Source organism: Zootoca vivipara, chromosome 6 (assembly GCF_965207765.1).
Source record: "Zootoca vivipara chromosome 6, rZooViv2.hap1.1, whole genome shotgun sequence".
Classification (NCBI taxonomy): domain Eukaryota; kingdom Metazoa; phylum Chordata; class Lepidosauria; order Squamata; family Lacertidae; genus Zootoca; species Zootoca vivipara.
In genome coordinates, this window is record NC_142589.1 from 85,075,751 (window position 1) to 85,136,698 (window position 60,948).

The following is a 60,948-nucleotide window of genomic DNA, read 5'->3' on the forward strand; positions in this document are numbered from 1 at the left end:
TTCCCCGACAGCGTTCCCTGGACCCTGGTGCGAATCTCAGTTGAGAGGGCTCTGAAGCCGCTCCACAAAGAGAAGGGAAGTGCGGCAAAGCTTTGCATAGTAGGGTCTGGAGGGAAGGGGAGGGGGGGGATATATCCGGTATCCTGCCAAGATTTAAATTGCATTTTATGTGAACCTAATCACCAATCACCAGATTGGCATATTCATGAGCGCTGTGAATTATTCAAGTTGTAGCAGATGTGAGGGTGGTGTGTGTGTGTGTGTGTGTGTGTGTGTGTGTGTGTGTAATCTCCCCTCTTGTCAATTTTGCTAAAGCATGGGCATGCGCCAATATCGTATTTTATCTATTGGATATGCTCTCTCTGACCTAGCCCAAAGGCTAATCTGGCTTTTCAATGGGATTTTGTGCCAAAAACACGCCAAAATGTCAAATCCTTTCCTCGGGTTGGGTGGGGGGGCATGGAGAAAGGAGGGTGGCGGAACAAGAACACAAATAGATGGAAAGTCTTCATGCGTCTGGTGCCAAACAGCATCCCACAAGCGCCTCTCTAATTGCGAAAAAATTCACGCGGCGAGTCAGGATCTGGCCCGCTCTGCAAGGCAGGCAGAGCATCGCGCATTCTGGCCTCTTCTCCTTCCTCCCCTCCGCCCCCTCGGCAAAAGTGACAATTTTTGACAAGCTGCTGAGATCGTGTGTGTCGAGGGAAAACAGGCAAGAGAGGAGGTTTTATTTTAATCGCACTTTCAGTTTTTCCTCCCTAAATGGAGAGCTAATGGATGCCGCAGAAATGGACACACCACTCTCAGTGGTGGGTCTGGGGTGTGTGTGCGTCCCACCCCTGAAGAACTGCCTCCCCCCGCTTGCCTGTCTCAGAGAGACATTTGACAAGATCTCCCTATGGCACACCATAGCTGTCTTAGCTTGGCTTCCTGTGCAAAGAAAATACACACTCCTGAAATTCTCCCCCAATTTCCCCCTGGAGTACAGAATTACCCAACATTAGGAGTCTCTCTCGATTCTGCAGAAGTCCTAGGTGTTACCTGAAAAGCTCCCAGCAGAGATCAATTCCCTAAGAGGAAAGGATGTGGAAGCTTATCGTGGAATCATAGAACTGCAGGGCCCCCAGGAAGGGACCCCCAGGGGGTCATCAAGACCAACCCCGTGAAGTGCAGGAGGCTGGAGGGAGCCTCAATATTTGTGGAAGCACAAAAACATTTAGGATAAAGCCAGGGGCGGAGCGTCATGATCCACCACCGGGGGCGGACAGCAGGCGCGCTGCCCCCAGGGACGTGGTGTGCATTTTGGGGGCAGGACACGTGTTTTGGGGGTGGGGTGGGGCGCCCCTGGAATCGTGCTGCCTGGGGCACCCCGCCCCCACCGCCCCATCTTCCTACGTCCCTGAATAAAGCTCTAGAGAAGAAGCAGGGGGGAGGACCCCAAAATAGCTCTATGAAGTCTGATCATGTTCAGTATCCATTGTGTGCACTGGTCCCCTCCATCTTCAATCTAAATTATTATTATTATTATTATTATTATTATTATTATTATTATTATTATTATTATTTTATTCTGCCCTATACCCACAGGTCTCAGGGTGGTCCACAACATAAAATCACTATATAAAAACACAAAATACATACCCAGAATAAAAACAAGAACAGCCCAATAACCCCCCTTTCTACAGCTTCAACATCAAGCCAGTTTTGCCCTGCCCCATCCAGCCTGGTGACAAGTCCTTGAGAATCCCAAAAATTTCCTCACTTCCTCACTGGTTGGTCCCTTGTAAAATCAGATTTACCAGTGCCAAAGAACTACATCCGAACCAATCAGAGGTTCACAAAAAAACATAGTTCCACATTTAAACCATGGAACTCACTCCCACAGGGGGTTTGAGGGCCACCAACTGGGATTAGGCAAATTCATGCAGGACCTCAGGAATCGAACCCCCTGCAATGCAGAAACCACAGCTAAGGAATCCATGACAGATGACCATCCAACCTCTGCTTGAAAACCTCCAAAGAAGGACAGTCCACCAACTTCTGAGGGAGTCGGTCCGCTCCACTGTCAAATGACTCTTTCCATTAGAAAGTTCTCTCTAATGCAGAGGTTCCCAAAATTGTTTGACCTATTGCCCCCTTTTTAGGAAAAAAAATACTCAGTGCCCCCCTGGAACTCTACCTTCTTTAAGCAAACAAACAGAAAGATGCAGGGACAAATATGTGTTCTTTTATGTATTAATATTTCTACCTACAACATCGTAAATAAATATGTGGCTGTAAATAAGACACCTTATTCATTGCACAACAGATGAAACATGATTTTCAAAAATTTCTTCTTTCTTTATGTCTGCACCCCCTTATTTTATTCAACATTCCCCAGTTGCACCCGAGGCTACTACCACCCCCTGGATCATTCCAGCAGCCCCCCACTTTGGGAAACAGTGCCCTAATGATCAGTCGGAATCCCCTTTCTTGTCATTTGAATCCATTAGTTTGGCTCCCCCCTCCCTGAAGGAGCAGAAAAGAATATTGCTCCCTCTTCCATGTGACAGCCCCTCACGTATTTGAAGCTGGCTCTCATATCGCCTCTCTGTCTCCTCTTCTCCAAGCTAAACAACCCCAGCTCCTTCAACTATTCCTCATAAGACTCTGTTTCCAGATCCTTTTACCATCTTGGTTGCCTGCTTCTGCACACTTTCCAGGTTGTCAACATCCTTCTTAAATCCCTTACATCCCAGCTTATCAACTGAAGTTAACTTCTACAGCTGCATATCAGCTCTGTGTTAGCACATGCAACTACAAGAGAAGATAAATATTGCAAGCAGCTCTCCCAAGAGGACAGAGTCACTGGAAGGTCATGCCCTGCCAGCACTTTAAAGACCTCAGATGACTAAGCCTTTGCTGAGACAACATCTCCTCAAGCTCAGAGAGCCAAGCCCACTGGGAGCTCTCCAGGGTCCTGATCAGCCTCAGACCTGGGAGCTCTCCCAGGTCCTGATCAGGTATTTTTCTACTCCTTTCCCTACTGGCCCCAGCAAAACAGGATACATGTTTACAATTTTGTCACTATAATTCAGGCATCCCCAAACTGCAGCCCTCCAGATGTTTTGGCCTACAACTCCCATGAACCCTAGCTAGCAGGACTAGTGGTCAGGGATGATGGGAATTGTAGTCCAAAACATCTGGAGGGCCAAAGTTTGGGGATGCCTGCTATAATTCCTCCCCTCCCACTGTTTTTCTTTTTAATGGGCAAACTGTGAATGAAGGGGATGGGGAATCAAGGCACCCATGAGATCAAAAATCTGTGGCAGAACCTGTGCAATGCACCCACCAAAATCGTGAAGGATCCACAGAACCACAGAATTGTAAGTTGAAAGGGACCCCCAAGGGTCATCTAGTCCAACCCCCTGCATTTTATGAATCTTTTGCCCAATGCTAGGCTCAAACTTGTGACCTTGAGATTAAGAGTCTGATGCTCTACTGAGTTATCCCTAAGGTGTCAGCTTCTCTGTGGTGTTTGGAGCTGTAAAAAAAACAAACAACCCAGGAAGAAATAGAGAGGGAAAACATTTTGCTGGAGGAAAATATTGAGGCCTAAGAAAAGATTTCCCAAGTCGACACTTTGCAAGGATGGAGCAATAAAAAAAGCTATTGCATTTCTAGGCTGCATCCACAGAAGTCTAGTGTCCAGATTAAGGGAAGTAATCACGCCACCCTATTCTGCCTTGGTCAGACCACACCTGGAATACTGTGTCCAATTCTGGGCACCACGATTAAAGAAGGATGTTGACAAGCTGGAGAGGTTGGGCTAGATGACCCTTGAGGGTCCCTTTCCAACACCAAAATTCTATGATTCTTTGAAAGTGGGCACGTCTCCAAAAGAGAGCCACTGGGGTTGGCCAAGAGAGGGGCAGGGCAGGGCAGGGGGCTTCCTTTGAAAACACAACATTGTCTATATGCATTGCCCCCCTCCCAGCAAAAAGAAACTCTCCTGCAGCCAGCTGCAAATCCCTGATATTGCCACCTCTCTGGAGAGCAGCGGATGCCTCGCTGCATTTATCAAGACAAGAGACCCCTCCAACGTGTCTGTTTTAAAAGACTCCCTGGCTGTCTTTGTGATTAATAAGGCGCTGGGCATCCTCCCCTTCCCTTTGTGTTCAGGGACGCACAGCAAAAACTGCTCGGGGAAGGACGTAGCTTCTCTTTGCTAGGCTCGGAGTCTTCCAGGGATGAGCAGCGGAGGGAGGGCTGAGTGCCTTAATTTGCTCTGAGCCAAGCTGGGCAGATGCTCCTGGAGTGGCTAGCTCAAGCGTAGGAGGAAAAAAGGAGGAGAGGAACAAGCCATTTGAGGGATCTGAACGGCCACTCCTGCCTACGCAGGTCAGGTTGGCTGCGGAGCTCAGAAGGGGAGGAATCATGGAACTGTCGAGTTGGAAGGCACCCCCAGGGTCACCTAGTCCAACCCCCTGCAATGCAGGATTCATGGCTAATTCTTGTTTCCTCTCTCTGTTGCCTTCTTGTGCTGATGCAGAGTCAGTCCACTAGGACCATCTGGCTCAGTACTGCCTACACAGGCTGGCAGCAGCTCTCCAGAGTTTTGGGTAGGAGTCTCTCCCAGACTGACCTTGGGGGGGTGTTGGGGCCTGGGTTGAAAGCAGCTTTCTCCACCACTCAGCTGCAGCTGCTCCCCTAAAGACAAAATAAGGTGCTAGTCCTCATGGATTTGAATGAACAGCTGCTGTAAGCAGGAACATACGGTAGAAAACTGCCTCATGCCAAGTCAGAATATTAGCCCATGGGGGAGGGAGGTGCTGCCTCTTAGATCAGGGACAAGCCTCCAAATTTCACCACCCCTGACCATTGGCCACCCTGGCTGCTGTGGGTTCGAGTCCAACCAACATCCAGAAGGCTGCAGGTTCTCCAGCCCCTCCTCTCCAGCCTTGCCGCTTCCTAGCCTTTCCTAGCAAAGCTTGAAAGCACCACTACCACCACCCCTTCCTGAACTCGTCTTCAGGGGACGAGGCTGGAAATAATTCTGTGTGTCTCCCACCGTCCCCTTTCAGTGACTCATCTTATTTTGTGGCTGGCTTTGGCTGACTGGAATAAAAACCTCCCGACTCCCCCGAAACAATATTGGAGGAAGTCAACGCAGCGGCAAGCCCCTCTATTGGGACAGGCGATTGGAAATATTTTCACAGCAGTAATGATTAAAGGGAACCATGTCAATTTCTGCCTAGTGCAAAAGGAGTGGAAAGAACAACAGAAGAACATTGCAGCTGGATCAGGCCAATGGCCCAGTATCTAGCCCAGCATCCGGTTCTCACAGTGGTCAAGCAGATGAAACCTGCAGTGTATTGCTGCTGACCTTGAAAGCCCCAAATGGCCTCAGCCCCATAGACCTGAAGGAGCGTCTCCACCCCCATCATTCAGCCTGGACACGGAGGTCCAGCTCTGAGGGAACCAGGCAGAGAGCCTTCTTGGTAATAATTTATTTGTACCCCACCCATCCGGCTTGGTCTCCCCAGCCACTCTGGGCAGCTTCCAACAGATTAAAATACATTTAAAATATCACACATTAAAAACTTCCCTAAACAGAGCTGCCTTCAGATGTTTCCTAAATGCCAGGTAGTTACGGTATTTATCTCTTTGACATCTAATGGGAGGGCGTTCCACAGGGTGGGTGCCACTACCGAGAAGGCCCTCTGCCTGGTTCCCTGCAACTTGGCTTCTTGCAACGAGGGAACCGCCAGAAGGCCCTTAGAGCTGGACCTCAGTGTCCGGGCAGAACGATGGGGGTGGAGACGCTCCTTCAGGTATACTGGGCCGAGGCTGTTTATGGCTTTAAAGGTCAACACCAACACTTTGAATTGTGCTCGGAAACGTACTGAGAGCCAGTGTAGGTCTTTCAGGACTGGTGTTATATGGTCTCGGCGGCTGCTCCCAGTCACCAGGCACTGGCACCCTCCCTGTGGAACGCCCTCCAGTCAGATGTCAAGGAGATAAACAACTGTCTGACTTTCAGAACACATCTAAAAGGCAGCCCTGTATTGGGAAGTTTTTATTGTTTGATGGTTTATTAGCTGGGGCAACCCAGTCAGATGGGCAGGGAACAAATAATAAAATTACTAGTAGCATTGGCTTTAATTAGCATTAGTAGTATGATGCCTTCCCGTGGTTCAAGCCATGCTCAATGTGGCTTACTACATGAAAAAGCACATAATTACACATATAACCCAAAGTCGTCCTAAGCAATAAATAAATCTTAAAAAAATACACAGCCAAATTGAATAATCTGAACGCATATTAAAATAAAGATAATATCAATAACAGCAACAACCCCCCCAGCTACCCCTCACTAAAAAATACCCCAGCCTCATTAAAAAAAATTGTTGTTGATTTCTCTTATTGATGATTTTTCAGGTTACAGGTAGGTAGCCGTGTTGGTCTGGGTCGAAGTAAAATAAAAAAAATTCCTTCAGTAGCACCTTAAAGACCAACTAAGTTTTTATTTTGGTATAAGCTTTCGTGTATCTGAAGAAGTGTGCATGCACACGAAAGCTTATACCAAAATAAAAACTTAGTTGGTCTTTAAGGTGCTACTGAAGGAATTTTGATGATTTTTCAAGTTGTAAACTGCTTTGAGGTTTGTTTGTTTGTTTGTTTGTTTATACAGTTTATGAAATAAATAGGTGAGCCCTCCTCCCTCCCCCCAAAATAAGAATCCTGTGAACCTGTTAAGGGTGCTGGGAATTGTAGCTTGGCGAGAGGCTAGACTACAGTTCCCGGGATCGTTTGGAGGGGAGGGAAATGCCTCGCATCTTTTAAATGTTCCTTCAACGTGTATCTTCCAAGTGGCACACATAGAGGGGGGGGGCTATTTTTGGTCCTGCCACTGATCTATAGCCGAGCCTTTGTTTTTTTAATTGCTGTTGATTGCTATTATTGATTCCTTGTTGTATCTCCAGGCTCTGAGAGGGACGGGGCTTTGATTTGGTTCCAGGGAGGGCAGGAAGGAAATGGATTTCACCACCAACCATCCCACCCCTCCCCTCCCCAGGGGAAAACCACATGCGGAAGGGCTGCATTATCACTCACTAAGAGAGTGCCTGGATGCTCCCTCCCAATCCCCATTGAAATGCAAATTCTGACTTTCTTGGAGACAAGGGAGACAGGCTCCGCTTTTCCATCACAAATAATTAGCGTTGACGGAAGGCGCTGCTTAAAGATGTCTCTCCCCTGAGGAAAATAAAAAAAAAATCCTTCAGTAGCACCTTAAAGACCAACTAAGTTTTTATTTTGGTATAAGCTTTCGTGTGCATGCACACTTCTTCAGATACGCTGAAAGCGTGTTTTTTTCCCAGCGTATCTGAAGAAGTATGCATGCACACGAAAGCTTATACCAAAATAAAAACTTAGTTGGTCTTTAAGGTGCTACTGAAGGAATTTTTTTTATTTTACTTCGACCCAGACCAACACGGCTACCTACCTCTCCCCTGAGGGACTCTTTTGTCTTTATCTTTATCCTTTTTCTCCCGCCTTTTTCTCCAAGGAGCTCCTAGATAGAAGATGCTTCTCTCCCCACCTCCTCACTGAAGCTCCGCAACAACCTTGCAAGGTTGGTCAGGCTGAGAGATTGTGACAGGTCCTCCAGGTCTCCCAGTGAGTTTCAAAACTGAGTGCAGGATTTGAATCCCAGTCTCTCGCAGATCAGGGACCCAGGTGGCGCTGTGGGTTAAACCACTGAGCCTAGGGCTTGCTGATCAGAAGGTCGGTGGTTCGAATCCCCGTGATAGGGTAAGCTCCCGTTGCTTGGTCCCAGCTCCTGCCAACCTAGGAGTTCGAAAGCACGTCAAAAATGCAAGTAGATAAATAGGAACCGCTACAGCGGGAAGGTAAATGGCATTTCCATGTGCTGCTCTGGTTTGCCAGAAGCGGCTTTGTCATGCTGGCCACATGACCTGGAAGCTATACGCCGGCTCCCTTGGCCAATAATGCGAGATGAGCGCACAACCCCAGAGTCAGTCACGACTGGACCTAATGGTCAGGGGTCCCTTTACCTTTACCTTTACTCTCGCAGATCACTGTCCGACACACTAAGCACGCTTACTCGCTCCTTCCTTAAGAATAATAGTTAATAATAATTTTATTATTTGTACCCCACCCATCTGACTGGTTGGCCCCAATCACTCTGGGTGGCTTCCGGCATATATAAAAACGCAATAAAACACCAAACATTTAAAATTTCCCTGTACAGTGGTACCTCGACTTACGAACAACTCGACAACCAAGTTTTTTGACTTACAAATGGGGCAAATGGCCGTGCGCTTACGATTTTTTCAACATCCGAACGGAAACCGCGGCGGTTTTAGATAGGGTTTTTTCGACTTACGAATTTTTAGATGAGGTTGCTTTGACTTACGAATTTTTCCATTTCCAATGCATTCCTATGGGAAATCGCATTTCCAATGGTGCTTTTCAACTTACGAATTTTTCGACCTATGAAGGTGCCTTCGGAATGGATTAAATTTGTAAGTTGAGGCACCACTGTACTGGAAATTTCAGATGTCTTCTAAAAGTCAGATAAGTTCTTTATTTCTTTGACATCTGACGGGAGGGTGTTCCACAGGGCAGGTGCCACCACCGAGAAGGCCCTGTAGCCTCTCTTCTGGCAGGGAGGGAACCACCAGAAGGACCTCAGTCTCTGGGATGGACGATGGTGGTGGAGACCCTCTGAAGGATACTCCCTTTCTTAACCTTCCTCCCAGGCTCCTGGTTCCACTTAGGAATCACAATAAACTAAGGAGAGCCCTTCAACTGGGCCAGGCCAAAGGGGGTGCATCATATCCCAGCCTCCTGTCACCACAGTGGCCAGCCACAAGCCCCCAAAGGGAAGCCCACCCCCCACACACAGCAGGAACCGGGCGCTGCAGCAACCTTGCAATTCCCATCTGAACTATGAGCAACAGAAAGAATTAAAGGTTTTTTGTCTTATGACTATGTTAGAATCATAGAATTGGAAGAGACCACAAGGGCCATCCAGTCCAACCACCTGCCAAGCAGGAAACACCATCTAAGCATTCCTGACAGATGGCTGTCAAGCCTCCACTTAAAGACCTCCAAAGAAGGAGACTCCACACTCTTTGGCATCAAGTTCCACTGTCGAACAGCTCTTACTGTCAGGAAGTTCTTCCTAATGTTTAGGTGGAATCTTCTTTCTTGTAGCTTGAATCCATTGCTCCGTGTCCGCTTCTCTGGAGCAGCAGAAAACAACCTTTCACCCGCTTCTATATGACATCCTTTAATATATTTGAACATGGCTATCATATCACCTCTTAATCTTCTCTTCTCCAGGCTAAACATGCCCAGCTCCCTAAGCCGTTCCTCATAAGGCATTGTTTCCAGGCCTTTGACCATTTTGCTTGCCCTCCTGGACACGTTCCAGCTTGTCAGTATCCTCCTTGAACTGTGGTACCCAGAACTGGACACAGTACTCCAGGTGATGTCTGACCAGAGTGGAATGTTGTTGTTGTTTAGTCATTTAGTCGTGTCCGACTCTTCGTGACCCCATGGACCATAGCACGCCAGGCACTCCTGTCTTGCACTGCCTCCCGCAATTTGGTCAAACTCATGTTCGTAGCTTCGAGAACACTGTCCAACCATCTTGTCCTCTGTCCTCCCCTTCTCCTAGTGCCCTCAATCTTTCCCAACATCAGGGTCTTTTCCAAGGATTCTTCTCTTCTCATGAGGTGGCCAAAGTATTGGAGCCTGAGCTTCATGATCTGTCCTTCCAGGGAGCACTCAGGGCTGATTTCCTTAAGAATGGATAGGTTTGATCTTCTTGCAGTCCATGGGACTCTCAAGAGTCTCCTCCAGCACCATAATTCAAAAGCATCAATTCTTCGGCGATCAGCCTTCTTTATGGTCCAGCTCTCACTTCCATACATCACTACTGGGAAAACCATAGCTTTAACTATACGGACCTTTGTCGGCAAGGTGATGTCTCTGCTTTTTAAGATGCTGTCTAGGTTTGTCATTGCTTTTCTCCCAAGAAGCAGGCGTCTTTTAATTTCGTGACTGCTGTCACCATCTGCAGTGATCAAGGAGCCCAAGAAAGTAAAATCTCTCACTGCCTCCATTTCTTCCCCTTCTATTTGCCAGGAGGTGATGGGACCAGTGGCCATGATCTTGGTTTTTTTGATGTTGAGCTTCAGACCATATTTTGCGCTCTCCTCTTTCACCCTCATTAAAAGGTTCTTTAATTCCTCCTCGCTTTCTGCCATCAAGGTTGTGTCATCTGCATATCTGAGGTTGTTGATATTTCTTCCGGCAATCTTAATTCCGGCTTGGGATTCATCTAGTCCAGCCTTTCGCATGATGAATTCTGCATATAAGTTAAATAAGCAGGGAGACAATATACAACCTTGTCGTACTCCTTTCCCAATTTTGAACCACTCAGTTGTTCCATATCCAGTTCTAACTGTAGCTTCTTGTCCCACATAGAGATTTCTCAGGAGACAGATGAGGTGATCAGGCACTCCCATTTCTTTAAGAACTTGCCATAGTTTGCTGTGGTCGACACAGTCAAAGGCTTTTGCATAGTCAATGAAGCAGAAGTAGACGTTTTTCTGGAACTCTCTAGCTTTCTCCATAATCCAGCGCATGTTTGCTATTTGGTCTCTGGTTCCTCTGCCCTTTCGAAATCCAGCTTGCACTTCTGGGAGTTCTCGGTCCACATACTGCCTAAGCCTGCCTTGTAGAATTTTAAGCATAACCTTGCTAGCGTGTGAAATGAGGGCAATTGTGCGGTAGTTGGAGCATTCTTTGGCACTGCCCTTCTTTGGAATTGGGATGTAGACTGATCTTCTCCAATCCTCTGGCCATTGCTGAGTTTTCCAAACTTGCTGGCATATTGGGTGTAGCACCTTAACAGCATCATCTTTTAAAATTTTAAATAGTTCAGCTGGAATATCATCACTTCCACTGGCCTTGTTATTAGCAGTGCTTTCTAAGGCCCATTTGACTTCACTCTCCAAGATTCCAGAGTGGAATACAGTGGTACTATTACTTCCCTTGATCTAGATGCTATACTCCAACTGATGCAGCCCAGAATTGCATTGGCTTTTTTAGCTGCTGCATCACACTGTTGACTCATGTCAAGTTTGTGGTCTACCAGGACTCCTAGATCCTTTTCACATGTACTGCTCTCAAGCCATGTTAAAAAGGAGGTAATGCAAGGAGGGACCCAGGTGGCGCTGTGGGTTAAACCACTGAGCCTAGGGCTTGCTGATCAGAAGGTCGCTGGTTCGAATCCCTGTGACGTGGTGAGCTCCCGTTGCTTGGTCCCAGCTCCTGCCAACCTAGGTCCTGTCACGACTGGACCTAATGGTCAGGGGTCCCTTTACCTTTACCTAATGCAAGGAGTAGCAAAAGGGGGGAATAATAAAAAACATCGCGGAAAATGGGATGGGGAGTCGACAATACAAAAAAAAAGTCTTAAAATATGTATTCGATTTCCAGCTAGTGGCATTCAGAGTGCCTTGGGCCTCCGAGCTCAAGGGAGAAGCGTTCACACGCACACGCAATCCGTGGCCTCCTGTAACCCACAACAAGCACCTCGCACCCCCCCCCCCAGGGGAGGGAGCTGTCTCCTTTCGAGAAGCCCTCAAAGCAAATTCTTGGCGGGGTGGGGGGGGGCTCGGAGACGCGCCCGGTTTGCCAAGCGCCACCGCCTCGTTGCGCTTTGAATTCGCAGGAGGTGTGGCGGCAGATTCGAGGAGGAGTCGCGGCGGAGGGTGCTCTGATGTGGGGGTGGGGGGAGAATTGCAGCTGGAGAGGAAAACTTGCATTGACATGAAAGGGCTCCCTCTCCTCCCCACTAGACCGCGCACCTCTCTCTCTCTCTCTCTCTCTCTCTCTCTCTCTCTCTCTCTCTCTCTCTCTCTCTCTCTCTCTCTCTCTCTCTCTCTCTCTCTTCGCAATTCCTCTCCAGAAAAGAAGAAAAGCTGTCAGATGCTGCGGGAGTCAGAATGATCCAGGCCTTTTTTCTTTTTCTTTTTTTTAAGGAAGGAAGGTGGATCAAAACCTTTTTGCCTTCGTTCAGAACCATAGCTCAGGATTGTAACGCCCTGAGTCAGCTCCAGGGGTGCCAGCTTAAATAAAATATTGGGGGCCGAGGGGCAGGTAAGCCCTGCTCCACACAATCGATCACACGATGTGGTGGTGGCGCACACACCATTTGAATGGCCAGCCCCCCCTAAAATATTTCATTGGTGTGAAAGGATCTCAGCCTCTAGGACAGGCATAGGCAAACTCGGCCCTCCAGATGTTTTGGGACTACAACTCCCATCATCCCTGACCAGTGGTCCTGTTAGCTAGGGATGATGGGAGTTGTAGTCCCAAAACATCTGGAGGGCCGAGTTTGCCCATGCCTGCTCTAGGAGTTGGCTCCTGTGATCAGCTCTGACGCTAGCTAGCTGGTAGATTAGGCAGAGAGAGAGGGAGAGAGAGAGAGAGAGAAAGAGAGAGAGATTAGCTAAATAAATAGATTGATGGAGTGATAGGGAGGCAAATAGACAGACAGAATAGAATTGTAGAGTTGGAGGAGACCCTGAGGGCCATCTAGTCCAACCCTCTGCAATGCATGATTATTATTATTATCATTATTATTATTTATTAAATTATATACCACTCTAGATAGGGACGCAGGTGGCGCTGTGGGTTAAACCACAGAGCCTAGGGCTTGCTGATCAGAAGGTCGGCGGTTCGAATCCCTGCGACGGGGTGAGCTCCCGTTGCTCAGTCCCAGCTCCTGCCAACCTAGCAGTTTGAAAGCACGTCAAAGTGCAAGTAGATAAATAGGGACCGCTACAGCGGGAAGGTAAACGGCGTTTCCATGTGCTGCTCTGGTTTGCCAGAAGCGGCTTTGTCATGCTGGCCACATGACCTGGAAGCTGTACGCCGGCTCCCTCGGCCAATAATGCGAGGTGAGCGCGCAACCCCAGAGTCGGTCACGACTGGACCTAATGGTCAGGGGTCCCTTTACCTTTACCTTACCACTCTAGATAGATAGATCTTGGGCAGCTATATAGAGAAATGGATCTGAGGTATATCTAGGGGGGGGGGCTCAGAAAGCGACACAGAGGTAGGTGTATCTGAGATAGATACCTGCTGAGTTCTGCTTAGGGAAAATGGAAGCAGAAGAGGGGGAAGATGACAGCGAGGGTCACCCCATAGCATAGCTGTCAACCCTCCCTTTTTTTGCAGGGACACTCCCTTATTCCAAGCCACAGCTGTCAGCCTTCCCTTTTTTTGCTGGAAATTCCCTTATTCCAGCACCATTTCCCGCTGCTATCCTGGATTGTTAGATATACCATAGACTGTCCCCGGGACAGGTGAGGCTGCTGCTGATCCCTTATTTTCAAATCCGAAAGTTGACAGCTATGCCCCATAGAGTGGTTTTTGGTAGGATGGCAGGCAGGCAGCGGCTGAGCTTAGGCCTCCACTGACTCTACTTCCCTGTGCGCTAACAGGCATAGTGACATGCCTTGGGGAGAGTGTGGCATAGTAGTTAGATCAGGACCTGGAAGACCAGTTTTTAAAACCCCAACTCACCATGTGGAACTTGGGGGACGGGTCTCCACCTGGCCTACCTCATGGGGTCGGCATGAGGATGAAATCAAACGGGTTGGGGAGAGCAACCACATTCACTTGTATCGGAGAGCCCCACAGTCAATGCAAGTCCAGCCAGAATCTCTCAGCCTGGCCTACCTCACAGGGTCATTGCGAGAATAAAACGCAGCAGGAGAACAATATACTGTAATAATAATGATAATAATTTTATCATTTATACCAGGGGTCCCCAAACTACGGCCCCCGGGCCGGATGCAGTCCAATTGGCCTCCCAATCCAGCCCGCGACGAAAATCCTTTGTGCGCATGCGTATGGGCCTCTCCCGACCCAGAAGAGGTCATTTCCGATGCACTTCCGGGGCAGGGGAGGCCCATACGCATGCGCACAAAGGATTTTCGGCGATTTTTTCCGACCATGTGCGTGTGCGCATGCGCACGGGTGCGCACTCCCCCGCCCTCTGGCCCGCCGCGCGGTCGGCGCGGCGGGCACCGGCCCGAAGCCCGGTAAGTCTGGGGACCCCTGATTTATACCCTGCCCATCTGCACAGCACCTTGAGCTCCTGGGAGGGAAGGTGGGGTGTAAATGTAATAATAAAATGTTGATGATCAATAAGATTTGTTGTTTTTATTCCAGATTAAGGATGGTCCATTTAATGGATGATGCTGGCTGTTGGGTCCTACTTGGATACCTGCTCCTGCCTTTCTCTGTTGTGGGTAAGTTCTGCTTGCCATCAGATGTGGTGAGGAACAGGAAATTAAGCAGTATTTTTAAAAAATAAAATAAAATTGGACCATTCCATTTCTCTTTCTCTTCCTACTGCCCTAAAAATGTATTTATTAGATGTGGCATTCATTTGCACCCTCAACAACTGTTCTTGTAAGACTCTGACTCTGTCACCTATTTGCTGCCAAGGAGTGTGGTGGAGTCTCCTTCTTTGGAGGGTCTTTAAGCAGAGGCTTGACAGGCATGTGTCAAGAATGCTTTGATGGTGTTTCCTGCTTGGCAGGGGGTTGGACTGGATGGCCCTCGTGGTCTCTTCCAACTCTATGATTCTGTTGACTTAATCGGGGCGGCTAAATGGAACTTCCATTTCCAGGAGCAGCCTATTTCCGAATGCTGCCTGCAGCCGGGGGGCGCTTCTGGGAGAAGCTCCGGACTTCTGGCAACAATTTGGAAGGTTTCCCCCTCCCTCCAAATCTGGGATCTGTGGCCAAAAAGAAGAAGAAAGGGAAGCCAGCTTCCTGTGGGCACCTAGACTGAACACTGTTGGTGGGCTACAATACATGCATCTAGCTCCTTCTAGTTCTGTAAGACAAGAAAATAAGGAGTGGCAGCCAGATCAGGCAAAATACCCTTAAGAACCTGGGAAGTGAGATAGACTGCCTCTGGGCTAGGAGGCTCCACAAGGGCATAAGAAGAGCCTGGCTGCTGGATCAGGGCAATGGTCCATCTAGTCCAGGCCTCCTGTTCTCGCAGTGGCCAAGCAGGTGCCCCAAAGGGAAGCCCACAAACAGGAGCCAGGCACAGGAGCCCACTCCTGTCCCATGGTTTGCAGCAACTGGGATTCAGAAGCATGACTGCCCCAAATGTGGAGGCAGAGCAAAGCCGGCAATAGCCCTCTGCTAACTGAGTTTATCCCCTCCTCTTCTAAGCGGTTCTTTCTTTATCCGTCCTGACCCTCCCAAAGTTCAGCTTTCGAGTTCCACGCTTAGGAGACAGGGAGAAAGACTCTCTCCCTGCCATGCACAATGTAACTCTCGGCTGCTTCCTTTCCTCTGCCCTGAATCTTCCAACGTTCGCCTTCATTGGATGTCCACGAGTTCTAGGGTTACGAGTTCTAGTTTCCTTTACGGCTGCTATGCAGAATTTTATAAATTTCTATCCTATTGCCCCTAACTCACCTTTATTTTAAGCTAAAAAGCCCCAAACGCTGCAGGAGAGATTTTATCTCCTAGGAGAGATCTTATATACTCTCCAACATTTCTCTGATGAAAACAGAATCATACAATAGTAGAATCATAGAGCTGGGAGGAACCTGAGAGTCATCTAGTCCAACCCCCTGCAATGCAGCAATCTCAGCTAAAACATCCATGATAGGAATGTTGTAAAGGGGGGGGGGTCGCATAACTCCAGACCCTCCAATATTTCTCCAGTAAAAATAGGGACACTGGGACTGTCTGGTTCCAGTGTTATGAGTTCCAGTTTCCTCTGTCCACTTCTTCTACGCCTTGCACAAATTAAAAAATTTCTATCAAGTCGCCTCTTACAAGCCTAAGCCAAAAACTCCCAAATGCTACTGTAGCTTTTCCTCCTAGGTGAGATCTTAGGGACAAGATCCTGCTTGGGAGCAGAAGCCCCAGCATCTCTGGGTTTGGGGAAACCTTGTAGTTGCAGGCAAAAATCTGGGATCTGTTTTCTGTCCCCTCCTAACCTCCCCCCCCAAAAAAACCCCACTGTAAACAAACAAGCTGCAAACGACCTGCCAGCCATGAGCATCAAATAATGTACGGGTAATTAAGTATTAATGGTAACTGGAAGACAGGCATGAATAAGGAATGATGCACAGGAGAATAGGAAAAGAATTTCAAATCCTCTGCCAAGACATGTCAGGCAGGGTGTTTTGCCTCCCCCCACCCCCACCTCTGCCATTCTGTGTCTGCACAGATCCAATATCTGGGCCAATATTCTGACATCCTGGTTTGATTTTATCCTCTGCACCCTAAAGACAACAGCAGGGGTCAGCAATCTTTATCAGTGGGCCGGTCCACTGTCTCTCAGACCTTGGGGGGGGCTATATATATATTTTTTGGGGGGGAGAACGAATTCCTACCGGTATGCCCCACAAATAATCCAGAGATTCATCTTAAATAAAAGGACACATTCTACTCATGTAAAAACACGCTGATTGCCGGACTGTCTGCAGGCCGGATTTAGAAGGCGATTGGGCTGCATCTGGCCCCCCGGGCCTTAGTTTGCCTACCCCTGGAGAATAGGGTTCTGTTGTGATGCCTCTCTGAGCAGCGAGGACTTAGGGAAGGGGAGTAGCTCCCAGTATCTCAGGCCAGGGCAGACGACAGTGAGCCAGATGAACGAAGGGCAATGCCCTCCAACATTTCTCCAATGAAAATAGGGACACCTTATTCTACACCAGGAAGCTTCTCCTGCACACATAGACCTCATGGGCACATCAAAATTGGTCACCTTGAGCCAACTCCAACCTCTCCGCTGAACCTGCTTCACAGGGTTGTTGTGAAGGAAAACTGTGCGAAGGAAGGGATTGTGTCCAACACCTTCCACAGATAAATGGAAGGAAATGGGATATAGGATTTGAGCTGCCTTGAGTCCCTGTCAGGGAAAAAAGCTGCATATAATAATAATAATAATAATAATAATAATAATAATAATAATAATAGTGTTGTTACGGAAAATTCTGGGTGTGAGGCTACTCAGCCACCCAGCTTGTCGGGCACAACCCACGGGTCCCTGTGGAGTAAAGTCCAGCCACCGGAGCAAAATAGCATAAACCAACGTTTATTGCGCACAACAGGTTCACAAGGAAATGAACGAACGGGAATGGGTGACAAGAACTTTTAAAACTTCCCACTCTTACCCACAATACAGTTTGACACGCATCATCACTACATCATTGTTACATAGCTAGAAAGGGGAGGTCTACACAACATTAACATAAAGGTAAACAATATTAACATAAGGGTAATGGACCCAGGTGGCGCTGTGGGTTAAACCACAGAGCCTAGGGCTTGCCGATCAGAAGGTCGGCGGTTCGAATCCCCGCAACAGGGTGAGCTCCCGTTGCTCGGTCCCAGCTCCTGCCCACCTAGCAGTTCGAAAGCACATCAAAGTGCAAGTAGATAAATAGGGACCGCTCCGGCGGGAGGGTAAACGGCGTTTCCGTGCGCTGCTCTGGTTCGCCAGAAGCAGCTTTGTCATGCTGGCCGCATGACCCAGAAGCTGTCTGCGGACAAACGCTGGCTCCCTCGGCCTATAGAGCGAGATGAGCGCCGCAACCCCAGAGTCGGACATGACTGGACCTGATGGTCAGGGGGCCCTTTCCCTTTAATGGTTCAGGGTAAAAGTAAATGTGTGATAAGTACCAGGAGAAACTTCTCAGTACCCACAGGAAAAGAACAATAAGGTCCTGGCTTTGCATGGTCTGCCACCTGGGTGGGTCTGGTGATGGGATTAGGCTTGGCCAACAATCAGCTCAGCAAAGTGTCTCTGGGCACTTCCTGGAGTCCCTTTTCAAGGGCAAAATAGCGTTGGAATGGTGGAAACTGGACTTGATTTTATATGATTTTTAAAACTAGGTAACTTCCCTGAGCTGTCAAGTCGAAAGGATATATTTATGCATAATATTTATAACATTTAACAACTTTAAAGATGTGTCCCCCCCCCCTGTAATTTCCATAACCATAAAAATTCTGAAAATGATCAGGAACATGCTAGAGAGAAAATCCTATTAAACTCAGTGGGACTTAGTTCTGAGTGAAAATGCTTAGGATTGCAGTGTAAGGCAGCCCAGTCTTGACCAAGTTACCTGGGAGTAAACTCTGCTGAATACAATGGGGCTTACCTCTGAGTAGACAGGGCAATGCTCCATTTGCATTGAAGGAATCAACACTCCCCACGTTTCCTAAGAAATGACTGGCTGTGGAAACATTGCAATTAAAGAATTTAAAGTGGATTGTTGACATTCTCTTCCAAAAATATAGGAAAGGCTTCGTATGCCAGCTTCACCGTTTCCTTCATTTGGCGCATGGTTTTCATTTTCTGTATAAACAGGACTCTGTTTCTGCACCTACACACAAACCACTTTTAATTGTTCTCTGAAACATGGAGGAAAAGGGAAGCTGGGACATTCCGGGATCAAATCAGAAACTGGGCTGGCTTCCGTAATTCTGGGACTGTCCCTGGAAAATTGGGGCACTTGGAGGGTAAGCAATGGTCTGGCTTGCCGAAACCACACGGGTCTCTTTCAGCCTATCCTGCCTTGCTGTGCTGTTGTGATTCCTGCATTGCAGGGGGTTGGACTAGATGAGCCTCGGGGGTCCCTTCCAACTGCACAATTCTATGTTTCTATGATAGGATGCTGGATGGACCCCCTTAGGCCTGGATCCAGCAGAGATCTTCTTGCATTCTCATGGAAGGCCAAACCGCTTACTAGGTTTTTGTTTTTGTTTATAAAAGTGTTTGTATACTGCTCTCTCTCTCTCTCTCTCTCTCTCTCTCTCTCTCTCTCTCTCTCTCTCTCTCACACACACACACACACACACACACACACACACACACACACACACTCCCAAGCTGTTTACAGCAATAAAAACCCCACACAATAAAACCATCAAAAAGTTAAGATCAATTAACCACATTGCAGAATGACACATCCTTAATTGCCATGGAGGAAATTTGCGGGAGATCTGTTGCCGTGCTAACCATTGCACGGCACAGCCCTCCCTTTCCTGGATGGGGCACCTAGCAGCCGAGTGTCAGGATGCATGTGAGAATCCCTGGAGTGCAGTTTCAGCAACTCAGCTTCCTAGCCTGGGCTTTGAAAAACAGGGTACTGAGCTGCCCTTATTGCTTGTAAAAAAAAAAAGGGCTGCAGGGAGCTGGATGGTCCCAGAGAGCCAAGCTCTCTGGTTCATCTTTTCTCCAGGACTATCCATTCAATTTCCTTTTGTTTCTTCTCCTCCCTCTTTTTTTTTAACTCCCTCCACCCTTTCTGGCTACCTTCCCCCTCATCCTATAATTGGGTCCAGCTGGCTGCAGCAGAAAATCAATGCTCAGAATGAGCAAGGGTGTCCGTCGCAGCCATGGAGATGATTAATTTCACTGGTAGCAAAGTCCACAGAGCGGTGCTTTTCATTGCTGTGAAAAATTCCCTTCTGTGACCAGTTAAGGCAGCCTTCTCTGGCCCACTGTCCTCCAGGCAGTGTGGGGAATGCCTTTTTGGGGGGGAGTGTGAAAGCCAGTGTCCCTCCATATTGATGGGGGATGGATTTGAGGATTAAATCTGCAAATTAAAATTTAAACCTCCTGTCCCACCTGGGTAGGAGAAATATGAGAGTAGAATAATAGAACTGTTTGTTGAGCTGGAAAGGGACCCTGAGGATTATCTGGTCCAACCCTCTGCAATGCAGAAGTATGCAGCTGTCCCATACAGGGACTGAACCTGCAACCTTGGCATTATCAGCATCATGCTCTAACCAAATGAGCGAAACAGGCTACGAAGCCCTTTTAGCACAGTAAAAACACTTGTGTGCTTTTGCAGCTTGCTGGAAGCAAGGAATTAAGCAATTGCGCCTTTTTACCCCTCTACTTGTGGTCTGCTCACCTTCCCTTCTCTTGTCCCTGTTGCTAACAATGCACCACTCGTTTTAGTAACGAAAAGCAAAAAAGCTTTACTTACATTTCAATGCAGGCAGCAAAGATATCAAAGTACCATGCAGGTGAAAATATCTTTTTGTTACAAAATACCAGATTGGTTTCCTTTCCCTTTTCTTTTTTATATATAATTTTTATTTCTTTCCATTTAATAATATACGTTCACATCATTACAATCCACTTTACATCCCCGGCTCTTTAGAGCCTATCAACTTTCTTCCCTCCTACCTCATGGCTTTCAAAATTAATCTTCATATCATTGCATTTGTACATTTTCCAATTCTAATTACACTCATTACAAAATTGTAAGCAATTAAACATCACTAGCAGGGTTGTCTGAAGACTTGTATTGAGAAATTTTCCACCTTTCTGTATTTATTTAAATTTTGAGTTATTTTGTAACTTACAAATTGGCTTTCAAAAGGGAGTCCAAAAACCTATTGATTTTAGCTGACCTGTTCCAAGTATAAAAAAATTCCTTCCAGCAGCACCTTAAAGACCAACTAAGTTTTTATTTTGGTATGAGCTTTCGTGTGCATGCACACTTCTTCAGATACACTGAAATACTGTAGAAGTCCGCAGACACTTATGTAGAGAAAGGGTGGGGAGGGGGTATCACTCAGAAGGGTGGTGGAACTGGGTGATTGACAGACTGATGACTGTAAAGGTAAAGGTAAAGGGACCCCTGACCACTGGGTCCAGTCGTGACCGACTCTGGGGTTGCGGCGCTCATCTCGCGTTATTGGCCAAGGGAGCCGGCGTACAGCTTCCAGGTCATGTGGCCAGCATGACAAAGCTGCTTCTGGCGAACCAGAGCAGCACACGGAAACGCCGTTTACCTTTCCACTGGAGCGGTACCTATTTATCTACTTGCACTTTGACGTGCTTTCGAACTGCTAGGTTGGCAGGAGCTAGGACCGAACAATGGGAGCTCACCCCATCGCGGGGATTCAAACCGCCGACCTTCTGATCAGCAAACCCTAGGCTCTGTGGTTTAACCCACAGCGCCACCCGCGTCCCTGTTGACGACTGTAAACGACTGCAAATGGTCTTGCATGAAAAAGAAAGGGTTGTATTTAATTTATTCCAATTATCCAGATCCTTCTTTACCTCCTTCCATACTTTTACATAATTATTCTTTGTATTGTTTGTAATCCATATCCCCAAATATTTTTCACCACTTCCAATCCTACTTTTTCCTGTAATTGTCCAATTACCTCCTTAGACAGATTTTTGGTTATTAAATTTGTTTTTTTCATATTGATATCAAACCCTGCCAATTCTCCAAATTCTTTAATTTTTTAAAGAGCCCTCGGGATACTAGGGACTAGATGAGGACCAAGAGCTGGGAGAGAGCAGGGTTTGAATCCCCACTCAGCCACAAAGCTTGCTGGGTGACCTTGGGGACCAGTCTCTGCCTCTCCTAGCCTCACCTTCTTTGCAGGATCATTGGCGGGAGCGGGAGAGAGAACGACGCATGCCACCTTGAGCTCCTCAGATAAAAAAGGTGGCAGAGGAATGCCACAAAACAAACCCATCTTTTCCGTGCAGGCTCCCAAGACAATGCGAAGGTGATCCACATCAACAAAGTCCACCACCAGCCTCTCCGGGTTGGCCTGGCGGAGCCCGTCGCTCTGCCCTGCCTCTTCCTCCTGCAGCTGCCCGCCTCCCTGGGGCCCAACGCGCCGCCTGACCCCCCTCGGATCAAGTGGAGCAAGGTCCAGTCAGCCTCGGGGCAGCCGGAGGATGTCCCCATCCTGGTGGCCAAGGACAACGTGGTGAAGGTTTCCAAAGGCTACGAGGGGAGGGTCTCTCTGCCTGGGTACCCCTCCCGGCGCCACAATGCCACCCTGCTGCTCTCAGCCGCCCGAGCCAGCGACGCCGGGCTCTACCGTTGTGAGGTGGTGGCAGGGATCCATGACGAGCAGGACCTTGTGCCCCTGGAAGTCACAGGTGAGAAGCATCTGCAATAGTAGTGCATTCTTTAAAACAGGCATCCCCAAACTGCGGCCCTCCAGATGTTTTGGCCTACAACTCCCATGATCCCTAGCTAGCAGGACCAGTGGTCGGGGAAGATGGGAATTGTAGTCCAAAACATCTGGAGGGCCGGAGTTTGGGGATGCCTGCTTTAAAATAATAATACTTGTATTGAAAGAATTTCAATTATTATCCTAATACCTATGTTAGGTGTTAATACCCTACTACATTCTGTAAAAGCTTATTCCAAATGTTGTCATGTTTGTCTGAACAAAGTCTACGTCTGTAAGAAGTCCATTCATAAGTTGCAAGCGTTATCATATTGTCGGTCCATTGATTAAGCGGTATCATGTCTTCATTTTTCCAATTCATCAGTTGCAGCCTCTTGGCCATCATTAGGGCACATAGAATCCATTTCCATTGTCCCTTTGTTAATTTCCACAAAACAGGTATATCGTTCAAATGAATATTCTCTGCTGAAAGATTTAACTTTTTCCAGTAGCAGCAGATTCTTAAGAGGGAGTTTTGGTCCTGGTCTTGCTTGTTTGAAGCGAGGCTGGTCTCTTCAGCGAGCAGGGCCTTTTTGGTAGTGGCGCCTCCACAGTTCCTCAAGGGGTCTGATGTCATGGACTGGTTGGATGAAGAATCATGGTGGGAGGAACCAGCTGAGGAACCCGCAAGGGAAGAAGGCTCAGAGCCCAGGGAGGGGTGGTGGGACAGCGATGAGTGGTCAGAGGGAGAAGAAGGAGAAGCCTGGGAGGAGGAGGTGTCAGGAACTGAAGAGGTAACAGGGTTTAGTGAGGGGGGAGAGTCTGTGGCAGAGGGAAGTCCAGAATCAGAGGCAGAAGCTGAAGCTGAAGCGGAAGACGAGGGGAGGCCAAGGGGCAGAGATGGGTCAGGCTGGTGAAGAGTCACAGGTGTCTCTCCCTCCTGCTGCAACAAGCTCTCCTTCTCCCTCTGAATGAGGAGAGGCATGAAAAGAGAGGAGGAGAGCTTGGCTGCATGCAGGCATAGTCTCTGATTGCTTGGGGAAAGTGCTGGAGAGGAGAGGACTTAGACGGCTGTGGGGAGGCAGGGACCTCCAGCCTCGGCAACTGCTTCATGGGAGCAAGACCTACTGGGGATGAGCGGCTGTACTGATCAGGCCTAATGTTCAGCCAAGTCTGTGCAGATTGTGTTTTTGCTAATAAAGAGTTAACCCCAACTTGAACAGTGTGGTTTTCTGCTGGCTCTCGCTCTGCCTGCCTGCTAAAGGGTATTGAAACCAGCTCTTAGAAGGAGGTGAAAAATATAAAGCTAGCAATTCCACGAAGGTCCTCAAGATAGGTGCCTAGGAATTTCACACCCTCTTGTGCCCATTTCCTTGCCCGCCCAGGTGTGGTTTTCCACTACCGAGCTGCCAGCAACCGCTACGCGCTGACCTTCCCAGAAGCCCAGAAGGCATGCGAGGAGAACTCGGCAGTCATCGCCTCCCCTGACCACCTCCAAGTGGCCTTCGAGGATGGCTATGACAACTGCGACGCAGGGTGGCTCTCTGACCACACCGTCAGGTAAATGGAGAAGGCATATGCCACTGTTTTCTGATTTATAAGGAGCAATTCTGATTTTCTGTCTCAATACTGCCCCCGGTTAATACATCAATTTGTCCCCCAAATTGGGACAGCTTTAAAGGGGAGAAGGAATATAAAAAAATCCTAGGTTGTCAGTAGCTGCCTGTAGGTGGCTTCTACCCTTTGGAACTCACTGGCTCTTGATATCAGGCGGTGCCTTTTTGCTTAAAACATTTTTGGTTAGGCAAATCTGCCCAGATATCTCGAACGCTTTAGTTTTTTGAGGGTTTTGTTTTTTCTTTCTGATTGCTTCATTCTTTTTGTAAACCGCTTTGAGGTTGTTGTTTTTTAACAGAAAAAACCCCAAGCGGTAGATCCATTTAATAAATAGGTCCACTAAATAAATGGATTAATAAATAAAATAAAAAAATAAGCAAGGCAGCTACATCACCTCCAGCACCAGAGGCAGTCTATCTTTGAAGCCCTGTTCCTGGAAACGGCAAGAGGGGAGTTTTACTGCTGTTCTCAGATCCCTGCTTCTGACTTTCCCGTTGGGACCCTGGCTGGCCCCTGTGAGAGCAGGAAGCTGGACTATATAATAATAATAATAATTTATTATTTATACCCCGCCCATCTGGCCGGGTCTCCACAGCCACTCTGGGCGGCTTCCAACAAAAGAATAAAACACAATAATCTATTAAATATTAAAAGCCTCCCTGAACAGGGCTGCCTTCAGATGTCTTCTAAAAGTCTGGTAGTTGTTTTCCTTTTTGACATCTGTTGGGAGGGCGTTCCACAGGGTAGGCGCCACCACCGAGAAGGCCCTCTGCCTGGTTCCCTGCAACTTGGCTTCTCGCAACGAGGGAACCGCCAGAAGGCCCTCGGTGCTGGACCTCATTGTCCGGGCAGAATGATGGAGGTGGAGACGCTTCTTCAGGTATACTGGACCGAGGCAATTTAGGGCTTTAAAGGTCAGCACCAACACTTTGAATTGTGCTTGGAAACGTACTGGGAGCCAATGTAGATCTTTCAAGGTGGGCCACTGATCCAGCAGACGCTCTTCTCATTTTCTTACAGCAGTCTAATATAGTGACAAACAGCTCTGGTTCTAAGATGCAGCTTTTCCAGACCCTCCATGGACAGCCCTGGATTTAAAGAAGCCGTTTCGGTTTCTGATATGATCCCGGAATGTCCCGCTTTTCCTGAGGACGTCCCTATTTTCACCCGAGAAATGTTGGAGGGTCTGGAGTTAGGCGAGACCCCCCGAGCCAAGGAGATAAGTAAATCACAGCCTTTAGAAGGCATCTGAAGGCAGACCTGTATAGGGAAATTGTTTGACATTTAATGTTTTATTGTGTTTTTATATATGTTGGAAGCCTCCAAAATATTATGCCACCCAACATCGCACATTAAAAACTTCCCTGAACAGGAAAATAGGATGCCCCTATTTTCATCGGAGAAACATTGGAGAGTATGCCTTCCTTTCATGGCTTCCAAGAGGGAGGCTGGGGAAAACAAATTGGGACCCTTTGCTGAGTAATTTTGACACATGCTGATACCAAGGTGGGCTCGCTGTCATGCCTCCCACCCCCATTTCCCTCTCTCCCCACACCCCCTGCTTCTCCCTGGGTTGCCCCCTCGCTCTGTTCTTCCACCCTCCCTTCAAAGGCATTCCAGCTGCTGGAGCTCCATCCTTTGGCAAAGGATTCTGGGAGAATCCCGGCTTGCCGTGCTCCCCCTCCGCCTTCCCTCCCATCCAATGTTCCCCTTGCTCGTTCCTGGCACAGGTACCCCATCACCCTCTCGAGGCCTGGCTGCTACGGGGATCGCAACACTCTCCCGGGAATCCGGAGCTATGGGGAGCGAGATCCTGAGGAGGCCTATGATGTCTACTGCTACTCGAAAGAGCTTCGGGGTGAGTACGGCCCGTGCAAAGGGGGCAGAGGGGGAAATAGACGCAGCTAGCACTTTGGGAAACAGAACCACAGCCGTCCTTTGAAATCGGGACCTCTCTGAATTTTGCAACGCAGTTTCTTGGTTAAGCAATGGGTGCAGAGCATTGTCGCCAAGTGAGTTCTCCCCGGAGCAAGCCCCATTGAAGTTAATGGACCTCTAAGAGAACCATGCCCATTATGCTTGAAAACCATGAGGTCTAGAATCTTACTTTGGGTTGTTCCCAGCTAATCCTGCTCAGAGCAATCGTGCTCGTTGTTTTCAGTGGGTTGACGCCTTATTCACTTACCATTATTTCTTTTGTGCATTTATAGCATACCTTTTCTCCTAGCAGCTCTCTCGCCGCAACAACAACCCAGTCAGGTAGGCTAGGCTGAGAGGCAGTGACAGGCCCAAGGTCACCCAGTGAGCTTCAGGTGCTGAGTGGAGATTTGAACCATGGCTTCTCCATTACTAGTCTGACACTCTACCCACTAGACCACCGCTGCCTCTTCAGTGCTAACTTCCAACATCATGCAAGAGAAAAAAAATGTATGGGTCCAGATTTCTCCTTAAAGAATAAGTGTGTGTGTGTGTGTGTGTGTGTGTGTGTGTGTGAGAGAGAGAGAGAGAGAGAGAGAGAGAGAGAGAGAGAGCGCACCAAAGCATTAGCCTGGCTAGCTCATCTGCTTAGACCATGATGCTGATAACGCCAAGGTTGCAGGCTCAATCCCCGTATGGGACAGCTGCCTATTCCTGCATTGCAGGGGGTCCGACTGGATGATCCTCAGGGTCCCTTCCAACTCTACAATTCTGTGATTATGCCAAATAACCTCCCCAAAGGGAAACAGGCTATTCCTGGGATAGCTCAGTTGATAGATCATGAGACTCTTAATCTCAGGGTCGTGTTGGAAGGTTCAGGACAGACAGAAGAAAGGACTTCACAGCGTTAAACTGTGGAACTCCCTCCCACAGGAGGTAGTGATGACCACCAACTTGGATGGCTTTAAAATAGGATTGGACCCGTTCATGAAGAATAGGGCTATGGATGGCTGCTCACCACGATTGCAGGCAGCAATGTTTCCGAATCGCAGTTGCTGGAAACTGCAGGAAAAGAGAGGGCTCTGGTGCTCGGATCCTGCAGTGGGGCATCTGCTTGGCCACTGTGAGAAGAGGATGCTGGACCTGATGGGCCACCTTTGGGCCTGATCCAGCAGGTTTCTCTTACGTCCTCATCACAAGCAGGTATAGCAACAGGAAGTAGCACCCCACAACTCCAATCCACCGCCCCAGTGATTGCAATGCACACCCCAGACTTAACCGCAGATTCCACTTTCTGATTTACAGGCCCTCCAAGTGTCCCTATTTTTCAGGGACAGCCCCAGATTTACAGAAGCCGTCCCCGTTTCTGATTTGATCCTGGAATGCCATGATTTTCCTTAGGGTAGGGGTTGGCAAGGTTTTCTGGCTGTGGGCCGGACATGCGCGGATATGCGCAGCACGATGCCGGAAATCGCTTCTGTGCGTGCTCGGAAGCCGAAAATTGTGCCTGCGCAGAAGCGATTTTCAGCATCTGGGCATGCGCAGACACAGTTTCTGGCATCTGCGCGTGTGCAGATGCCATTTCCGGCACCACTCAGCAAGTCCCCGTGCTGTGCCGTGCTGGTTTAGCACAGCGCAGGGGGGATTTGCCGAGCGGGCGGCTCGTGGGCCAGTTAAACGGCCTCCGTGTGCCAACCTCTGCCTTAGGGGGTCCCTATTTTCATTGGAGAAATGTTGGAGGGTATGGATTCACCACTACCCCTTAATCCAGCATTTGCCAAGAGGCCGTAACCTGCAAACACCTATCAAACACCGAAGCCCAGTTTTGTTCTGTTTTGGGACATTTTCTGCCTTTTGGATGTCAAGAAGAAAGGTTCCCAGACAGCCAATCTGTGTTTCTGAAAACAGCCCGAGAAGATTTTAATCCTCAGCCTGTTTAGAAATAAAACACACATGCAAACCCGAGGGAACGCTGATGGATCGTTGCCTGGGGTTCATCCTCAGTCGCGATGAGCAGAAACGGCCGATTTCAACAGCCCAAGACAGCTTTGCTAATGAAATGAAAGGCACTATCAAAAAACCATCACAGGCTTCTCCCGAGATCCCGGAGGGGGAATCGCGAGCAGGCATCGCTTTGATAAATTGGCCACGCTCGAGTTCCTCTTTGTCTCCGCTGGAGAAAGGGAACAACCTAACAAAAGGGTAACTTATCCTGTCTTGGCTTTGTTCCTTAAGTAATGATGGTTGTTTAAGAAACATAGAAACCTCAGAGTCTGGCAGAAGCCTCTCTGAAGCTCGGTGAAGTTGGGGGGGGTCACCCTGGGCCCTCACCCTGGGCAACTTGGCTGCCAGCCAAAATGATCAAGGGGATGGAGCGACTCCGGAAAGGTTGCCATGTTTGGGACTTTTAAGTTCCAAGAAAAAGCGGACCAGAGAAGGGAGGAGAGAAGTTTGTAAAATGATGCATGGCTTGGTGAGAGTAGATGGAGAAGAGCTTCTCTTCCCTCCCTTGTGGCATGAAGAACTCGTGGACATCCAATGAAGCTGAATATTGTGAGGTTCCAGACAGATAAAAAGAAAGGACTTCTTCACGCAGCACAGAGTAAATCTGTGGAACTCCCTGCCAACAGGAAGCAGTGATGGCCACCAACCTGAATAGCTTTAAAAGAGGATTGGACCCATTCAGGGAGGAGAAAGGGATCTCCATTAGCTGTGATTCCTGCATTGAAGGGTTTGGGGCTAGATGACGCTTGGTGTCCCTTCTATGATTCCCAAAGGAAACCAGAGCAGCAAACCTGCCAATAACAACTCGGTTAGAGCATGGTGCTGGTAACACCAGGCAGGGCCGGTGCATCCATTTAGGCGAACTAGGCAGCTGCCTAGGGCGCCAAAATGGAGGGGGCGCTGGCCAGCCTGCCCACCGCCTGCTGCCCCCCCGGTGCTGCCTGGGGCTGCTTCCCCTGCGCCTGTCACCTGTTGAGTGGCTTCAGGCCGCTATCCTGAGGCGCGCACATGCCTCCGGAGAGCAGCCTGAAGCCTCTCAACAGCTGACAGGCGCAGGGGAGGCGGCCCCAGGCTCATGCCCCCTGTGCGAAGCTCCAAAGGCATGCTGGGAGCGTGAGCCTGGGGCCACCTCGCCGCGCCTCTCAGCTGTTTTTTTATTTTATTTTTTCTACTTTTCTATTTTTTTCTATTTTCTATTTTTCTATTTTCTATTTTTTATTTATTTATAACTTTTTTTTAAAAAAATTATTAATGGAGGGGGGCACCAGAAGGTGATCTCGCCTAGGGCGCAAAAAACCCTAGCACCGGCCCTGACACCAGGGTCATGGGTTTGATCCCCACATGTTCCTACATTGCTGGGAGCTGGACTCGATGATGCTCAGGGTCTGTTCCAACTCTATGATCCTATGATATAAGTGCATAAACTCAGATCGTTTAGTGTGGCAGCACCCTAGTGGTCTTTGCCCATTGATATCAAGCAGGTGCCTTCCCTTTATTCTTTTTGGCGCCTGCTAGAAGCATTCTTGTTTGGACAAGTCTGCCCAGATGCTTTATAAAATTGATGTGGGCTTTAACCTGTCTGGGAAATTTTTGTGTGTTTATTCTTCTTCTTCATCATTATTGTATTTCAAACTGATTTTTACTAAAGTTTTCACAACACACTCAAGTAATACCTAGGACAAATAGAACCGAAAAGACAAGAAAGAGAGGGAAGAGAGAAAAAGAACAAGAAAAGAAAGGAAAAAAGAGGAGGGAAGGGGAGGGGGGAGAGATAAGAAACAACAAAGGCAAAAAGGGGGCTGCTTTTGTTTTCTTCTTGCTACTTTACATTAGAAAAAGGACTCTGTCTATGTTAGTGTCCAACTTCTCCAATTTCTGTTAAACCACATTTCTTTTTAGTCAAAGTGTTGCTGCATCATTCACTTCTTCTCCCAACAAAAAGTCCAAAAGGGAACCTCAAATTGACTCTTGCAGGGAGGAGGAAGACGGGACAAAGTTAGCATTGATTAGCTCTGTCTAGGGCTTGCTGATCAGAAGGTTGACGGTTCGAATCCCTGCAACGGGGTGAGCTCCCGTTGCTCGGTCCCAGCTCCTGCCCACCTAGCAGTTCAAAAGCACATCAAAGTGCAAGTAGATAAATAGGGACCGCTCCGGCGGGAAGGTAAACGGCGTTTCCGTCCGCTGCTCTGGTTCGCCAGAAGCAGCTTTGTCATGCTGGCCACATGACCCGGAAGCTGTCTGCGGACAAACGCTGGCTCCCTCGGCCTATAGAGCAAGATGAGCGCCACAACCCCAGAGTCGGACACGAATGGACCTGATGGTCAGGGGCCCCTTTACCTTTACCTTTAACCCCTCTGCATCCTATATAATAAAGTGCAAGTGTCTCTGCGTCCAGATTCCCTGTGTCCCTGTGTCCGCGCTACTGCGCATGTGCCTCACAGACACAGGGATTGGACGCAGAGACTGGGATGTTCTAGCGCCCGTTTATTGAACGGGCTGATTTACACTAGTTGTATAATAATAGTATGTTTCAAACTGTTTTCTTGATAACTTCATTGTTTTAAGTTTCTGCAAACCGCTTTGAGTGGTTTGTTTGAGGGTTGGTTTTTTTTTGGCAATCAAGTGGTGCGTATACAAAATAGCAATGCAATTTAAACTTTTTTTCATTTCCGGCTTTCAGGAAAGGTGTTCTATGCCTCTAGCCCCGGACGGCTGACGTTTCAGACGGCTCAAAAGCACTGCCTGAGCCGAGGCGCTCGGCTGGCGACCGCAGGGCAGCTCTACCTCGCTTGGAGGGAAGGGCTCGACCAGTGCGACCCGGGATGGCTGGCTGACGGAAGCGTCCGCTACCCTATACGCATCCCGCGGAAGAAGTGCGGTGGGGACGAACCCGGCGTCCGGACAGTCTACCAGTTCTCAAACCGGACGGGCTTCCCAGATCCAGCTTCCAAGTTCGATGCCTACTGCTACAAAGGTTAGATCGATTGGTTAAGTTATATGGCGCTTTTCCCGCAGCGAGCTGTGACCAAAGCAGCTTGTGGCAAACACTGAGAAAAATCAAAATACAGAGCAGTGGAAATGCAAATTCTATATGTCAAATACAGCACAGAGGACTTGCTCTTTGTCGAGGAACGACTCTGTCGTCATTTCGGCATTGTTTCATTTCCCTCCTTTCAATGAAATGATGGTGCTTGAAGGATGTTCAGGGCAGACGAAAGCTAGCCCTTGTCCACACACGTCTCACTCCCACAAGATCTAGCAGTGTCTGGGCTGAACGATGGGGGTGGATGATGTTCCTTCAAGTATACAGGGCTGAGGCCATTTAATGCTTTCAAAGTCAGCACCAACACTTTGAATTGTGCTTGGAAACGTACTGGGAGCCAATGTAGGTCTTTCAGGATCCGTGTTATATGGTCCAGGCGGCCGCTCTTACTGGCTGCTGCATTCTGGATTAGTTGTCGTTTCCAAGTCAGTTTCCAAGGTAGCCCCACAGAGAACGCATGGCAGTAGTCTAAGCGGTAGATAACCAGAGCATGGACCACCCTAGCGAGACATTGTGCAGGCTGGAAGGGTCTCAGATGGAGCTGGAAGGGTCTCAGATGGAGCCTTGGACACAGAATTGACCTGTGCCTCCATGGACAGCTGTGAGTCCAAAATGACCCCCAGGCTGCACACCTGGTCCTTTGTTGTTGTTGTTTAGTCGTTTAGTCGTGTCCGACTCTTCGTGACCCCATGGACCATAGCACGCCAGGCACTCCTGTCTTCCACTGCCTCCCGCAGTTTGGTCAAACTCATGTTCGTAGCTTCGAGAACACTGTCCAACCATCTCGTCCTCTGTCGTCCCCTTCTCCTTCATGGATCAATGCCTTGTTGTGGCGAAGGGGCTTGAATAACTCAGAGAAGCTATGAGCTATGTCATGCAGGGCCACCCAAGATGGACAGGTCATAGTGGAGAGTTTTGACTAAACGTGATCCACCTGGAGAAGGAACTGGCAAGCCACTCCAGTATCCCTGCCAAGAAAACTCCATGGACAAAGACAACAGACCTAGTCCTTTAGAGGCACAGTTACCCCATTCAGGAACAAGGAGTTCCCCACACCTGCCCACCCCCTGTCCCCCCAGAAACAGAACTTCTGTCTTAATAATAATAATAATTTATTATTTATACCCCACCCATCTGGCTGGGTTCCCCCAGCCACTCTGAGCGGCTTCCAAAAAAACATTAAAATACAGAAATCCATCAAACATTAAAAGCTTCCCTAAACAGGGCTGCCTTAAGATGCCTTCTAAAGGTCTGGTAATTGTCGTTCTCTTTGACCTCTGATGGGAGGGCGTTCCACAGGGCAGGTGCCGCTACCGAGAAGGCCCTCTGCCTGGTTCCCTGCAACTTGGCTTCTCGTAGCGAGGGAACCGCCAGAAGGCCCTCGGAGCTGGACCTCAGTGTCCAGGTAGAACAATGGGGGTGGAGACGCTCCTTCTGGTATACTGGACCGAGGCCGTTTAGGGCTTTAAAGGTCAGCACCATCACTTTGAATTGCTGGGATTCAACCTCAATCTGTTGACCGCCATCCATCCTCCAACCGCCTGCAGACACTCACACAGGACCTTCACTGGTTCTGATTTAAAGGAGAGGTAGAGCTGGGTATCATCCGCATATCAGTGAACCCCCAGCCCAAACTACTCCCAGCGGAGTAATTTTATGAAAACCCTTTTGCTAGACAGGGGATGGGTGAAGGCAGAGACTTCCCATGCTCAAATCCTGCGTGCTGCAGTGGAGTTGCCGGCCCCCTCCCGCAGCCCACCGTCTCCCCCCTCCCTGCAGCCACTCCTCTCTGAGGTGACACAATTTAAGGTGCAATCATTCCGGACGCATTTGGATCTGGGAGGTGGTCAGGGGGCGGTGGGATGTAATTTTCTTCTCGTCGGCCCAAGCAACTGCAGAAGTTGCCTTTGGCGATGCTGGCTGATTTATGAGCGCACCCTTGGCATGAGGCAGAGCATAAAATGGCATTTCCAAACTCCCTTCCTTTTAATAAAACAAAGTGCCTGTACTTGTATAGCAGCAGTATCGGGGGAGCCAGCCGGGGCTGGAGGGCTGGGCAGGAGTGTGTGAACATCATAAATCCAAGTCTTTCCTGTTCTCAACGTCTCTCCTTGCCTGTTCTCACAGCTAATTAACAGGATGTATAGAATCAGAGGGGACCCAGGTGGCGCTGTGGGTTAAACCACTGAGCCTAGGGCTTGCTGATCAGAAGGTCGGCGGTTCGAATCCCTGTGACGGGGTGAGCTCCCGTTGCTCCGTCCCAGCTCCTGCCAACCTAGCAGTTCGAAAGCACATCAAAATGCAAGTAGATAAATAGGAACCGCTACAGCGGGAGGGTAAACGGCGTTTCCATGTGCTGCTCTGGTTTGCCAGAAGCGGCTTTGTCATGCTGGCAACATGACCTGGAAGCTATACGCCGGCTCCCTCGGCCAATAATGCGAGATGAGCGCGCAACCCCAGAGTCGGTCACGACTGGACCTAATGGTCAGGGGTCCCTTTACCTTTATAGAATCAGAACCGTAGAGCTGAAAGGGACCCCCAAGGGCCATCTAGTCCAACCCTCTGCAACGCAAGAATCAATTTGGAGAGGGAGAATTCTTGCGTGGCATGGAGAAAGTGGAGAACTTTTCTCCCTCTCTCCCAACACTCGAACTCATGGACATCCAATGAAGCTGAATGTTGAAAGTTTCAGGACAGATAAAAGGAAAGGTTTATTCACACAGCGCAGAGTTAAACTGTGGAACTCCCTCCCACAGGAGGCAGCAATGGCCACCAATTTGGATGGCTTTAAAAGAGGATTGGAGAAACAGAGGGCTATCGACGGCTACTAGCCACAGCGGCTCGGCTCTGCCTCCACAATTGGAGGCCGGAATACTTCTGAATACCAGTTTCTGGAACTGCAGGAAGGGAGAGGCCTGCTCTTGTTCTTGGATCCTGCTTGCTGGTTTCCCACAGGCATCTAGTTCACCGCTGAGAGAAGAGGCCGCTGGACTAGATGGGCCAATGGCCTGATCCAACAGGCTTTCCTTACAGTCTTCTGTTCTCACACAAAACCTCCATGTTCAGGAACAATCTACCTCTGTTACCGGAGGGGTTCTGAGGTGGCTGTCGCCTCCAACCCCCCTTGTAGGCTTCCCATTGGAGCATCTGAGGGGCCACTGATCTTGGGGCCTGACCCAGGACGGCAATTCTTATGCACTAAATGCCTCAGAGGGCAGGAGATTATGGCTAGGAAGATGAAACATTTTCAAGGCTCTGGGAAATGGAGTATCTGTAAAGGCAGATGTTTTCTTGAGCAGGAACTCAGGGGAACTGACTTCCCTTACCTTTTTTAAATAAAGTAAGTATTATTATTTGTCAGGGGGGCTGGGATGGATATGCACCCAATGCCTGATCCTAAAATCCAAGCATCCCCAAACTTTGGCCCTCCAGATGTTTTGGACTACAGTTCCCATCTTCCCCGACCACTGGTCCTGTTAGCTAGGGATCATGGGAGTTGTAGGCCAAAACATCTGGAGGGCCGCAGTTTGGGGATGCCTGCTAAAATCCATCTGTACTCAGTAAAGTTGTGGCCATTTCTAATCCATATACAGTGGTACCTCGGTTTACGAACTTAATCCGTTCCGGAAGTCCGTTCTTAAACCAAAACCGTTCTTAAACCGAGGCTTTCCCTAATGAGGCCTCCTGCCGCCAGTGCCCTTCCACCATTCGGTTTCCGTTCTTAGACCGAGGTAAAGTTCGCAAACCGGGACACTACTTCCGGTTTTGTGGAGTTCGTAAACTGAATTGTTCATAAACAGGGCTGTTCTTTTTTAAAAAAATAATAATCAATTTTTATTAAATTTTTCACTTACATCCAATCATATGATATTAATTATTCCAAATTATACAAATGCATATCAATTAATCCCAATATGATGCCAAATTATAAAAAATTTAACTTCCCATGCTTCAAATTCTGAGGGCTCTGATCATCGATGAGTTACCGCCTTTCTAATTATAATCCAAATCCTTTCCAATTATTATAGTCCAATATATTCCAGATCGTTTCCAACAGTTCTGTTATTATCCTTCAATCTTCTCACGGCCTCTGAGATGTTCTCACAAGCGAGATTAAACAAGCAATATCTGTTTCTGTGTGGATTTTATGTCCATGCTTCCCCATAAATTCCCCGACAGTCTCTCCTTCCACGCTGGGATTTTTACCGAGTCCAACCAAGAGTCTTATCACCATAAACAGGGCTGTTCTTAAACCGAGGTACCACTTTATTTGTCTGCTGGGCTTATTAATCACATCTTACATTTAGCCACTGCCTGGGGGGTGGGGGTGGCACTGGACCCGCAACAAAAAAAGCAAACTTTGTGATGGGTTCCCCTACCTTTTTCCAGGAAAAATGCACTGCGTAAAGGTCAGCCTCAAACCCAAGTGGTCTAATACCTCTTTTCTTCTCCTTCCAGCTTGGCAGCCGCCCACAACACCAGGCCCAGCCGCATTGGGGGTCGACCACGGCCAGGTGGCTCGGGAGCCCATGGATCAGGACTCTGAGGGGAGCCAGGATCCAGGCATCGAGAACATCTTGGTGGAGCACGACTCCCACCTGCCACTGCTGAATGAGCTTTTCCCCAAGGAGAACGACGATGCCGTCATGTCGGGAGACTCGAAAGAGCTCTCGAAGGATCCCTACGGTCCCTTGCAGAAGGCCGCCGTGCCGTTCCTGGAGGAAGACGAGCAGTTGCAACTGGTGACAGCTATCCCGGCTGGGTTTGTGGATCCGTGGGGGGAGGAGAGGGCGGCGCCAGCACCAAAGGCAACCCCCTTGGATTTGGAAGGTCACACATCTACAAGACCATTCACCGTCTCCATCCCGGGTGGGGCGAACGGTGGACTTCCATTGGATACAGCTGACCAAACTCCGGTTGGTGAGATGAAGCAGCATGGCAATGGCGAGGTGAGCGTTGGCGAAGAGTCGGCCAATGCCAGTCAAACCATCACCAAGTCGTCCCCTCCTCCGGAAGACTCTGACGATGGCGTACCACCTGAGGAGGTTGCCCGTCCAACCTCTCCAACTTGGCTTCATGGAACCGCAGAAGGCAGCAGCCCCCAGCCCCCGTTCCGGACCCACATCCCCGAGGGGCGTCCGACCTCAGCCCTCCCCCCGGTGCCTCACGGAGGCCACCCCTCTGGCACTGAGGCTCCTCCGGCTCCTGCTGGCCTCCCCGAATCTACCCGAAAGAGCATTTACTCCGGGCTGAACGGGCGCTTCTTCCAGAGACGCCGAGAGGAAGGAGGAGACAGTGGCGGCAGCCAGCCAAGCATTGATGGGGGAGATGGCACCGCGGTGCCCCCGACTCTCCCTGTCCTGGCGCTGGCGGTGCGCACGATGGCAGACAACTCCATCGAGGCCACCGCGAGGGAGGCCCCGAGCCCTGCCTCTGCTCTGCGGGGCGAGGTGATCTACGCCTTCTCCAACGAAGTGGAAGGGAATGGTAAGCGAATCTCCAGACCTGTTTTCATTTCAGTCAAACCCAGAGCTTGTGCTCTGAAGGTGCAATGAGTCACATTCGAAGTGACGTGGGCTCTGCCCAGACACTGAGGTCCAGCGCCGAGGGCCTTCTGGCGGTTCCCTCACTGCGACAAGCAAAGCTACAGGGAACCAGGCAGAGGGCCTTCTCGGTAGTGGCACCCGCCCTGTGGAACGCCCTCCCACCAGATGTCAAAAAGAAAAACAACTACCAGACTTTTAGAGGACACCTGAAGGCAGCCCTGTTTAGGGAAGCTTTTAATCTTTAAGAAATTGGTGTATTTTAATATTTCTGTTGGAAGCCGCCCAGAGTGGCTGGGAAAACCCAGTCAGGTAGGCAGGGTACAAATCATCACCATCCCTCAAGGTCGCCCAGGGAGCTTCTGTGGCTGAGGGGAGATTTGAACCCTGCTCTATCCCAGGTCCTAGCTGCTATCCCACTCTGTCTCTCACCAGGTTATCCTCTCTCTGTTGCTCTCTTGGCCTCATCTACCCCCACAGGATTGTTGAGAGGGGTGGTGCCTTGACCCCCCCCCCAGGGCAGGAAGAACCTTTGATAATGCCAATGGATGCCTAAAATCTGTCATCCCCTTTCACCAGAACCCCTTTCTCCTGCAAAAGTGGATCCTGCAGGAGGGGAAAGGGCTCTTGTGCTGGGTCCTGGGGGATTTCCCACTGGAGCATTTGGTTGGTTAACAGGATGCTGCACTAGATAACAGGATGCTGCACTAGATGAGCCCCCTTTGGCCTGACCCGACTGCTGCATGGCTCTACTTAGTTTCTTATGATTCCTAAATGGGAGCTTCCATGTGCAGAGTTGGTCTACTGCCATAGCTGCCAAGTCTGCCGCTAAAAAATGCGGGATCAGCAGCGGCGCGGCACTGGAAGTCACTTCTACGCATGTCCGGACATGTGTAGAAGCGACTTCCGGTGCCACGCTACTCATGTATGGGCACCGGAAATCGCTTCTACACATGCGTAGAAGCAACTTCCGGTGTCTCTCTACCCAATTTACGGTGCCCAGGCATGGGCGGAGCGGCACCAGAAGTCGCTTCTACACATGTCCGGACATGCGTAGAAGCCACTTCCGGTGCCGCGCTACCCATGTCTGGGCACCAGAAATCGTGCGGCGCCAGGACCCAAAATGGAGCCTCCCTGGCAGGTAGGAAATCCGGGGGATTTACGGGATTTTCCCCAATCCGGGCTGCCAGCGGGAAACGGTTTAAAATAACGGGGGTTTCCCGCGAAAAACGGGAGACTTGGCAGCTATGTCTACTGCAGAGCAGTGGAGAACAAGAATGGGTGAAGACTATTTGCTCTCACATCCTATTTGTGGGCTTCCCTTTGGGGCATCTTGGAAGGCCGCCTGTCACGGACGCTTTAGCTGAGATTCCTGCATGGATGACCTGTGGGGTCCAAATTTCTGATTCTATGGCTGGGTGGGCTATTGGCCTTATCCTGCCACTGCATGGCTCTTCTGACATCCTTAAACGAAACATTTGTGGCACTGCGCTAATTTGTAGTAATTCAGGAAGACGGCTCATAATATATCCACCTGATGAATCCCCCATGTTTAATTTCGCAGGGCTGAAATGTTATTAGCTTCTGTGGAGGCATCCCATAATAGTCAAGACTCCCCTTCATCCGCCTTGCCCTCTGCCTACCCTTTATCACCCCTGAAGCTCCCAATGCTGAGCCTGTCATTTCCTCCTCCCCCTCTCTCTCCCCCCCTCTCTCTCCCCCCCCCTCCCCAGAAAGACCTACCATCACCTTCAAAACGCCCGCAATCCACAGGCACAAAGTGGGCATTCTATGCCAATTAGAGCATGTTTGCATCTTGATGGGATGCACTTATGCATAATTTCCGCTCAGAAAAAAAGCCTTAAAACCAATTAAGGAGGAAGTGTGTGTGTGTGTGTGTGTGTGGTCTCTGCAGGCGGAGTTATTTTGCAAATATGCATAATTTTGACACTCAGGGTTGTGTGGAGAATTTGCCAAATTGTCCCAGGCGATGGCACTCAAATTAAGAGAAAGTAGCCAGGCCGCGAGCAGTCAGGGTGGGAAGTCAAGATGTGTGGGAAGTGATCTAGGTGAGAAGGGCAAAAATTCTCTAGGATCAGAAAGGGAAAGAGTGAAATCAAGCAGGGAGCATTCAGGAAAGTCTCACACCTTGCAACGATTCTAGATTCAGGTGTTGCTCTGACGCAGTCGAAATAAATTAAAAAATTGTCCAGTTGCACCTTAGAGACCAGTGAGGTTGTCTATCTCCAAACACAGCTCCAACCCCGAGCCAGGAGGTTTTATAGCCCTTCCAAGTCAGGGGTATGAAAGATTCCCTGGATTCCAGTCCTTTGCTGGGCAAGCCGCACGCAGGAGGGAAGATCAGAACTGATTATTGTATTTGGTGGCTTGAAAAGGGGGTGAGACTTTGCATCTGCAAAGGAGACTTATCCACATAACAGCCAAGAATCATAGAATCATAGAGTTGGAAGAGACCACAAGGGCCATCTAGTCCAACCCCCTGGCAAGCAGGAAACACCATCAAAGCATTCTTGACATATGGCTGTCAAGCCTCTGCTTAAAGACCTCCAAAGAAGGAGACTCCACCACACTCCTTGGCAGCAAATTCCACTGTTGAACAGCTCTTACTGTCAGGAAGTTCTTCCTAATAGTAAGAGCCACATCCTGTCCTCACAGAGGCCAGCCAGATACCCCAAATGGAAAGCCCCACCACCACCAAGCAGGACCCGAGCACAAGAGTCCTCTGCCACTCCTGCATTTTCTAGCAACTGGGATTCAGAAGGATTTTTGCCTGCAGCTGTGGAGGTAGAGTCTAGCCATCAGGCCCTCTGCTCCATGAATTTCTTTAACCCTCTTCTAAAGCTGTCTGGGGTAGTAGCCATTCCTGCCTCCTGTGGAAGGGTGTTCCACAGGGCTCCCCTCCCACCATTCAGCAGAAGCGTTGCCACTCCAGAGGCTGCTAACCTCTCTTTCTCCGAAACCTTCTGAGGGCCAGGTGGTCGATGGAGGAGCCAGAGGCAAAAGAAGCAGGCTTGGCAACCGTGGTTCATATTTACCATTATTATTACCTATGACAAACTTGTTGTTGTTTAGTCGTTTAGTCGTGTCCGACTCTTCGTGACCCCATGGACCATAGCACGCCAGGCACTCCTGTCTTGCACTGCCTCCCACAGTTTTGTCAAACTCATGTTCGTAGCTTCGAGAACACTGTCCAACCATCTCGTCCTCTGTCTTCCCCTTCTCCTAGTGCCCTCAATCTTTCCCAACATCAGGGTCTTTTCCAAGGATTCTTCTCTTCTCATGAGGTGGCCAAAGTATTGGAGCCTCAGCTTCACGATCTGTCCTTCTTAGTTGGTCTCTAAAGTGCTACTGGAAGGATTTTATTTATTTTGTTTTGACTACGTCAGACCAACACGGCTACCTACCTGTAACTAGTATTATTAAACATTAAAAGCTTCCCTAAACAGGGCTGCCTTCAGATGTCTTCTAAAAGTCTGGTAGTTATTTTTCTCTTTGACATCTGGTGGGAGGGCATTCCACAGGGCGGGTGCCACTACCGAGAAGGCCCTCTGCCTGGTTCCCTGCAACTTGGCTTCTCGCAGCGAGGGAACCGCCAGAAGGCCCTCAGCAGTGGACCTCAGTGTTCGGGCAGAACGATGGAGGTGGAGACGCTCCTTCAGGTATATTGGACCTTTGTGAAGTCGGCCGCTTTTGCTGTTGTTCCTGCATTGCAGCGGGGTGGACTAGATGAACCTCAGGGGACTTGCCAATTCTATGATTATTTGATTCCAACCGTGCAACAATCAGACTTTTTTTGTGCCCCCCCCACACTATTCTGTTTGCAAGCAACAGGCATCAGAGTTTTAGGACACTTACCCAGTCAGGCAGAAGCTGTCAGGGCAGCTACATACCCTCCAAATTTCTCTGATGAAAAGAGGGACGTTCTATTCCATAATAATAATAATAATAATAATAATAATAATAATAATAATACCCCGCCCACTGACTGGGCTGCCCAGAAAATAGGGGCACTTGGAGGGAGGGCAGTCTGAGGCTGCAAAGCAAAGCCGGCAGGATTTGTGAGCTGGTGGGGGTGACAGGAGCCCAAAAGAGAGAATTGGAGGGCCACGTTGGACCCCTGGGTCTGAGGGCTCCATCACCTGCACCTGTGGTGCATAGGAACAACAACAAACAACAAAAAACCCCTCTAAGGATGCTATCTCATAAATCCCCCGCCCCCTGGAGCAGAAGAGGACCTCAGCAGCCAGGAGCAGCCTGCTAATGAGGAGGCAGTTGCCACGGCAACCACTCCAGAACGCTCCCTTGCATCAATCGTGGTGGGAGCCTTTTGTGACTGTACCACGGACAAACGGGTGGCTGGCGTGTGGCAGGGGGAAGCAGAGAAGGTCAAAAAGGAAAGAGGCAATGTTCAGTGGGGGAAAATTGGTGTGTTCTATTTATTCTCCTTTTTTTGATTATGCGTATGTCTTAAGAATTTATTCAATTTACTGTATATACCACCCTTTGTCCAAAGATCCCATGATGGTGTGTGACATTAAGGACATAAAATAATAATAATAATAATAATAATAATAATAATAATAATAATAATAATAACAATTACACTGCTGTTGCTGGCATCCATTTCTTGAGAGACAATGGAGTGTGCCTCCAGGGGTGAAGTCAAACCTCCCCGGGGCCAAATTATTACATAACTGCAATCATATATATATTGTGGTATTTTGCTGCTCATTTTCTTATTGACTCCCCACCCCACCTTCCCTAGTTTTTTTTATGCCCCCTTAACAGCTGCATTAGAACACATCTGCATTTATTTTCTAAACCCCCAAAATCCATTCTCTGTTTTTCCATTGCTCATATCCCAAATCCTGCATATGATTTCATATAAAAAAGACAGTTTGATAGGTATTCCACCAATGGCCTTCATTCTTCTATGAAAATACCATCCTTTTGTCCTCTTATTTTAGCAGTCAGTTCCACCATTTGTGCACAGTCCACCAGTTTTATAAACCATTCTTCCTTAGTTGGAGTCTCTTCTCTTTTCCATTTTCGTGCATGTAAAGTTCTAGCTGCAGTTGTTGCATGCATAAAAAGGTTGCTCAGCTCTTTGGGAGCCTCTGTCCTATTATCCCCAATAAAAAAGGCTTTGGATTTTTCAGGAATGGTCAATTTAAAGATCTTTTTCAATTCATTGTATATCATTTCCCAGAAACCCTTAGCTTTCCTTTATCAATGCATAATTTTATAAACGTCTATCCCCTGTCTTTGCTCGCAGGGTTAGCACCTCCTGAGCACCAAGGCCTCCCAGAAATGACCTTCTCCCCTGCTTCGGACTTCCTGGAGGACCCCAGTGCTGAAAAACCCACCCAGGGACACGAGGAAGCCTCTGTGCCAGAGAGCCAGGAACGGCCAACTCATGAAAAGCATCCTGATGCATCCTTGCCAGCTACACCCAATGGGCCACCATTGCACCGCCTGGAGGCAGTTGCCACGACAACAGACGATGCTCTGGAAGGCTCTCTCATGGGTACCAGCATCCGGGGAGACTACCCTCAAGGGATCACCCAGCCTGGGGAGAACGAGGAGCTCTTCTCTGGAAATGGCGATGTCACGCCAACGACTCCCCTGAAGAATGAGTCCCAGGTGGATGAGGCGAGTGGAGAGTCTGATTACGACTTCCGAGAAAGCCATGCCAAGGCCGTGGGTTTTGTGGAGGAGCTCCCTGGCTTGGAGGAAGCTCGGCAACACTTGCCCAGGGTCGTTCCAGAACGATCAGAGAAACAGGAAGGCACAGCAGAAGAAGACCCCATCCTGCTAGAAACCACCCAGCATTCGGAGGTGGCACTGGCTGAGCTGAGAGGAGAAGAAGCCGTCACCCTCTCGCCAGAGGACATCCCCTCCCCGATGGTCACCAATGACTACCCGCTAGTGGCACAGCTGATTTCTGGGGAGGCCGATGCTTGGGTGGCGGTGGGTGGCGAGGAAGCCACCACAATGAAAGTCAAAGGGAGGGCGAGCTCAGGGCTGGTGGACGGACCTGCCGTCACTGAGGTCCTGAATCTGTCCAAAGCAGAAGACTCCTGGGAAGTCATAACACCGAGCGTGAGCGGTCACTTTGGTGACGGTGTGGCAGGCCGATCCCCCGGAGAGGAGACCACAGTCCCAGAAGCCGTCAGCTTGGTAGGGAGTAGCTCTGGCCCCCAGCAAGGCAAAGGCACCACTGGAACTCCCAGCCACAGTACAACCCGTGATTTGATCCCTCCTGAGTTCCTTCCGAAAGGGTCAGAAGATGGCGAGGACTTGACATCTCAGGGGACGCCCGAGTCTCCCTCGCCTCCCTGGAGCACATCGGAACCTGCGCACCACAATTTCGACACCTCTGAGCTGCCCGTTCATCCCAGCGATGGCATGATAACTGGGAAAGAGAGCGAGAGCTACCTCCCCACTGCCCCAGGGCAGATCCTTCCGATGGAGTCTGAGGGGGGGAGTGGAGAGGAGAAAGGAGGCGACGTGTCTGCAGCCAAGGAGGTGGAGGGCCTGACGTGGATTGGGGAGGTCAATGCCACCGTGCTTGGTGAGTTTCTTGCTACCCAGAAAACATTTGGGCAGGTAAGGGAGGTGCTGGGGCTTTTGAACGCTGGTAGGCCTGGCAAATATCATAGAATCATAGTGATGGGAGGAGGCACGAGGGTCATCTAGTCCAACCCCCTGCAAAACAGTTCACATAAAAGACATCAATGTGCAGTAGTGGTTAGACCTGGGGGAGATCAGGGTTCAAGTCCCAGCTCAGCCAAGAAGCCCACTGAGTGATCCTGAGAGCCAGTTGCTGCTGCTCTGCCAAGCCCACCTCACAGGGCTGTTGTGAGGATGAGATGGAGAGAGGGAGAACATACCAGAAGGAGCGTCTCCACCTCCATCGCTCTGCCCGGACACTGAGGTCCAGTGCCGAGGGCCTTCTGGTGGTTCCCTCGCTGCGAGAAGTCAAGTTACAGGGAACCATAACGGTAATAAAACAGTAAACATTAAAAAACTTCCCTATGCAGGGCTGCCTTCAGATGTCTCCTAAAGGTTGTCTACTTACTTGCCTCCTTGGCTCGGGGGCCGCTTAACTCCAGACCCTCCAACATTTCTTGGATGAAAATAGGGACGTCCTAAGGAAAAGCAGGACATTTTGAAATCGGAAACAGGGATGGCTTCTGTAAGTCCAAGACCAGGCATCCCCAAACTGCGGCCCTCCAGATGTTTTGGCCTACAACTCCCATGATCCCTAGCTAACAGGACCAGTGGTCAGGGATGATGGGAATTGTAGTCCAAAACATCTGGAGGGCCGAAGTCTGGGGGTGCCTGTCCAAGACTGCCCCTGGAAAATAGGGGCACTTGGAGGGTCTGTACGGGCTGTCAGGAACCACCTTTGATTTCTTTATTTCCTTCCTTCCTCCCACCCCAAGCTCTCCACACACCCCTTAGGGAAGCTTCCAATCCAATATTCATCACCCGCCTTCGCTCATCAGAATAGTCAGCGTGGAAGAGTCCCAGCGAGAAAGGCTTTGCTCCACAGCCTTTGAAGTCTTTCGCGAAGGAATGCGGAAAGCAAATAGACTTTTGGAAGGGAGGGGGAGAACACAGAGGCAGGAATTTAAAAACCAACCGAGTTAATATTAAACAGTGCTCCCAGGGCTACAAATGGAGGTGAAAAAAATAATATCTCCAGCGAAAATAATATCCTCAGCACAATGGCTCACCCAGACAAAGTGGGATAGGCCTCCTGTATGTTCAGTAACAGCAAAGGAGAATTATTAATGTGAGAACATGCGGAGAGCCCTACTGGATCTCAGACCCTCCAAGTGCCCCTATTTCCCAGGAAGTCCCGGATTTACAGAAGCTGTCCTGCTTTCTGATCCCGGAGTGGCCTGTTTTTCCTTACGACATCCTTATTTCCATCGGAAAAATGTTGGAAGGCATGGAATACAATTTCCCCGATTTTCATCTGGAAAATGTTGGAAAGTATGGATTAGGCCAATGGCCCTTCTAGTCCAGCATCCTGTCCTCCCAGTGGGCTGTCCCCGCAGCAAAATCCCCACCCAAGCAAGACCTGAGCACGAGAGCACACAGCCTGTGATTCAGAACAATGAGGGCTGGAATCTTGATTTATTTTTGGAAGGAAATGGCTGTAGCTGAGTGGCAGAGCCCCTGCTGCATTAATCACAGAAGAACAGAAGAATGGGCTAGATGAGGCCAGTGGCTCATTTAGTCCAGCTTCCTGTTCTCTCTGTGACTGACCAGATGCCTGCGGGAACCTCTCAATCAGGATCTGAGCACAAGAGTCCTCTCCCCTTCTACAGTTTCCAGAAATAGGGATAAAGAAGCATTGCTGACTGGTTGGCTTCCAGAATATGCAAAAGCATAATAAAACCCCAAACCCTTCCCAACACAGGGCTGCCTTTGGATGTCTTCTAAAGGTTATATGGTTATTTATTTCCTTGACATCTGATGGGAGGGCGCCACCACCGAGAAGGCCCTCTGCCTGGTTCCCGGTAGCTTCACTTCTTGCAATGAGGGAACCACCAGAAGGCCCACGGAGATGGACCTCCATGCCTGGGCTGGACGATGGGGGTGAAGACGCTCCTTCAGGTCTACAGGGCCGAAGGCTGTTTAGGGCTTTAAAGGTTGGCAGCACCAACACTTTGGATTGTGCTCGGAAACATCCTTGGAGCCTGGAGGGAATGTGCTGCTCAGGCCCATAGCTGTCAAGTCTCCCGTTTTTCGCAAAAAAACCCCGTACAGTATTTAAATCCGTTTCCCGCTGTTACCCCAAATGGCAAGATATCCCGTAATTCACCCATTTATAAGGAAGCAGCTCCTGCCGGCTGAAAATTCGCCTCTGCGCATGCGCAGAAGCGATTTCTGGTGCCCAGACATGCGGACACAGGCAGCCTGGCACGGGAAGTTGCTTCTGCACATGTCTGGACATACGCAGAAGCGACTTCCGGTGCCACACTGCTGCTGATCCCTTATTTTCCAAACCGGAAGTTGACAGCTATGCTCGGGCCTAAAAGGACCTCCCTCACCCCTACTGTGGGCTACCTGAGAATCGATGGGCTGACTCTACTGAAGGCATCTTCTTCAGATAAGTGAGGGGCTCCTGCGCCAATGGCTTTTTAATGGTTATTTCTTGTGCTGGAATGTGCAGAGAGGGAGTTTGTCCTCTTCAGCTGTTTAAGTGCCACTCTGAAGATGAAAGGTGCTTTCAACACGGAAGCCTTCGCTTCAGAGAGGTGATGATCGCAACGCCTCCAATTCCTGCCAACTGCACGGGTCCTTCTGTCTGGCTTTGTTGATGGGCGGGCGGGGGGGGGGGGGAGAAAAGAGGATTGCTGACCTGTTTCCTTAGAGACCGTTTGAAAGAGGGGCCTTGCTAATTGTAGGAGGGAGGGGATACCCGTCTTTGGCCCCCTGAACATGTTTCCAGCACAAGGGGACTATCAGTCGGCTTCCAGGATCCCTGATTTATTGGCTGAGTCCCACGATTTCCACCACGATTTCCGAGCCAAGCGACGAGCGTGGAAATCGTTAAATGGGGATTGAACGGTGCAAGCTGCCTCGTTAGAACGGGTCATTATGACCGGCTGATTTACAGACCTAAGAGTCTGCTAAATCAGGCCAATGAATGATTTTACTTTTTCTAATTTTTGTCTTGTTTTTTGTTTTTGTTATTCTTGGGGTTTTTATGTGAATGCATTTTGGGTTATATGATTAGATCTTCAGAATGTACAGTATTGTTCTTTTTGTCTGTGTGTGCGTATGTTGAGTGTTTATGTTTTTAAAGAGAGAAATTAATAAAAGTTTATATTTTAAAAAAAATCAGGCCAATGGCATACCCTCCAACATGTCTCCAATGAAAAGAAGGATGTCCATAATAATAATAATAATAATAATAATAATAATAATAATAATAATAATAAATATACCCTGCCCGTTTGGCTGGGTTGCCCCAGCCACTCTGCGCAGCTTCCAATATATATATAAAAACACAAAAAGCAAACATTAAAAACTTTCCTATCCAGGGCTGCTTTCGGATGTCTTCTAAAGGTTCTTTAGTTAACTCATCCTTGGTTCGGAGGTCACATAACTCCATACCTTCCAACGCTTCTCAGATGGAAATAGGGACGTACCCGGAAAATAGGGACACCGGCAGGGTCTGCCTTTGGTATGATCCTACTGGGAAATTCCAGTCTCCTTGAGCTTTGCTTGAAAAGACGCCTGATGAATACTGGGCTCTGTGTGCGGAATCTCAGTGTTCAGAGTAATAACATGCAGCTTTTTCTCCTCGCCCTACTTGGCGATTAGCAGAAGCACAGAGTGGATTATGCAAAGCGAGATTATGCAGAGATGTTTCTCCTTTTGCATCCTGATTTTACAGAGGCGCAGAATTTGGGATTGCCTGATCTTACTGCTTTCCTCCCTGTCTCCTCTTCCTCCTCCCCCTCCCCCCCACCCCGCTCTCCCTGCAGCTGAAATTGACCCCTGCGACAACGACCCCTGTTTGCATGGGGGCACCTGCCAGTCCAGCGGAAACCTCTCCACCTGCAGCTGCCCCCGGGGGTTCACGGGAGAGAACTGCGAAATAGGTGAAGGGGCGCCAGGGGAGGGAGGATCTAGAATCATAGTTGGAAGGGACCATGAGGGTCATCTAGTCCAACCCCCTGAAACGCATGGATCTTTTGCCCAATGGGAAACCAATCTGCTCACATTTAGCCGCCGTGTTTTTTTTTGTGTGTGTGTGTGATTGTCACCTCCCTCTGGTAGCAAACTCAGATGCTGTGGGCTGACAACTTTCTAACCACTGGAGGAAATATCCATCTCTCTCAGAAAATGGATAAAAGAGGGCTTTACAGTGGGGGTAGTGGGTGCAAATGAAATAATAGAATTGCAGAGTTGGAAGCAGGGCCGGATTTGGGTTTGATGAGGCCCTCAGCTACTGAAGGTAATGGGGCCCTTTAAATATCCAGCTCCCCTTTGTCAACAACAAATTGTCACTTTTTTGTGTTGAATATATGCCATATGGTCATTTATGGACCTCATAGGTATCTAAAGCCATTTGCACATAACAAATAGGAGCCTACACAACACAAAACACTGTTGCTGTACGTAGGTTTTATTTTATTTGGTTTTTTTATCTTATATTTTGGGAATGTACATCCAGTTTTTTTTCTTTAATTTTTTCCGGGGGGCCCCCAAGAGAGTGGAGTCCTAAGCTATAGCTTGTTTAAAGGCAAAGGTAAAGGGACCCCTGACCATTAGGTCCAGCCGTGACCGACTCTGGGGTTGCGCGCTCATCTCGCATTATTGGCCGAGGGAGCCGGCGTATAGCTTCCAGGTCATGTGGCCAGCATGACAAAGCCACTTCTGACCAACCAGAGCAGCACATGGAAACGCCGTTTACCTTCCCGCTATAGCGGTTCCTATTTATCTACTTGCATTTTTGATGTGCTTTCGAACTGCTAGGTTGGCAGGAGCTGGGACCAAGCAACAGGAGCTCACCCCGTCACAGGGATTCGAACCGCCAACCTTCTGATCAGCAAGCCCTAGGCTCAGTGGTTTAGCCCAGTGTTTCTCAACCAGTGTGCCTCCAGATGTTTTGGGACTACAACTCCCATCATCCCTAGCTAGCAAGACCAGTGGTCAGGAATGATGGGAGTTGTAGTCCCAAAACATCTGGAGGCACACTGGTTGAGAAACACTGGTTTAGCCCACAGCGCCACCTAGCCTATGTGTAAATCCGGCACTGGTTGGAAGGGACCCCAAGAGTCATCTAGTCCAACCCCCTGCAATACAGGAATCTCAGCTAAAGCATCCATGACAGATGGCCCTCTAACCTCTGCTTAAAAACCTCCTGAGGAATACCGTTCCTCGAACGGCTCTTACTGTCAGAAAGTTTTTCCTGATGTTTAGCTAGAATCTCCTTTCTTGTAACTTGAAGTCACGGGTTCGAGTCCTATCCCTCTGGAGCAGGAGAAAACCAACTTGTACCATCTTCCAGGTGACACCCAGCTGATGCTGTTCAACTTCAGTGGGTCCACTCGGAGGAAGGGTGTCCCTTCAGAGGGAAAAGGCGCCAGGGTGAAAGATTCCTGCATAGCGGGGGGGGGGTTGGGCTAGATGACCCTCGTGGCCCCTTCCAGCAATTCTATGATTGCATGGTTTTGAAGCTACCGGTACATGCTGGAAAATTCAGGACAGATAAAAGAAAAGGCCTTTGGTTGTCCACTGCGAGAAGAGGCTGCTGGGCCAGATGGGCCATTGGCCTGATCCTGCAGGCTCTCCTGATGTTCTCATTAAATGCCGTGTGAGGCTGTGAACAGAAGAAAGGAGGAGGCGGCTGTGCATCTGAAGAGCAGCTTTGAGCTCAGCTCCTGACAGAGGCTCAGAGCCCATCTGGGCTTTGACAGGAGGCAGCCAGCTGCATCCAAAGAGGAAAATTAAGGCTGCCACAATCCCGCTTTTGGTATGCACCAGCACATCCAGGGCCACCCACGCACACCTGACGGACGTGCGAAAGCTCACACACTTCGCACAAGGCAGGGGCAGGAGATCTGACTCTTTCCAGGGCTAAAGGGAGCCTGGTTCATGGAGGTGGCAACCACAGGAGGGTGGCCTGGGAGAAGCCTCAAGGGCCAGATAGAGAGGTGTGGAGCGCCACACACACACACACCCCTCCTGCCAGGCTGCTGTGGCTCACAGGATCTCTGGGATAGCAGTCAGCAGAGCATGAGACTCTGAATCTCAGGGTCGTGGGTTCGAGCCCCAGTTGGTCAAAAGTTTGGGGTTGGACTCGATGACCCTCGTGGTCCCTCTACAATTCTATGATTCTATGCTAAGAAGATAGGAAGTGGCCTCTCTTTCCCCGAGACCAGTGGGATCTGTTAAGAGTCTTAGAATCCTAGAATTGTAGAGTTGGAAGGGATCCCCAGAGATTATCTAGGCCACCCCCCTGCAATGCAGGAATCTGAACTGAAGCATCCATGACAGTTGGCCATCTGTTGCCCCATCTGTATGGCTGCAGGCTGGCTGGACCAATGGTCAGAGTCAAAAGGCAGCTTCAGGGTGGCAGAGATTTACATCAGGGGTGGACTGCCTCAGGGCCAGGATCCCAATTGTGGCCCTCACAGCCTCCCCGAGTGGCCCTCACAGGATTCCCATCAGGCTGCACCCCCTCTCGCTCGGTAGAAGGCAGCTCCCTGCGTTGCTGTTCAAAATCACAATAATGAGGACTAGGACCTTAGCTTTATTTTTAAAGTTGCAGTTAGACCGGGGGGGGGGACGACCCACAAACGCATGGCCACTGGGGCTCTGTGTGAGGCACGCCCCTTCTCTCAAGGCCACACTCCTCGCCAGTGCCCCCCCCAATATTGGTCTCCTCTTTCCTCCTCCCCATACAGATATTGACGACTGTTTGTCCAGCCCCTGCCAGAATGGAGGGACCTGCATTGATGAGATCAATTCCTTCGTCTGCCTTTGCCTGCCCAGCTACGGAGGCAGCCTGTGCGACCGAGGTGAGAGCGGGGAGCCCCTTCCCTCTGCCCCAGTGTTTCTTCGGTGAAAATATGGACATCCTATTCTACACCAGTCACCTTGAGCCAATTGCAACCTACCTTGCAGGGTTGTTGTACAGGGAAAAGGTGCGACAGAAAAATGGAATGAAATAAGATTTTGGCAGTAAGCTGCCTTGGGGCCCTGTCAGGGAAAAAGGCAGAATGATAGTAATAGTATTAGTAGTAGTAGTAGTAATAATAATACTGGAAACTGTGAGAATGATCAGACCGTAAATCCTATTGAACTTAATGGTACTTAGGTAAAGGTAAAGGGACCCCTGACCGTTAGGTCCAGTCACAGACAACTCTGGGGTTGTGGCGCTCATCTCACATTATTGGCCGAGGGAGCCGGCGTACAGCTTCCGGGTCATGTGGCCAGCATGACAAAGCCGCTTCTGGCGAACCAGAGCAGCACACGGAAACGCCGTTTACCTTCCCGCCAGAGCGGTACCTAGGAGATACGAACCGCCGACCTTCTGATCGGCAAGCCCTAGGCCAGGCATTGGAACTACAACTCCCATGATCCCTGACCACTGGCCCTGTTAGCTAGGGATCATGGGAGTTGTAGTTCCAAAACATCTGGAGAGCCAAGGTTGCCTATGCCTGCTCTAGGCTCTGTGGTTTAGACCACAGCGCCACCCGTGTCCCACTAATGGTACTTAAAAGGTAAAGGGACCCCCTGACCATTAGGTCCAGTCGCGGACAGCTCTGGGGTTGCAGCCCTCATTTAGCTTTACTGGCCGAGGGAGCCGGCATTTGTCCGCAGACAGCTTCCGGATCATGTGGCCAGCAGGAATAAGCTGCTTCTGGCGAACCAGAGCAGCGCACAGAAACGTGGTTTTAAAATGCTTAGGATCAAGAAGAAGAAGGAGTTTCCCCAGCCTTCCCACACTCCCTCCTCCACAGGGCGTATCATTGCCAATTGCCATACAGTTGCTAATCGCCCACAGGGCGCCCGCGCTTCGCCTTAGACGAGTGTCAACTCCCAGGGCTCCTCTGCCGATTCTCACTCTCAATTCTCTCCCGCTCAGACACAGAGGGCTGCGACCACAACTGGAACAAGTTCCAAGGCCACTGCTACCGTTACTTCGCCCACCGACGCTCCTGGGAGGACGCAGAGAGGGATTGCCGCCACCGGTCGGGTCACCTGACCAGCATCCATTCATGGGAGGAGCACAACTTCATCAATAGTAGGTTGGCAGTCCAGGGGGCCGGGGGTGGGGATGGGAGAGAAGGAGGTGCCCCACGGCTGGCAGCCAGGGGGAAGAATCCCAAGTAAGAGCCTGATTTAATTGTTTTCAAAAGAATGTATAAATCGCTTAATCAAGCGATTACGGTCAATCACCGTATCAAAGCAATCACCGTGTTTTATTACGGTCAATCACCAGTATCAAAGCAAAGGACATCAATTGCAGAAAAGCGCATGTTTCTAGCAATGCTCAGAGGAGCTCATTGGCTATACAAAAACTCTTTAGATCCAAAAGAGACTGTTCTACACCGGCACCACTGAAATTATTTGAAGCCATGTCTATAGCCCCTCTTATATGGTGCCCAACTAGGTCTCTTTCCTAATTTGACGTCCTTAGAGCACATAGAATCTAAATTTCTAAAATCGGTTAATCAATTTACTCTTTTTTTAAAAAAAAATGGATCAATCATCAATCAATCAATCAATCTCCAAGCAATGTACCAATGGGAATCTCACAGGCCGGGCATGTGAGGAAACAGGCCTTCTCTGCTGTGTTGCTCTCTAGCAAATATCATGACAGAATCGTAGAGTTGGATCTCAAGGCAGAGCTATTGAACTATTGAGAGGCGTAGGCTGGCTTCACGGCTTTCCCCGCATCATTATTTTTTATTTTTAGTACTGTTTTTATTTATTTTCTTCTTCTTCTTTTTAAAATACCTCTATTGAGATTTCAAATTGACCATACAAAATAAAAACATACAAACAAAATAAAATAAAATAAAATACTGAACATCACAAAACAATATTAACAATATCAACAAAAATCAAAATCTTCTATCGAATATCAAGCCTATATATTTACTTCGATTAACTCACATCTTAATACTTATCATTACTTATCTTCTAATCTAGCATCTTGCCGGTTCTTCTATAAGTCGACTTCCGCTTGTCTTTGTCCCGGGCTGTTAAGTCGTTGACCTATATACTGCTTTCCTTAACTTTCCATCTTGGAATGACTACAGAATATTAGAATTAAACCCAAGTCTTTTCAGATACTCCCCAAATTTTCCCCAATTGTAATTACATTTCTTGATGCTAACCCCCCCCCCCCGATTGAATTTGTCAATTTTGCCAGATCTACATAGCTAATCACCTTTTCTTGCCAGTCTCTAATACTAGGGATTTCTTGCTTTTTCCATAATTTGGCAATTAAAATTCTTGCCGCTGCCCCTGCATACAGAAATACCTTTTCATCCTGTTTGGATATCTCTTCATTTATCATTCCTAATAGGAGAGACTCTCCTAATAGGAGAGACTTATTTTCATTGCGCAGAAGATAAGTTTTGAGAAAACAATGGTTACAACAGTAAGCAACAAATAGCTTTTCACATTGTGCACACACATCATGATTCATGATATATTGCCAGGTCAAAAATTATGGAACTGGTATCCATAGCTGCCAAGTACTCCGTTTTCCCCGGGAAACCCCCGTTTTTACTTACCTTTTCCCGGTGGTCCCCCGTATCACTTCGTCTCCCATTTTTCTCCGTTATTTTCTCCTGCCGGCGGCCATTTTTTTCTGATTTGCCCTTCTATGGGCACAAAAAATGGCCGCCGCCGGCTTCAAAAGTCGCATCTACGCATGTCCGGAAGTGCGTAGACGCGACTTCCGGTGCCGCCGGCAGCCATTTTGGTGCCCATAGATGGGCGGAGTGACACTGGAAGTTGCATCGACGCACTTCCGGTCATGCGTAGAAGCGACTTTTGAAGCCGGCGGTGGCCGTTTTTGGTGCCCATAGCAGGGCAAAGCGACACCGGAAGTTACTTCGACGCACAGCTGCCGGTCCCGGATTCTGCGGGACTTGGAAGGTAAGGGTATCACGATATGGACTTCAAACCTGTTTGGGGTGATATATCACCCATCCCTCGTGGTTGCCTAGCCCTCGTTGCTGGATGCAAAGCTGCACCATGGCAGTTCAAGCTTCAGGACCCCCAGATGCACCCCAGTGGGGATCCCCCCCCCTCTGAATAGCAAATTCCACCCCTCTTGCAATTCCCAGTCAGTGGCACTTTGGAGACTGACTCCCTACGAGAGCAGGTGTGGAAAGTAGCCGTCACAGTTTGCAGCCATGATCTTCTCCTCCTCCTCTGCATCCCGTGTCCACTCAACTCCTTGTTTTCCACGCAGGCTTTGGACAGGAGAACACATGGATTGGCTTGAACGACCGCATTGTGGAGCAGGATTTCCAGTGGACAGACAACACCGGACTGGTGAGCACGGCGGGTGGGTGGAAAGGGCAGGGGAGCTGGGCCGGCTGTCCCTGAGCAATACTGAGCTGGACGGACTGGTTAAAGACGACTATTTAAAACCTTTGGAAAAAAATAAAATCAACCCTAAGCTTCTTCTTTTTTAAAAAAAAGGATTAAAACACACGTCAACATTTCGACTTTGCTATGCAAACATGTTTTTATTTATTTATTTATTTTAAATAATTTTTATTGAATTTTACATAAAGAAAAAAAGAAAAAAGAAAAATTTAAGCAAAAAAAAAGTAGTACAAAAATGCAGAACAATAGCATCACATCTTATTTCTTCAATGTTCTTCACTTCCCCTTCTTCCCATCCTTTTATACCGGTAGTTAACTCATAACATTTCCAAATCTTAACTAAACATCATAAAATTACACCTTAACTCCCATTTCATATCTTATTTATAAATAGTTCTTAATCATTTTATATAGAAGAGTGAAGGAAGAATAGAAAGAAAAAACCCACAAAATAATAAAAAGACATAATCATATTTTTTTCAATTTCTAATCTAAGCATTTCGGACTTCCTCATTCCCCCTTCTTGAGTTCCTTATTGTCCACTAATTATTGCAGTTTCCAAATTTAAAATTACATTCTTTCTTCCAATTTGTGACTTCTTTTTAACCATTTACCCTTCATGCTTTACCTTTATTACCCGATATTCTCTACCCTTTTACCCCAAAATATTCAAAATTAATTTTCAAAATCTTTTCTCCCCCCCCTTTTTATTCCCACCCTCAAGACTAAATATACCCCCTTTCCTTGGAATCGGTGTCTCCAGAGACATGTTTTTAGCAGCTGCTGAAAAGGGTACAGCAAAGGCGACTGCTTGGTGTCAATAGGCAGGGAGTTCCAAAGTTACATTACATCATTATCATTTTAAAAACAAAACAAAAAGTTCTCTTTAATTTTGTTTTATCTCTCTCTCTCTTGTCCTTGTTAAATTTGCAAATGGCACTTCAGATTTTACAAAAAGAGATAGAAGCTGAGCAAAAATGAAACGGAGAGATTTGCTCCTACTTGGTGGTGACAGTGACACCCACCCTGAGTGCCTCTTTGTATTCTAGAATTAGAGAATTGCAGAGTTGGAAGGGACCTAAAAGGTCCTCTAGCCCAACCCCCTGTTCTGTCTGCTTCTAACTCCTTGTCGCCCTCTGCTGTTGGCTAGCAATACGAGAACTGGCGCCAGAACCAGCCGGACAACTTTTTCGCTGGAGGTGAAGACTGCGTGGTGCTGGTGTCCCACGAGACCGGGAAGTGGAATGACGTCCCTTGCAATTACAACCTGCCCTACGTCTGCAAAAAGGATACAGGTAAACTCTCTCCCCTTTCCCTGATTGGCCATTGGCGTGTGGATAGGCCCCGCCCCATTCTCTTATTAGGTAAGGGGAGGAAGGCAGAGTTTCCCGTTTTTCCTCCAAGCAGCTCAGGGCGACATGCATCACATTCTCCCCCTCTCCTTTAATGCCCACAGCAACCCTGCGAGGGAGGTTAGGCCAGTGTTTCCCAAACTCGGGTCTCCAGAGGTTTTTGGACTACAATTCCCATCATCCCTGACCCACTAGGATAATGGGCGTTGTAGTCCAAAAACAGCCAGAGACCCAAATTTGGGAAACACTGGTTAGGCTGAGAGGCAGGGAATGGCACGTGTGAGCTTCGTGGCTGAAAGGGGGTCGGGATTTGAACTCTGGTCTCTAACCACTATGCAACACTGCCTCTCCAGGATTGCTTCTGCCTGGCCCCTGTCCGTTATTGACTCTTTGTCCTGTTTGTCATGTCTCTGGCTCCATCCTACTCCAACCTCCACCCCAGCAGGCAGCGTTGCTCAATGGTCAGGAATGAGGATATGAGAGTATTAGAAGCATAGAATCATTGAATTGTGGAGTTGGAAGGGACCCTGAGGGTCATCTAGCCCAACCCAGCTGTCCTGCATGGGGATCGAACCTGCAACCTTGCCATTATCAGCACAGTGCTCTAACCAGCTGAGCAATCCCGGTTGTACAACCCATCACCTTTTCAATCTTGGGACTCTTTGCTGCTGTTGATTTTTTTTGAAATGCAGAGAGAGAATTAAAGCCGAGTTTCACATAATCATGCCCTCTGGGATCTTAATTTGCCTGCTTCCCGACCCACAGAAGCCATCAGCGGTGAAACATTTCCCTCTTCAAGTCCTCTCCCTTGACAACCTCAATTTCCTCTTTATTAATGTGTTTGGAAATGAAGCTGTTAGGACTGTTGAAGCCCAGGCCCACCCCATTCCTTATCTGAGAAATTGCATTAACCACAAGCTGTTTACCCAAGAAATACAGGCTTCCAATTCTGTGGGGTGTTGGTGGGTGAGAGCTGGCAATTTCATTTTATTTGTATGTATCTTAGCCCGTTAATAGTCATTATAGGCTCTCCACAGATACGTTTGTGATATTGGTAGGATAAATTTGCTATCTACTTACGGTATCTGTGAGTTTAAAATAAGTCATATATATCCACAATAAATATATATCAGTAATATACGGTATCCAAAAAAGTAATACGTATCTGCTAGAATATAGTAGCACTATAAAATTAACTGTCAAAATATCAGCAAATACCAGTAGTAATTGGACAGAAATTCACTCTCAACAGTTGCAGTAAATCATTATTAGTGTATCTGTTCCTGGCAAAATATCCAGTGCCAAGGTCTAATCCACAGACCAGAGGGCTGTCCCCCCCCCCCCAATGCACTGCGTGCCGGTGTCCCCAAAGGAGCATCTCTACCCCCGTCATTCATCCTGGCCTTCTCGGTGGTGGCTCCCTCCCTGTGGAATGTCCTCCCATCAGATGTCAAGGAGATCTTTATCTCCTTGACACCTGACTTTTAGAAGACACCTGAAGGTTTTAATGTTTACTTTGTTTTTATTTTTTGCTGGAAACTGCCCAGAGTGGCTGAGGCAACTCAGTCGGATGGGCAGCATATTATTATTAATTATTATTAATTAGTAATTAATTAGGTTAGGCTGAGAGGCAGCAACTAGCCTGCAGGGTCACCTAACATGAGCTTCAAGACTGAGCAGGGATTTGAACCCTCAGCCCTCCCTGGTCCTGGCTCAACACTTTAACCACTACACCACACTTCCTCTCAAAAGAGGGCTGGTGTCTTTTATGCCTGCTTATGGGTTCCTGGAGGCCTGTGATTGGACAGACAGGCCTCATCCTGCAGGACTCTTCTTAACAAACCTACCACAGGAACATTTCCGCTTTCGATTTTGTTGTTTCTTCAGTTTGTAATAATAATAATAATAATTTATTTATTTATTATTTATTTATTTATACCCCGCCCACCTGGCTGGGTTTCCCCAGCCACTCTGGGTGGCTTCCAACAGAAAAATAAAATAAAATATATTAAACATTAAACCTCCCTAAACAAGGCTGCCTTCAGATGTCTTCTAAAAATCTGGTCGCTGTTTTTCTCTTTGACATCTGATGGGAGGGCGTTCCACAGGGCTGGCGCCACCACCGAGAAGGCCCTCTGCCTGGTTCCCTGCAACTTGGCCTCTCGCAACGAGGGAACCGCCAGAAGGCCCTCGGTGCTGGACCTCAGTGTCCGGGCAGAACGGTGGGGGTGGAGACGCTCCTTCAGGTATACTGGACCGAGGCCATTTAGGGCTTTAAAGGTCAGCACCAACACTTTGAACTGTGCTCGGAAACGTACTGGCAGCCAATGTAGATCTTTCAAGACCGGTGTTATGTGGTCTCGGCGGCCGCTCCCGGTCACCCAGTCTAGCTGCCGCATTCTGGGTTGTAAGCCGCCTTGTGCCTAGTAATGTGGAAAGGCAGCCTACAAATTGAAAGTGAAAGGAAAGGGAATTTCTCACGGCCTCCTCCGCCCTTTTGCACCCTCCCCCTCCAGTGCTGTGTGGCCCTCCCCCCACGGTGGAGAATGCGTTCCCCATTGGCAAGAAGCGAGAGAAGTACAGTGTGCACGCGACTGTCCGCTACCAGTGCGAGGAAGGCTTCCTGCAACGGCACATGCCCACCATCAAATGCCACGTCAACGGGACTTGGGACAGGCCCAGAATCGTTTGCACAAAACGTGAGTCCCCAGGGAGACGGCTCCAGTGGGGCCATCGCGCCTCCGACCCGAGGCTGTGCGTTAAGCATGGCTTTCTACCGCCTTTCTTTGAGGGTCCTCATCACCACCACCACCAAAGGATTCTGAGACTCATGGAATTGTAGAGTTGGAAGGGACCCTGAGGGTCATCCAGTCCAACCCCCTGCAACAAGGCAGGAACCAGGGTTGGTCTGAACCTCAGGGTTTGTGGCACAAAATGGTGCAAAAGAAGCTCAAAACTTTGGCACCGGTTTGGGGGGGGGACCCCATATTTCAGGGTTTGTAGTTAATAAAGCTCTTGAGTCAGCATCAGAGAGGCAGAATCCCACACTTTCACCTTGCTGGGGTGCCAGACCACCCAAAAGAGGGGACAGCACACATTGTATTGTACAATGGATAATGAAAGAGAATATGCTCTACAGCAGGCACCCCCAAACTTTGGCCCTCCAGATGTTTTGGACTACAATTCCCATCTTCCCTGACCATTGGTCCTGTTAGCTAGGGATCATGGGAGTTGTAGGCCAAAACATCTGGAGGGCCGCAGTTTGGCGATGCCTGTTATAAATGGTTCCCACTCTTTTTCAAAGTCTCTGTTGTCTTTTTCTCGAAGTCTGTCTGTCAATTTTGCCAGTTCTGCATAATTCATCAATTTCTCCTGTCATTTTTCTTTAGTTGGAATTTCTCCAGTCTTCCACTTTTGTGCTATCTGAATTCTCGCCACCGTAGTAGCATACATAAATAATGTCCTCTTTTCTGAAATCTTTAACCCTGCCCAGATTTATTTATCTTTGTCCACCTCCTACCCTCAAGTGGAGATCAGATGTGTGACATGAGGCCACTCCAGGACAGTTTTGGTCAGCTCACGTCAAAAGTGACATTCTAGAGCAGGCATCCCCAAACTTTGGCCCTCCAGATGTTTTGGACTACAATTCCCATCTTCCCTGACCATTGGTCCTGTTAGCTAGGGATCATGGGAGTTGTAGGCCAAAACATCTGGAGGGCCGCAGTTTGGAGATGCCTGCTCTACAGTGTCCGAGACATTCATAGAACATCTGCAGAATCTCTTGTTTCTAGGAATGTTTTGCTATCTTCCCCTGACAAAAGCCGAGGGAAAAACATTCAGATGGGCCAACTTTGCAGGAAGGAGAGAAACATAGATGGATCGGGGGGGGGGGGGGGAGGGAAGGAAGGAATTGTGTTAGGAGTACAACCTAGCAAAGTTTTGCAACTAAATCTCTTCCTCTCCCCCCCCCTTTCGCCTTCCAGCCAGACGGTCCCATCGAATCCGCCGCCACCATCGCCGCCACCACAAACACCACCAGCACAAATCCCGCAAGGACCGCAGGAAACACTTCAAGCAGCACCCAAAGCTGGACTGGACGGAGGAAGACGGGAACTACTTTTAACGACGGGCCTGGGAAATAAAGCACAAGCTCCCCATTCCGCTTCCCCGCCCCATTCCCGCCCCCTTGACCTTCCTTCTCCCCCTTTGACCTTCCTTCCCCACCCCCACCCCACCCCGGATGCAATGGGTTTGCGCGTGTGTGTGTGAGCGAGAAAAAGATGGGAATTGTTGGTGCCCCCCCCCCACGTCTTCCCTCCCCTATGGATAAATCTCTCCTCTCGACCTTCTCCTCACGGGGCTGGCTGGCTGTTGTGTGCAGGTTTGCAATGCCAGGTGGTGGTTTGCACCTTTTTTTTAAAGGATCTGCAGGGGTTGCAGAAAACAGGTTTCCTTGAGTTCAGGCTACCCAAGGCAGCTCCGCTGTGTGCACACCTTTATTCTGTTGAAGGAAATCTGTCAGCATCTTCAGACTGGGTTGCGGTCTCTCTCTTTCTTCCTCTTCCTCTCTCATCCACAGATCTTCTTTACATACACTTCTCTCTCTTTTTCTGACACCTGCTTCTCTCAAGCTCACTTTCTCGCTCTGAAAGCCTCTCCTCCCTCTCCAGTTGGCTTCTGAGGAGGAGGAGGAGAGGCCCTTTATTACCCCAGCTAATCACCTGCAACGAACTATCCCTTCCCTCCTTCGCTATTTGCCCCACCGAAGCAGGGGGAATCAGAAACATCAGCCTACCTTACAGGGCTGTCGTAAGGGTTGCAGAGAAGGTGCTGCAAACATGCCTACCCAAGTGCTCTATCAAAGTTCATTTCAATAGCCTACACAGGAAAAGGGGTTGGTCAGGATGGAGCCCAGATTTACCCGATCCCCCCCAGGTTTTGTTTGTTGTTTGTTTGTTTATAGACTCTTTCCTGTTTCGACCTTTGGGTGTGTGTGTGACCCTCTTTTCCTCACCGGAAGATGATTTCCACAAATGTCACAATTGTGAGGAGTGTGTCTGTGTTTCGGGGGGTGGGGGTGGGTGGGCAGGCGGGGTTACCACATGGAAAGTGTTTTGTGCAACTATTAACCCTGCCTGGGCTCCATTTGCACAGAACACCCTGGAGGCTTCTCTCCTCTTTGACATCATAGCTCACGGCCCTCTGTCTCATTCCATGCGGCCCTCGCTCCATGCAGCCTGCAGAGATGGCGTGGAGGGCGGGCAGGTGAGAGAGAGCATGATGCAACTGTGCTGTGTCACCCAGCCCGCCCACTTGGGGGCCTGAAACCGACCCACACACTCCAAGGTACTGCTGTGCTTCACCTCCATAACCTCCAACATTTCTCCAATGAAACTAGGGACATGCTATTCTATATATAATAAATTTATTATTTCTACCCTGCCCATCTGACTGGGTTGCCCCAGCCACCCTGAGCGGCTTCCAACATATATAAAAACATAATAAAAACGAAACATGAACAAACTTTCCTATCCAGGGCTGCCTTCAGTTGTCTTCTAAAGGTTGTATGGTTACTTATTTTCTTGGCTTGGGAGTCGCATAACTCCAGACCCTCCAACGTTTCTCCAATGAAAATAGGGTCATCCTAAGGAAAAGCGGGACATTCCGGGATCAAATCAGAAACCAGGACAGCTTCTGTAAATCCGGGACTGTCCCTGGAAAATAGGAGCACTTGGAGGGTCTGCGACTGTACAGCGAGGCCGATTCCCAGGGATGGCAGGAGGCAACCCAAACAGCTCTCTTCCACCACATGTGAAGTGAGTGCCCATGTCTGCAACAGAAAACAGCCTTCCATGCAAAAATTTAGAAAGGGGTTGGGTGGTGAAATGTGTTTGCGTGAGTGTGCGCACGCACAAGAGAGTGTTGGGCGTGTGGCGGATGCATCCCTGATCTCTGCTGTTTCCTTGTTAACTGCAGTGTCTGGTCTTCCTCTGTGTGTTTCCCCTTTTATGCCTCCTCTGCCTGTGGCATTCTCTCCCCCGCCCCCTGTGCGCAAAAAAAAAGGAGGGAGAGGTGTGGGGAGGAATCCCTTGGCGGTCTCTGTACTGCTGGACATTTTAATAAATTTTTTTAACAGTTCCTAAGACCACTGTCTGTCTTTCTTCCTTTCGCTCTGGGGTTGAAGCTCGCTGAAACCTTGCGCACGGATGGCGCACTACTCTGGGTCATGTGCCGCCATGGCACATTTGCAGCATGCAATTCAAGCCAGTCTCTTTCTCCCATTTAAATGAAGTCTGGGTTAGTGGGGTTGACAATGCCGGTGTTTGTGTATGTTTGGCGCA

At 48.9% G+C, this 60,948-nt stretch overlaps 1 protein-coding gene across 1 annotated transcript; it reads left to right on the forward strand.

Moving 5' to 3' along the window:
- Positions 1 to 14,269: 14,269 nt before the first annotated feature.
- Positions 14,270 to 60,745, forward strand: NCAN (neurocan). Its single transcript, XM_088672908.1, has 14 exons — positions 14,270 to 14,342; positions 21,586 to 21,987; positions 23,387 to 23,561; positions 25,349 to 25,476; positions 30,220 to 30,513; positions 35,041 to 36,069; positions 41,422 to 42,720; positions 46,658 to 46,774; positions 49,586 to 49,699; positions 50,770 to 50,928; positions 53,116 to 53,198; positions 54,406 to 54,550; positions 57,124 to 57,306; positions 58,591 to 60,745. Exons 1-14 carry the CDS (start codon positions 14,270 to 14,272, stop codon positions 58,728 to 58,730), a joined length of 4,341 nt encoding a protein of 1,446 aa, XP_088529034.1. The 3' UTR covers positions 58,731 to 60,745.
- Positions 60,746 to 60,948: the final 203 nt, after the last annotated feature.

Bases quoted from the DNA above. Each gene is read 5' to 3' on its own strand.
- NCAN (XM_088672908.1), top strand. From the start codon at position 14,270: ATGGTCCATTTAATGGATGATGCTGGCTGTTGGGTCCTACTTGGATAC. The intron at 23,562-25,348 runs GTAAATGGAGAA...TTCCTGGCACAG, and splicing joins CTCTCTGACCACACCGTCAG to GTACCCCATCACCCTCTCGA. The intron at 30,514-35,040 runs GTTAGATCGATT...TTCTCCTTCCAG, and splicing joins CGATGCCTACTGCTACAAAG to CTTGGCAGCCGCCCACAACA.